A 72,089-nucleotide genomic window follows, 5' to 3' on the forward strand; every position below is an offset into this window, starting at 1 on the left:
CCATCCCCAGCGCAGCAGCCCGGGGGTCTCTCACAGGCCCATCCCCAGCGCAGCAGCCCGGGGGTCTCTCACAGGCCCATCCCCAGCGCAGCAGCCCGGGGGTCTCTCACAGGCCCATCCCCAGCGCAGCAGCCCGGGGGTCTCTCACAGGCCCATCCCCAGCACAGCAGCCCGGGTGTCTCTCGTAGTTCCCTCCCCACCAGAGCAGCCCGGGTGTCTCTCACAGGCCCATCCCCAGCACAGCAGCCCGGGTGTCTCTCACAGGCCCATCCCCAGCGGAGCAGCCCGGGTGTCTCTCACAGTTCCCTCCCCAGCACATCAGCCCGGGTGTCTCTCACAGGCCCAGCACACCCACAGCACGCACCAAGGCCACCACTGCACCCCCAAACCTGTCCCAGGACAAGCAGCAGCTCACCAGAGCGTGGCCCGGGCCCAGCTCACCCTCTGGCGTCGCCCAGGGTGACACCAGCAGCTGCTGGCAGAGCAGGATCACCCCCAGCTCAGGCAGATCAGTGCAGCTCCCCAAAAGGGATATCGACACTTGTTACTTTGCTTAAAAAAATGCCTCCACCACAGAGCAGGGAGGTGTGAGAGGTGAAGCAACAGAGATACCTCCAGATCAATGATCCAGCTCCTTCCCTTCTGCCTTCCCTGGTGGAACAGAGCATTCAGTGATGACCCATGTGGTTTGGAACAGAGGGAATGGCAGCACATCTGAGGGTGTGTGCTGGTCCCTCTGCCTCCCCCGTGTCCCCATTCCCTGAGCAGGCAGCTCCCCCGCTGCTGGCAGTCTGACAGGGATGGCCTGGGGAAGGCTGCCTTGGAGCAGCTGTAGCTGAACACATCAGACACAAAACTGTACAACAAAGACCAAAAACGAGCCACTAAAATGTGCCACAGACCTGCAGCCATGCAGTGAGCCAGATGATCAGCCAAATTATACCAGGCTTTATGAAAATAGCACATTCATGCTATTTTTTCATGTTAGAAGACAAATTTTATTGCAATTCAGCAAATGAGCTACACCTGTAAAACCTCTTTGTATATCCAATTCACATTTAATGTCCAATGGATTGAAATGTCACAGGAAAAATTAAAAAAAAAAAAGGAAAACAGTACCTGGTTTTGTCATAATGTAAACTTCAACACGGCCCTTAAAAATAACAAGCCAGTGATTTCCCCATGTAGTAAAATATATAGTTTATAAGGTATTGATGCTTTATCTTAGTTTAACACCAATCTCTAGGTATAAAATAAAGAGCTACAAAGATGTGAAGTATGTGTACAATTTCTTCAAGTATTTTCAAGTATCCTATAGTCTCTTCACTACAGACAAAATTCATTTGACAATATACAGAAAATGTTAAAATCTGAATAGTTTCACTGCAGAAATCTTAACATATTCATGAATTTAAAACACATAAAAAGTATGGGTCATCCAGCTAGTAAGTTCCATTTGAGCAGTTTGAAAAATACTCTTTGTAATGGAAAAAGTTGTGGAATAGTCTCCAGTTCATGAATATGTTTTCAGCTACAGAATATCAGGTGGTTAAAGTTTATGGCAGGTAAAGGTGGGTTTTTTTTCCCTTTTGTATAAACTTACCATCATAGTATTTAATTACATTTAAACCAAACTTTATTAATTTGCATTTTCTTTTTGTATAAAGTATCATTGTAGCATTAACCAAAGAAGCCTAAATAATTGATAAGTGATAGCCTAATTTTTCCTCTCAATCAGGTATGAGCCTGTAAACATATTTGGCTAGTTTAGCACTATGTATTTACTCCATGATGAGCTGCTTACTTTTTTATCACTGCATTTCTCTCTTTAGAATGAATGTGCGTTGTTAAAAAGATTATCTTTTCTCACTAACAGTTACCAAAAAATGCCCACTGAACAGAACAGCACAGCCACGCTAACTGTACCTACCAAACCTGCCCCCTTATTTTGGAAAAGTAACATGAAAAAAAGTTCAAACTGCATTACTCTGAACAAAGGGAGAAGGATTTTACAAAGCTCTGGATAAAAGGTGCTGACTACACTGTTTGTTCCGGTGAAGTTCAGCAGTGGCATGGCAAGGGCAAATGCTGGATCCTCACCTTATCCTGTGGGGCTGCTGCTAGGAACAGCTATGAGAGAAGTGGGTGGGTTTGAGGTGAACCCTGCAGAGTGGTGGGATTGTGGCTGCTCCTACAGCCTGGGCTGCTCTTACACATGCCAGCTAAATCTCTTCCCAAAATCCTGGCACTGGCTGTATTTAGTATCTTGCTCTTCCTTGGTTGCCTTTGGAGCTAACAAAACCAGCTTTTTTTCTGCTGCATCTCAGAACCTTCTACCGCTCCATCAGTGCAGCAAATCCCTGCAGACTTGGAAGTGCACAGCACAAAGTGCTTTGAACCCCAACAGGATCAAGCATAGGCCCCCTGTGAGAGGAAGAGGAAGGTCTATCTCAAACTGGCTTTTCCTGTGAGAATAAAGTAACCTAGGAGCTGGAAGAGGATCTCTGTGTGCTCCTTTTGCACAGGACAGCCAGCACTCAGGGTGCTCTCACCGATGGGCAGCATCATCCCCATGGGACAGCCAAGGAGCCCACCCCTGGCAATCACCAAATCCCAGCCTCTGCCCATCCCAGGTACCTCAAACTGTCCTAATGAAGGCAAAACAATCCACACCAAAACAGCCTTCAGGCCAGTGGTATCATGTCTCACTAGGGAAACTTGTGTAAGGAAGGAAAAAAAGAAAAGACAAAAAAAGAATCTTAGTTCAGGGTAATTACCTCATGCAATATAAAATTAATCCACCCTTAATACTATGAGATATATGCTTTTAACAGGATCAACTCATCTCTCAAGGTCAAAATATGGAACCTTTCTTTCTTACTTAATATTCTCTGTGAAATACACATGCAGAGTAAAGTCATTTTCAATACAGCTGAAACAAAAACAACAACAGAAAACAAATGAACAAAAAAAAAACCAACCAGTTTTTGTTTTGCTATTATTAATGCATAAACAATTTAGGGCAGGTGTAAAAAGACCATCCTAACATAAAGTTGAATATATGAAATTCTTAGAATGCAGTAAAACGGTTTTCTTCATTTTTTCCTTTCCAAAGTGGGAATAAAAAAATAAAAAAAAAATTAAAAAAAACCCAAAAAAAACCAACAAAACCAACCCTACACACAGAGAGAATACTCCTGTAAGCTGTGAAAGAATTTGCACCCCCCCCATGTGAGGAGTGGCTCAGACATTGCTCTCACATCTTCCTAATGCTACTGTGAAATCAAAGAAGAATCTTGCTCTGATAAGTAGTGACAAAGGAACTTCTCAGTTTAATAATGAAATAAATAGGACAAAAGTAAAAATAGTCAAAAATTTAATACATGTGCTATACTCATAAATTATGGAAATAAAACTATCACAAGATGTGACTAAGCTGTAGGTAAAGTAAAAGTGCTACAACATTGTATGAACCAAAAAACTTGGACTCTGCTTCCCCAAAGAGAGACAATACTGAGATAAGTTTATACAGTGGAGACCTCTTAAATACACAGCCCTGAACTTCTGTACAGTAATTTGTGATGCTGATAAATCAGCCTGTTCTTAAGTCACATATTCATTTCAAAGAGATTTTTATCAGAGGACTCAAATGAACAGAGATGCCTTTAGGCGTTTGCCAAGTTCCAGATCTCCAATAAATTAAGCTTTCAAAATGTTTGTGTTTCATAGCAGAAATGGACTAAACTTTCTTTGCTAAAAACAAAAGCATCCCAAATGAAGCAGACTGTGACAACAGGATCCAAGACATATGCACTCAAAAGGAAAAGAAAAAACCTTAATACCACTGTCTTTTCAGAAAAGAAATCCTTATACTTGTTAGTAAGGTATACTGTTATTACTTCAGATGGGGCATAGAGGTTTTTATTTAGTCATCTGGCATCTGGGGAACTCATGTCCCTCTTTATTAGCAGTTAAGAGAATTACCAGCAGCAATCATATACCAAGCTTCAAAAGGCTGGTTTAAGTGGAAACGTTCTTGTGTTATGAACATTTACTCCAGGTTTTTCATTTAAGTGGGCTACACTGTAAATTCTGAATTGCAACATAATATAGCCAGTTGTATCATAGAAGATTTTTTTTTTAAAGACAAACTTACAAAACACAATGATAGGTTAAATAAATAGAAAAACATCAGTTAAAAAACAGACTTAATTTCTTCTTCTGTGCAATTGCGTACCAATATGAAAAATATTACTTTGATCTCTGGACATTTCACGGTTCAGTCTCCTGGATTTCACTAAAAATAATACTGACAACAAAAATAAAGGAAAAAAATATTGTTGACAAATCAGTGCTTTGGAGCTATTAAAAGCACAGATCAGATCTGTAGTTCCCTTGCAGCAGAACATGACCCAACACCTTAAAAATCAAACATTGGTAATAATGTTAATATATAAAATATTAGTTTAAAAACTATAGAATGACCTTCTCAGCAGAAATGGAGTGTATACACTGGGATCTATGACATACAGCATATCTGAAGGCAAGTTCACAGAATGCTGAAAGGCTCACTGCACTTTTTCTATGGCAAGGAAATACTGCAGCTTTAAAATAAGCTGCACAATACTCATCTCTATCTCTTTCACATGAAAGTGTGTAAAAAGCAAATCAGCAAATAAACTCTAAAATAGATTTATACCAAAATCCTCTTTTTTACATTGAGTTTACAGCTTCTATCCATTTGCCTGTACTATTTCTGGAGTTTCCTTCAAGAAAAGTCAAAGTTGCATTTCTGGGCCATGAACATGTTCACGATACAATGTACTGGCAAGACAGAACTTCTGCATACTAACGAGATCCACTCCTTGTTGCTTTTCTCTGTGTTTTTAACAACAGTTTTTCCTGTGGGACAGGAGGTCAGATGTCGATTCCTTTGACAAGAGATGCCTCCAGGGTGATGTTGAACTCCTGCAAGGTCTGCAGCACCCGAATCAAAGAATTCACCAGCGTGTGATCCTTAATCAGGGCTATGTCCTCATACATCTGGGCTGTAATGGGGCAGTCTGCAAGCAGGGCGATCCAGTGGTGCAAAAGGTGGTCTCGGGCCAGTGGGCAGTTTGGGAAGAAAAATAAAGCCAAGTTAATTTCACATCTGCACAGACATCATTTTTAATCTTTGCTTTTAAGCAGACCTACCATGCTCTCCACTTATCTTTATGAGACAGGGAATGGGGAGTAACTGCCCCCTGTGCAACATCTTTACCATTTCATTAAAATATCAATAACAACAATTATAAAGAATATAGTATAAATTTATACCTGGCTCCAAGACACACCAGCATCTGAAACTTGCCATCCTTCCCAATGTTCCTAGGGGTGTTGTTGATAGCAGTGATAAAGCGACAGAAATTCCTGGCCCTTGTCTGCCAGTTCTCCTCTGGGACCATCTCGTTCTGCTCAAGGGTCTCATAGTATGTTTGTGCTTTTTCTTAAAAGAATGGTGGGAGATAATGAAGTTTCATCAGTGCAATTAGGAGAGAATTAAAACTGAAAGGCCTAGGATCAAAGCTCATCCATGAATTTCCTGAATCATTACATTTAGGCACTGTTTTTTTCTGTTTGATTCAGGCCTGTGTTCCCCCTGCAAAAAACTGGGATTCCCCTTCCTTCCCTCTGAACAATGCTAAAGAGGTTCACCCATGTAATGAATTTGAGTGCAGTAAAATGATCATATAAGGGGAACAGCAATGTTAAAGCAGCTACTCAAAGTATTGAAACATTAAAAATAATTAATTTTTTAAAATGTGTTTGTGAAGTCAGTTGATTTATTTTGCTTTGTCAAGGGATCTAGACCATTGTGTGAAAAATGCATGCTTATAACCCCTTTATTACAATGTCCAGTACATACAACAGCACTAGATCCATCTGCTGTGCTCTGAAAGACAACTCATTCTCTTACAAATGTGATTTCTTGCTTTCTCTGCTGTCAATTAAGAGCAAGGTTACCCCATTCCAATTCACCACCCTGTTTATGTGCCTCTTCCTCAGCAGGAAAGTTTGTTTCACACTGTAACTGCTAGAAGGACAAAGCCCAGTTGCTGCATTAAGTACAGCCAGCTTTGGCAGAAGACAGAGGCTCTCTCTCATGACAGTAGGAGCAGGTAGGAGCTCTCATGGCCATGCAGCTGCTGAGATGCCTCCAAGAAGTCTGCTCTTCACACCAGCTGAGACACAACAGCAGTGATAAGGAACACAGCTGGATGTAGTGCAAAGATACAAACAGGCTCTGGGATGTCATCCTCCCACTCACCTAAAAAATCCCAAATGAAGACGTTCTTGAAGAGTCTCGGTGATTTAAACCCGTGCTGGAACACTTGCTCCAGAGCTGAAACAAGTCCACTTTCTCCACACAGCAGCAGGGTCAGGCTGCCTCTCTGCCAGCACACACAGAAAGCATACACAATCATCAGTTCACCTTGGGACTCTGGGACACAGGTGTCCCATTAAGTTTTTAAATAAACAGATGCCTAAAGTTTAAATCTGCTGTCAAACAGTGACCCTGAACGGGATGGCCCAGTTCTCACAAGTCCTGAGCATTCAAAAATGGATTGACTTCTCTAAGAAGGAGGCTGAGGAAAGCATTGTCAGGGCCTCATCATCATCATCAAACAAAGCCTCAAACAGGCCAAGATAATGAGCAGGCTTTACCTATAATAATCATCACTCTGAAAATTAGGAAAATATTTTCCTCTTTTTTTTAAATAACAGATCACAGACCCAGTGTATCATGTGCCTCTGATTGCTTATCAACAAAAGCATTTAATGCTCAGTAAAAAATAAAGTCCTGCTTCAGCACATGATGGTAAATTCTGTTCTGCAAAACCAGTGCATGGCCACTTGAGATTATTATCAATGTGATCACTGACTAGAATTACACTGGATAGGAACCTGTCATGCCATAATGAATTCAGGTGAAGAATGAATGAAGAAGTCAGGTGTTACAGCAATGTAAAAAAATCCTGACTGCCAAGAGCCATCCATCCAGATCCAGCACTGCTCTGCACCTCTCTGGCTCACAAGGGCAGGACAGGGGCATGCTGCTTAGGTTTGTTTCAGAAAATCACTGCTGTGCCAGCTGATCACATGTGTAATGCAAAAGAGTCTTGAAGAGCACTTCTTTCACTTTCTTGGGGAATGTGGGTGTTTTCAGGGTGGCTTTTGCTTCTTTCCCATTTTCTAAAGTGGCCCATGGGTTTTCATGTTTTAAGTAGCAAGGATAATGCAAAACAGACATTAAAAACCCACTTAGAACTCAATGCAGATGTAAAATGTCAGTTAATTCAGAACAACCTAAACAGTAGGCTGTGCTCTTGACAGTGTATGGGTAGAATCCTTGGTAGAATTTGACTAATACCACAATTTCCAATACCAGAATGTTAACATTCAATTTAGCAGAATGCTCCAGTTAGAAGAAAAACACAGGTATTTGAGGCTGTACTATCTTGGTGTCTCATTTTTGCTGCACTTCAGGAATTCTCAAGCACATGGCTGTTCATTCAGTTTAGTTACTTCTGCTACATATTCTCTCATGTTTACTAATCAGAGTTTTAGGACAGGAGTGCCATTACATAGAGAACAACCCCTCACCTCCTTCTCTGGCTTGTGGAAATGCTTGACAATACCATTAACAGCTTCACCAATAGCTTCTTGTATCTGACCAGTATTTAACTCTGCAAAACACAAAAATATATCCAGTACAGCTTCAGAAATTGTACCTTGTGTGTGAGGGTTATGGCACGGCACAAAGCACAGCAGAGGAGCACAAACCAATATAACTCATTCTGTTAAGGAAACAGTGCTGGGCTGTGGGAAATGGAAACCCAACCCTACTTTTATTTATTGTTGAGGAGGTAGGAATGGAGATCGTTTGGTTTTATATTGAAGTTAACACTGTGGTGTTTCAAAACACCAGCAGTGGAAAAGGTTTTTACATGTTATGTGAATTGTCAGACCAGGACCCAAAGCAAAGAAAAGGAGCTTTGTTTAGGATTAACAAACCTGGGCATCCTGGAAATACTTCCTGTGGTAGCTTTGCTGCAAACCCAAGTATGGTTGGGAACAAAGTAACCACCTGATTTATGAGGAATGAGACTACCACAGAACACTGACCTCAAGAGCAAACAAAGAAGTCCATGAATAGAAACCACTAGCAAGATTCTTCATACACAAAGGACAGAGAAAAGGCAACAAATTTCTACCTTCCTCCATAGCATTCATTCCACAGGTGAAGGACAACACAAAAAACACCCGGACCAGGAGCACAGTCAAGACACATCTGCCACCCTTTCAGACTTCAAAAGTTAAGTAGACTGAACAGGATGCTCAGGATTGTAATTTGGAAGTTAGCTGGAATACAAGCAGGACACTGGGCTGAGTTTCACAGGTCCTCTCCAAACTCCAGCTGTGTTTGCAAGCCCTCAGATGATGACGCAGAACAGGACAAGACAGGACAAGCCCCAGCACTCACTTGGCTTATTGTTTGGTGAGATAGTGACAAATCTCCTGATCATGCTTGGAGACTGCTGCAGGGGAGGCGTTCGGCACTGCCGCTCATCAGCCTCCGTGTGGGAAGTCAGCAGCTCTCCTACCAGGATCCTCTCTAAGCTGCCATCATCCATTCCCTTCCCAAGCCACCTTCCACAGGGAAACCTAACAACACCAAGGAGATAAATGGATCAATCCACATTCAATTCCATGCCAAACACTTTCAACTGCAGTTGCCTAAAGCCCAAATCCTGCTAGCATAGTTATTAGAAAGACTTCATTCATCCAGCACCAAGTAATAAAGTCTTGGCTTTGGCTTTTGCCAGCACAGGCAGCAAAAGTAAAACATCTTTTCAGTTCCAAGTTTGTGCTGAGTGTTGCAGTAGATGATCCATCCACAAAGGAGATTTTGCCTGAGTCCCAGCATGATTTGAGGAAAAATGGGTAAAAGGGGAACTCCTACCACACCCCACAGATGGGTGAGGAAATACACTGAATATGCTACGTAGCGAGGCAGCTGTAAAACAACCCCACAGCCCAAACATATGCTAAAATGCCAAAACACCAGTACTTCTACTGAATTGGGGTATTAAATCAGACACTAGAAAGCACACATGCTCATTTGCTCATTATCACTGTTTCTGAACCAATGTTGATGGCAGTTTAATCAGCTTAATTGGAAAATTGAACAGCATCCAGAAATAGAATCTTCCCTCTTCATTTAATTACAAATGAACTGGCATGGAGAGTTGCATGGACTTACCCACCAATTTGACATCAACATGAGCCTGACAGTTTCCCTAAACAAAGGACGGGGCAGCAAACTATGCTGTATCTAACACAAATAAATTTAATTTTCACTGTAAGTTTTGTTCCCTTACTCTCCCCAAGTAAACACAGGTTTCTAACACTCATAAGGCCTTGTATTCCAGCCTATGTCCAAAGGTGTCTCTATAACACCTGGAGTACCCAGACCTAATATAAAATACCACCTATATTTGGTAAGCAGCAAGCTCTGACTTGCTGTTTCTTGCTTGGTCAAGGCAGATTATTTCTAAGCTGCACAACAGTCAACTCATCCTCTCCACCAACAGTGTGACACGAGACATGAACATCTGCAAACTGCAAACCCTGCTTGAATTAATGAGAACCAGGATTTGCTTAATGCCAGAAGCCAAACAATCTTTCTGTGCCTTCAGGTCGAGGCAACTGTAGACACAGAGTCCCAGGAGATCAGACCTTTCTAATCAAACAAGCCCTACTGTGCCAGCTCCCTGCAGGAATTCTACTTACCCCACATGAAATGTCAGGATGATACTTACTTGTAAGTATGCCCTGTTATTTCATTTCTGACCATAACATATTCCACAAGCCACTTGGCATACAGCCCTGAATTATCATGTCCTATTTGCACTGTGGTCAGTTTTCCCAGGTTCTGGCACTGCAAATTAAACAAAGAGTTTGTCAGAGGAAACTGAAAGAAAGCAGCATGTTGTGGGAGTAAACTGTTAGGGAACATGCTCAGACAGAAACTCAGAAATGTGGTTCCTGTTTCTGCTGCATGGTTGGTTCTGGGCTTTTTAGTGGTAGGCTGCTTTACTTGTTTTTGGTTTTGCTTGTTTTATTAAATACTATTTGGTCTGCACAGAGCACATCAGCTGAACTAGATTTTTCAATTCAATTGTACCCAATGAACACAACACACAGGCAGAAATCAGAGCAGAATCACTTCTTTGTTTTCCCACAGAAGAGGATATGACACCTCCCACAGTTGTAACATAAAGACAGTCTTGTCTATCCCTTGCACTAAGGAACTGTCAGTCATTTTGCTCTGCATGTTATTAAATATAGGTTAAATGTGCTATGCACAGGCATAAACTATCTGTGACTAACTACAAAGATATTCCACATTCATTCCACAGGTGAAGGACAATACAAAAAACACCACTGGACCAGGAGCACAGACACATCTGCCACACTTTCGGATTTCAAGGTGCTATAGCAAGGGCAGAATTTAAAACTGAACAAACAGAACACTCAAATCAGGTTTTGTATCAAGCAACACAAACCTCAAAAGTCATTTCTAATAAGTTCCTGGGAATCTGCAGGACTCCTGTTTCACCTAGTTCCCCCGAAATACAGATCCAAGGATTGGCTGTGAACATTGAGCCGCCGAGTTTCTTGCTGGGAACAATCAATATATGGTATGGTATCACTACAAACACAAAAGAAAGAATACTTCAAAAATGAAGAAGAATAATTATGTAACCTCTTTAGTCAAAAGAGGGGCAAAAAATAAGCCATCAGACAGCAGTGCAGTACCATGAAATGTTAAAAGAACATCAGAGATCCCATTTAATCATGCTGACACTTGCACACTAAGCACTGACTGAGAATGGGGAAGTCTACACATACACAGCAGCCACTAAGAAGGAGAGCTGACAGCAGAACAGTGTCAAGTGAAGAAAGAAATTTGGATGGAATAATGCCTTCTTATGAGTGTAATCCTTTTTATTTACCAACCTCACAACACGGCACAAAGATGGTTACTTATCCTCAGCTGAGTGACAAAGAAGTAAAGACAATTTATTCCTGTATCCAGGAGTGCACTGTAGCTCAGCACTGTACAACTCCCTCACGCCCTACTCAGGTACTAACTGCAGCCTTTCTTCACAGCCATGGATGGCAGCAGCATTCACTGCCACGGCTGAACAAATCCAGTGAATACAGCATAATGCTGCAAATTTCTCTCTGCCATGTCACTCTTAGTTATGCTAACTTTAGGGCTTATCAATCTCTCAAAAGAACAGCAATTTTTTTTCCTTCTAAATAGTACCACACATATGCTCAAATGCTTTCTGGTCCCCTGGTTTACCTGTGACTAATTCCATGCAGTATCACCTGAGCTGCAGTCCCTCCTCTGACTCTCGAGGCATATGCTCTCCACCACCCAGCACCTCCTGCCCAGCCCTCTGTTAACCAACCTTTTATAACAAAATCCAATTCTCTGAATGGTCACTGTGTTTCTTGGCTTTCTGCCCTTCTTTCATAGTGCATAAGCAGATTACAGTCAGGGCTTTTCAGCTGAGGCATTTAATGCATTTCTCCCTCAGCATCTCCTCAGCTGCCACTGCCCTCGAGAAAGCATTTGGTGGTTGGGTTTTCTTAAAAGCTCAATGCTCATAGCATTTCAGAATGAATTAAAATGTTTCCCTTTTTATTTTCTGTGCTGATAGTCCTAAAGTAAGTGACAATTGAACTGCATCCAGCAGACCAGATTTTCACATTATCCAGAACTTGCCTGCGAGACCAAAAGCTATTTTGCTTGGATGTCTGTTTGCTTTGTCTTTCATACACACAAGTGTGAATCACAACACACCACCAAGGGTAGCCTTTCACATATCCCACCCCCAATTTCATAAGCCTTGCTAAAGTCTTTCCTTATTTTGCCTTCCCAGTGATGTTGTGTGGCAGCAGGCACACAGATCTTTGAGAACTCTGTGACACAGTTAAATGTTATAGCTATCAACAATAGCTTGAAAGTTTCTCTAGGGTATCTTTTTAACAACTAGAAGGAAAAAAAAATGATGAGGAGTTCTGATGCAGCCCTCAACAGGCATTTCATTGTTGCCCCAAACCCAGAGACAGGTATGCAGCAAAGTAACCTGAGCACAAAAAAGGAAAGGTTTGTTTTCTTTTAATTCCCAGCATGCATTAATATTCTTACCTTGATAGTGAACAACCCATCCTGTGATTATTTAGTATCATGCAAACAAGTCCACCACAAAAATTTCAGCTGAGAACTCACCCCCAACTAAAACTATTAGAGCTATGTATTTTACTAAGTTCGAAACAAAAGTGACAGAGACAGAAACTCTTGCCCACCACAGAAGATCATGGAAACAGCAATACAGCACACACAGATGGATCCCAGGGCAAAAAAGCAGAACAACTACATTAGGGCATGCTGCTCAGAGCTAGCATTGTGAAGAATTTGAGTTTTGAATTTTGTTAGAATTTTGGACAAGGACTCAACCAAATCTAGAAATCAGAGTTGCAGGGAAAGCAAATACTTACAGATTGTTGTGAAAACATTGGTAAAGCAAAAGTAATCCACAGCATTGAATGACAGGAGATGATACAAGAATTGCTCTTTCTCATCATCGCAGCGGAGGAACGCGTAACGCTTGTAGAGTTTTCTGACAAAGCAAAACACATAATCTGTCACAGTAACAAGATGCTTCCAGTGAAATGTTTTCTACTGTGCAAATTTATTAGGTACACTGTGAATAATGGGCAAGCAATTACAAATGAGAAGCGATACTGGGAGAGTCAGGAGTTTTCAGTGTGCCAAGATACACTGAGTCTCTGCAAGGCTGACATCTCCAAAGTGAATCAGCCCAGTTCTCATTATCTTCCACCCCTCAGATGTAACATTTGGTTTAAGGGTCTTCTCCCATCCAAAAAAACCCCAAGATGGACAAAGGAATTTTGCACTTTCTTGAAAAATATTCTGACTTCTTTTGACCATGTAAAATGACAGAACTGAAGTGAAGAGAGTTCTCCTAAGTTACTTCTGAGCAGAGGGTGCCATGGGAGAGCTCTCCAGCACATGATGTGTGACAGAAGACTGTTCTCAAAGGACATAAGGCAAAAACTGGGGCTATCTGCTTGTATTTGGCTATAGCTGATCACCCAGGGCCTACAGCAACCTGCACATTAATCCAGGGAATAGTTCAGTGTTGATAGTACACAGCTCCTGACATAACCAAAATGACAGGCATGCAAAGGTGGCAACCAATAAATAATACAAGTGTTGGGCATAATCATAAATGAAGAGCATGCCAAAATATATCAAAATCCAACTGATGCTGCAGGAATTTCTAAACCCTCCAGAATGCAGGAATTAGGTATTAGAAATGCTGACCCAGCCATGGACACGTTGTTCCTGCCAGGAGGGCAAGCTGACAACTCCCCTCAATTTCAGGTATCAATTTACAAAAAAGTCAGCAAGTCACAAGGCAGAAACTTGCAAAACAAATCTATGATAGTCAACATACAGGCATGTTCTCATATAACAAACCTGACACTAGAGACTGACAGGAAATGTTCAATGAAAATAAAGAGACTGAGCCTTAAATTAACCTAACCTGCCTGTAGCCACAAGAGTGGCAAAGCCACAGAAGTCTCACAGGTGCCCATGTCTGTGTTGCATTTGCACAATCTGAATCACATGTTTGACAGCCTGTCAGGGTATGTGCTGTTCTGTCTCTTCCAAGGGTAAGGTTTCTCTGTTTCCCTGGACACACAAACATCTCTGGACATGTGATTTCTCCCTGTTCCCTTTGCACACTAGAAAAAACCAAACATGTAACATTTTCCTTATATTTGTTGACAAATGTCAAGTAAAGAGAATGGGATATTTAAAATATCTAACAGCTGCTTCAAAAGGAACAGCACACAGTCTTGTTAACTGTAAACTGGCAGAAGTTGCTCCATTACTTTTAGTACCTCAATGAAATCAGCACTGCTTCCTCTAGAAACAAGTGGAGCACACTTTCAAACCACACTGCCTAGAACAGCTCTCTAAGTAGGATATCTAAATATGCAGCACAAAGCACACAAGATTGCAGAGAACTGATGTCATCCTGTACAAGTTGTCCTTTGTCACTGTCATTTTAAACATACTTTTGCTGCAGTCTCCCTCTGTTCCAGAGAACCAGAATCTGCCTGATAGAAGAAGAGTACACTGGCCAGTGTTAAAAGAGGTTTTTTCCTTCTCTTTTGTGGGGGTACATGGAGAGTGGTGGTGTGTGGAAAGTCCTCTCACAGCACGAGCTCTGCATGGAGCAAGCACTGCTAAATTTAACCTGATCCAAACTGTTGACTTCACTGGAGAGGCTTAGCCTTAATTTGGACATAGAGGTAGATTTATTAGCTGTCCTCTCTCCATCCTTCAGCTTTTCCATATCCACTGAAGGTCACAGCTTCATCAGAAAGTCCAACATAATACAAGACAGGGCAAATATCAAATAATTAGCTGCTGGGGTTCAGGGGGATTGGGGATTCCTTGGAAGATCGTGAGTGGAAGGAGAGGGAAGGAAGAGCAGACAGCACAGGTTAAGCTGTGTCCAGAAAGAAGTCTTCAGTTAAAGTTAATGACAATTACTATGGCTTTAATTTCCAGACAGTAAGCACTGTACGTGATTGTTATGAAAGCAAATCACTTAGGCTGCTGAGCAGGCTATAAATGTAAAACCCATTTCAAGAACCCCAGCTTTGAATCCTAATTCCCAAACAGCTCACACACGTGGAAGGCCAATTTGTTCCATGCCTTCTGCTAAGCAGATGCAAAAATAGGCACACCTGGATTTTTGAAACCAAACAATCACATAGATTTTAATTTTTTCAAAAGCTTTGCCCAAGATAACCCATCTTACTTTGTGAGTTCATGATCTGAAAGCAACTGTTTCAGATGCCTAGAGAGCAACTTCTTTTCCATTGAGAGGCGAACCCAGGCTCTGGCCTTGCCAACATCTGTTTTGATCTCACTTATGTTCTGGATATGCCTGGAATAAAAGAAAAAGACATGCTTGGTGTTGTCAAAGCATGACAGCTCTTTTGAACCAAGCTCAGCTGAAGTTTTCCAAAGAACACAAAATATCAGGTAAATTATAGGAAAAAGAAACATAATCACCTTAATATTCAGCACAAGAAAAAAATCCCTGCAATCTAGCTCAAAGAGTATAAGAGCCTGAAAAGGAAATATCTGCAATGCAGTGCCCTATTTACAAAATTCTAAACCAGGCCCATTGTCTCACATGATTTAGGACTCATTCTGGACCTTATCTCTGCAATATTTATGGCTGAATGCTTTGGAAAATTAAACAGTCTTTGCATGCTCAGTAGAAGCTTTTCTTGCACACAAGGCACAAATGGTATATTTTAATAAGGCAGGCAAATCCTCAATTCACTCTTCTCTACTGAAAAAAAATGGATGCTCTAAGGGAAAAGAAGGAAAAGGCAATTCCTGCCAAGGTTGCTTCAGAAGTTCTGCATATTGCTTTTTCAGTGTACTGAAAAGAAGGCATTGGGTAGAAGTTGTAGTTTTATTCACACTACAGTACTGAATGTTAGATAAACCCATTCTTTAGATCAAACCAGTTCTTTAAACTGCATTCTTCCCTGAGAAGCAAAAGTGGACTCAGAACTATACCACCAACCCAGCAATGACTGGGAGCACACAAACACTACACCCACACCTCTGTGGGAATTAAACCAATACACAAAACGTTAAAAATATGAAAACTCTGTCATGGTATTGCCATAACTTAATAGCTCTGACAATATAAAAGCTCCTCAGTATGAAACCTGTTTCTGTAAAGGTCAATGAAAATGCTGAACTATCTACTTTAAAACAGTTCAACAGGTTCCTTCCCCAGAGCCCCCTCCTGCTCCATGAAACTATAAAGGTTCTTGGATCCATCATAAAATATTTCACATAATAAACCAAAAGCTTGCAAACATGCAGAAAGGCAGCAGTAAGCAAACAGAGGCTCTCCAGCACAACAACTGGAATTACTTACAGATAATTAGTATTACTTATCTTCCTAAAGGACTGCATTAACCTGAAATCCCAGTAAAGATCTAGAAATTCTGCATTTCACAAAAGCTGTCATATTATAAGGCCATATTTTTATTTACAGCTTTGTGCAGAAAGAAGCCGTGACTGTAAAGCAATGGTTGTCAATTCCAACTATCAATTTCATCTAAAATTATCTAAGTGCCTTCCCTGAAGTGCACAGGATGGTGCACAGCAGACACAGAAACAAGTGTGCAAATCTCAGGGGGTTTCTGGGCTGTTTAACAGTTCAAACTCACCTCATATCCTGAATGAGAGAGATTCTGAGAGGTGACATGGCTGGACTTGTATCAGACTTTCGTCTTTCTGAATCAAGAAGTATTCCTAGATTGAGAAGAAAACAATTTCTTGTTAAGAGAAATCCATCTAAAGATTCTACAATCAATATAAAAAGAAGGTGAATTAATGCCAGTTTGCACTCTTGTACTACTGGTGAAGGTACTGTGGTGTATTTCCACCCCAAATGACATGAAAATCTAACATGCTACACAGATGTTTCCACAGATCAGCATAGACTGAGCACCAACACATCACTGAGCTTAGATTCAGCTGAAATTGCTATGACACCAAATGGCTTAAGACACACAGTAATCAAGTATTGATTTCTAATGACTGCCCTGTTTTCCTGCTGGGCAGTAACCCTGAGTGGCACTGCTGACACCAGAGAACAATGTCAATATGCTGTACTCAGTACACCAGACACCCTGTGCTTCCTGAGCTATTGCTCTGCACACTCCTGTAGCACCACTACTTTTTGAATATTACACTTTGGGGTTTTCAAGCAATATTATTGCTTTTATCTTTGAAATTACGCTCCAGAATGAAGTTCTATGTTGAATACAGTCCCTGCCCTCAATCCCAAGGCGGAAAGCATAGAACTACTTTTATCTTTCAAATTACACTCCAGAATGAAGTTGAATACAGTCCCTGCCCTCAATCCCAAGGTGGAAAGCATAGAACTGACTGTGACTTATTCTGATACACAAAACCACTATGAATTAAGGGACATTCAGGAGACCTTAACATTTCCAAATCTATGGTTTTGGTTGCTTACAGGATCTTGTGCACATTACTAATACTCAAATATTTGCTTACAGCAGCTTTAAATAAAAAATAAAAGGCACCCACTGCCTTCCCCAAACCTACTGCTCTCTCCAAATTTATATGCTATGCCCCCATCTGACACAAGAAGAAATGCTTAAAAATTACATTAATAATCCTAAAAACATATTATCAGTAGATCTTATGCACAATATTGCTTCTACTACAACAGTTGACCCAACAAATACTAAAATATGTTTCTCCAGTTGAAGTTTTTAATAGTAAGCCCCCTGTTCAGTTGTTTTTCAAGCCATAATGTAAAACTTCAGAGTGTACAGCAAAATTTTCTGTGCTTAGTTTTCCACCCTGACCCATAAAATTATTTTCTCTGCCAGTCATGCAGGGCCTGTGTGTCTCATGGAGGGTGAGGTACCAGAGCAATCCATTTCAAAGCCTGTCTCTGAAGCATCAGCTATTTCTGGGTTTCTGACTACCATGGTAGTCAGATCCCAGACTCAAACAAGTGGGCACAATACAAACCAGTTTATTTTTCATAAAACACACTGAGACAACATATCAGGCCCATATTAAACCTCTAGCAACCATAACACTTGACTCAGTTATATTGAGTGAAGGGTATTTCCAAAGGGGAAAAAAAAAAAACTCTGCTTGGTGTAAATCTGCAGGCAGCTCTTACTTACAGCTTTTAATCATCTTCTTCCAGCAGATGCCAATCTTACCTGAGGTACTGAAGCTGCCTGATGTGGTTCTTCTTTGTCTGTTTTCTAAGTAATGCAACAGATGAGACCACAAAGCAGACTTTCCCTAAAATTAAAAAATATTAGTTAATCACTACCAGCTGAATTAAAAAAAAAAAAAAAAGAAAGAAGTCTGAAACATCATTGAAAGTATCAGCCATGACAAAAACTTGCTTTAAAGATGTTTCTCCCTATAAACCCAATGGTAAAAACCAAAAATAAGACAAAAGTGGGAGGAGCTTGGGAGCTGTAAAGAGGCTGAGAAGGAAAAGCAAGAGTCAGACTACTGGGATCTAATGATTCTGGTAACAGGAAAAAGTCAATGGAACTGCTTCCCTCTTAGTTAATAACCATGACAAGAAAACATTCAAAGGCTTGTAAAACACTGTGGAGTTTTAAACCTGAGGCTGTGACCTGTCCTGTGGGTCTCTCCCTGCCTCTCCAGCAGTAAATGACAAGGGACACAGAGCCAGCCTGAGCAAGACTCACACAGGCCAAGCCCTGCTCCTCTCAGGGTAATTCAGGGCTATGGATAAATGCTGCCCATTTTTAGAACCTCTAAAGATTCCCCTCAATTTCATCACCAAAGCACCTGCATAATCACAAACACACTAAGGTATCCCAAAATATAAGCAGGACAGTGAAAGCTTATCAGCAAAAAATACCCCAGTTATACACACTGTAAAACCAACTTAAAAGTCAGAATTTGGGATGTAATATTTGGGCCAAGATAAATCCATCATATGATGTTAAAAGGTGCTCCTTGCCCATTATTACTTTCTTAAACCCCTGGTGGCTTAAAGCAGAAAGTGAGAAAATCTTTCACTGGGAAAGATTCTTGGATCCATCATAAAATATTTCACATAATAAACCAAAAGCTTGCAAACATGCAGAAAGGCAGCAGTAAGCAAACAGAGGCTCTCCAGCACAACAACTGGAATTACTTACAGATAATTAGTATTACTTATCTTCCTAAAGGACTGCATTAACCTGAAATCCCAGTAAAGATTTAGCAATTCTGCATTTCAGAAAAGCTGTCATATTATGAGGCCATATTTTTATTTACAGCTTTGTACAGAAAGAAGCCATGACTGTAAGGCAATAGTTGTCAATTCCACACTATCAATTTCTTCTAAAATTATCTAAGTGCCTTCCCAGAAGTGCAGTAATGATAGTTCATCTTGACTTTTTTCTTTTTTAAACTATATTTTAAATTCTCTAACCATTTCCATCCTATAGCTCCCTGCAGCTGACATAATGAACTATTGACCATGAGGGATTATTCCAGAAGTGGCACGCCTCCAGAAGTATAAATCCTAGTGTCTGTAACATCTGTGATGACAGAAATCTATTAAAAATATGCATTCAGTGGTAAAGATATAAAAAAATCCATTGTGTCTTGTGTGTACCTGACAGATACAACATGGAAAGCCAAAACTGCAAGTCTTATTACAAACAGATAAAAAAGAAGATGGAAATACCACCCAGCAAAGATTTACATCCAAAACTGTGTTTTCTCCCAATAAACACACACATGCACACACAGTCTAGTGTTCAGCAACCAGCTGCCATGGCAAGGAGAACTGCAACAGATCACAGAAAGCAGCAACAAAGGGTCCTGCAGCAAACTGATGCCAACAACCATGATGAATGTGAGGACTCATGCAGTGTCTGCCCGCTCCTTCAGCACCGTGGACCTCTCCTTTAACTTCACCAAATAGCAATGATGAGGCAAGCTGGATCTATAAGGGGAAGGAAGACAGCCTAAGGAAAGTAGTGGGATAGAGAATGGGCAAGGGAATAACCAAAGCCTTCTGAAAGTCCAGACTACTTCAGTCATTAGATCCTACATCACAAACCCCTGCATCGCTCGGGACAACGGAAGGCATGGATTCCCTTTGCATGTGGAGAAATCAGTAGGTAGCTAATGTAGGACTACTGGGGGTCATCAGCAGGGAAGAGGTAGAAGCAGGGATTGGTGGAAGGAAAGCCATCCTCATTACTATGGTCAGTTGAGAAAGAAGAGTCTTCCTTGGCTCATTATTGAAAAATAAAACAAAATCGATGTATGAAACAGCAGGCTTTTGCATATTTCATAAAGGCCAGAGCACACAGAACTGGTGGTGCTTTATTACTTTTTTTTTTTTTTATTTTAAACTCTGGATCATACTGTGAGATACACTGCACTTCCTCCATCAGGCCTCTATTCTATTCCACCACTGTATTTATTCCACCATTCAGCGCTGCTTGCCAACATCTGCAATCAATCCAAAGCATTAACCTTATGGAGGGTTGGCCGTCTGGTGCTCTGAAATGCCCAAATCTGGGTTGAAGCAGAGTATACTGATGCTCTGTCTTCTAAGACGAAAGCAGTACAGCTTCTATCCTAAGTGATATACAAGAGGGAAGGGAGAGAATCACATGATAAATCTTCACATAGAAAACTGTTGTATAGTTTGAAGGAGAGCAGAGTTAAACACTGGTGTTTGGCTGCTGGGAACAGAGATACTGGATTACAGTTGTCTGGATTATGAACATATATTCTTTAAAAAAAAAAAAAAGTTATAATCTTCTCCACCCTTGCTACTCCTTTGTACAAAGGAGGAGTAAAGTTGGTAAAGGCCCTCCAAACTCCAACTTGTCCCAAAAGTGACTCCAAACAGAACAGCAAAACAATTATTAATTTCACACAAAACCCCAACACCTCTAGCTAGTGATCTTGTAACCATAATTTAAGCACCCCTACATTACCCAGGAAGAACCAAAACAGCAAGACTGTTACTTTGAAGTACTAAATTATCCTTCAGGAAAAAAATTCCCCCATCCCACCGACAGCACCTTTAGGATAGGCTGTCTTGTAGCCAATGTAACTTCATTAACAAAAATATTAAGAACACAGCAATAGTTGGGGTTTTTTTATCATCCTAATAAAGAAAACTACCAAAACACACCAAACCAAATGAAAACCCTGGGTTAAATGGAGAATCTTCCAAGAAGTCATCAGTGGAACACATCTACAGGTACATTTGCACACATCCCACAGCATGGAGACACACAGGGGGTAGGACCTGACATAAACAAGACTGCAGGACACACGAGTATTTTAACACATCTACATACACACTAAAGGTGTCCTCTGAAAGCAGAGAGGAACAGCATAACACAACTTCAGGAAAGTGTACTCTGCAATGTACAGGAATATTTATTCCTCACCTGTTTGACTTGCAGGCCGTGGCTCCATATTCTTTCCAAGAGGTCACACAGACTGGCTATCAGGGTGTTCTCTTCCACTCCTGTGATATTCACTTCACCATGACCAAGCTCCACGGCTTCTCGACCCATTTTCTCAACCAACATCCTCTTAGTCTCAAAAAGACAAGGCAAAGGAGAGGTAAATCTCTCCCAGGAATTTCCAAGATCACTTTAAAATTCACTTTTTAAATGACCAATAAGGAAGCACATGCTAACAAAGTTTTGCAGAATAACTGGCTGTATATAGGTGTTTCTGGCATTAGTGCATACCTGCCCCTCTTTTATCCCTGGTTTTCAAGCCAGGACAGCAGCAGTGCTCATCTGTTTTTCTAAAAAAAAGGGTTTGCAAACGGGCACATCATCCTCCACAGAGTAACCCCAACAAAGGGAACAGCAGGTCACACATTAACAAGCTGGATGCTCAGCAGCAAACCCCAAAACACAGATCTTGGGTACTTTGGTGACTACTGGATGCACTCCCCAAGAGCAGGACACTTTGTGCCTGTCCTCCCAGGAGAGGTGAATGCAGCCAAGTGTTTCCAAGCAGCACAAGTATGTCATTCCTGGGAGATGCTGCTCTGCCAGAAGGGCATTTGGATTAAACCAAACCCATTCTGGAGTGCACCTCTTGAGCTTCCCCACGAGCCACATTCTCCTAAACTGTGCACAATTTCATACTGGCCAACAAAGCCTTCAACAGTTCCTGAAGTACAGTCTTCCAGTCACAATATATTCATCACACAGCCAACTGGAGGAAAAAATGGTGAGGCCATCACTTCCACTCGTCTCTTACAAATTTGTTCATCTTTGTTTCTATTCTAGACTTGCTTTCAAATGAGGAATACTGCTTCCACTCGTCTCCTACAAATTTTTTTCATCTTTGTTTCTATTCTAGACTTGCTTTCAAATGAGGAATACTCCCTTAAGCACCTCTGCATAGTCTTGGTGAAAATTAAGTCCAAGTTAGTCCCTAGCTGCTTGTTCCCCTCAGTCCCTCTGGCAATTTGTCATTGTCACAGAGACAAGTCCACCTTCAAAAGCTTTCACCATCTATTGTGCCTCTATTAAGGGATGGGGATTATTTGGACAGTTCCATAAAGTGAAATCAGAAGTAGATGCACATATTAAATAGAGTTTTATGAAAAGTTGTACATAAGTACTGTATTACCTCCACTGACTTTAGGCAAGCAAGTGTCTAATTCATAATTATTCTCTTTGCTGTATTTTTATAAACATTAACATTTACTTCAATTAGTATGTTGTCAAATATATACTGGTGAGCATGTCTACAAATTAATGTCAAATTTCTTTGTTAAGTGCTTAAAAATGTACTCCTCAGAAATGGAGTTATGAGAACACTTGAGATTAATATGTTGTCAAATATATACTGGTGAAGCATGTCTACAAATTAATGTCAAATTTCTTTGTTAAGTGCTTAAAAATGTACTCCTCAGAAATGGAGTTATGAGAAAAGCTGCTGTATTTTCCCCACGAGCTTCTCTTTTGGACTATTCACTCCTGTTGAAATAGCACTGTCTCATTAGTTATAACTGAAATGTGCTATAATAGACTTGGGCAGCAGGATGGTAAAGACCCTTCAGAATATCCAATCTCTATCATAAATCTGCTTGATAAAGTCTCTGCTCCTTGCAGACTTTCTGAATACATTATCTCTTTATTAATTTCTCACCACCATGAAAAATCCTTATAGAGATAAAGAAGAAATAGATGGCAGAAAAGTGGGGGGGGTTCAAACATACTGGATACAAAATGGTCCAGAAAGGATGGATATGAGATACAGGATATAAGGTGCAGGAGAGCAGAAATATTCTCTTTTTTACCTTATTTCGACATTCCTTCAACAAGCCTTCTACAAACTTCCAGTTTGTTTGTGCAATTACTGATGGAGAGAGGTTGGAGAGCTTGGGCTGCCGGATGGTGCTGCCCAGGTTCCTGGCTTCTTGGATGTATTTCTGGATTGGAGGAGAAAATGGACACAGACAAAGTGCAAGTGAGACTACTTGGCTGAGAGAAAAAGGTAAATTTATCTTTATAACCCACACCTCTGGAGTAAGGAGGAAAGGATCTCCTCTTTCAGAAAAGGCCCCTTTTCATCCAGCATTATTTAGGGCTGAGACACTTAAAACTGCTATTTCACCAGAGGTCAAATCCCCATTTATACTGTCTACACAGTATTAAAACACATGTTGCTGAATTACAAAAACGCAATACAAACTGCCAAGGATATTCAGATGCATAGAGATTCAGCTACTCCCTGCACCACTGCCAATTGTCTTTTTTATTTTTTTTTCATTTAAATAAAAATATTTAAAAACTACCCAGACCAAGAGTATTCAAGTGGCAGACTGGTCTACATGGGGACTGCAAGAAAACTGCTCTTTCAGGAAGCAGCTGCAAAATGCAAATGATAGCAACATCTCTCAGCTGTGAACCAGCTGCATTTTTGAGGAAAATTATTTCCTGAACCCACTCTACTTGAAAGAGCTCTTCTGCTCCTATTACTGCCACTGTTTTCAACCCAGAGACAAGAGTGATATGACAAATTTTGGAAGCCAGGTTGGTTAGGGCACAGCTAACTGAGAATTAGTGACACAAAGTCCTGTACAGGCACTGATGGAACACTCAGGATTAGTACCTATACAAAATTAACAGGAAACCTCTCTAGCTTACACTGAAATAATGACCAATTGAAATGTCAGTGAATAGATCTGTCAAACACCAAGAGGGAAAACTCCACCTTCTCCACTGGCCTTGCACTAAAGAGCTATGATATATACATTTAATTATGCATCTTTATCCAGAACTATGATTACAATCATATTGTGCATTGGACATACCAGATAATGCTCTGACACAGATTTTATAGAGGGCATGAAGGGCCAATCATGCTGGTCCCAGTATAAACATAACTGCAACTGAAGCTCTGACATGGAAAAGTCCAGGTGCTGGCAGGATAAGTTGGTAGCAAAAAGCCAGGCAGATGTAAAGTGAAAGTGGTAAGACATATGAAGTAATAAAAGCAAGCATGCAAAACAGAAAAGGAAAAGAGTGAAGACATAATACAATGCAGAACTCCCAAGCATTCAACATAAACATAAATTCAAAAGTAATGAATCTGAAAGGAAAAAAGAAAAGATGGTGTTAAATCAGTGGATTGGTGTAAACTCTGCCCTCCACTGGGCACAAATGTTTGCAAGTAAAAAGTCTCCATTGCACTGATTTTTGTTGGCAGCTGCAAAGCTTCAATTTTTTGACCCCTCCTGCTCAGCCTGACCCCCAGTGTTCATCTCAGAAGAGCTCCCTCCCCTCTCTCAAGTTTACTGTGGAAGTCTGAGGTGCACCCCGAGAAGAGGTCCCTGTTCAATCACCATTATGTCCTCAAAGAGGTACAGCATACACCCCTAAAACAACAGCACTGTTACCACTGGTACTTGGTACCCCCAGCTCAGCATGTATTTCAAAGTATTTATTCCTCGGATATTTTTTGCCTTTTGCAAGAGAATAACTCCTGTAGGAAATGAACTTGTGAGGAATCAGCTAAAAAACAAAACAAACAAAACACCCCAGAGCCCAGAGGTAGATTTTTGCCTTTGTAATTAGCTCAGAAGATGCCATGCTTTAACAATTGTGTTGTTTAGCACAGTAATGAGGTTAGAAATCAACTACTATTCATTTCTGTTACATCTAAATAAAAAGCACTTTAGAGTTAGCTGAGCATATGGAACATGTCAAAGCCAGAAACTACTCGTAGAGGTTTTTTATTATGCAGACATTTTTCTGTTACATGGTCATGGATGACAGAGATGACACTATAATTCAACAAAATTTTAACAAACCAGTAAGTAAATTCCGGAACTGAGTACACTAGGAAGACAATTAAATCCATCACTACCATAAAAGGATGAACTGAACAAACACACTTGAATTTCAAAACACTATCCTAACAGACACAAGACTACTAAAATTCCAAACTAAGCTTTTCTAAGAATATTTAACAAGGCAAGAGAAAATTGTTTTTAATGAACAACACACAAACAAAAGCAAAACTCTGGGGTTATATACAAACAAAAAACCTCTAATATTTTGAGCCAGTCTATTCTTGGAATTACCCATAAATCAACACCTGGTGTAACAGTCTGCTGTCTGTACCGTATGAATCAGAAACTGTACTGTAATTAGTTCACTTCACCCAGATCTTTCAAAGCCACTTCACCACAAAGAAAAACTGTGTCAGCTGTAGGAGCAGCGGTGAGAGATGTTTATCAGCTCAGAAGGTGGGTAAATCAGCATCAGACTGCACTGTGCAAAAACAGGCAGCCACAAACGTGACAGTCTGGGTGGGCTTCACACTCTCACCTTAGCAATGAGGCTGTCTCTCACTCTGTCACCTTAAGATTTTTATTATGGTCTACAGAAGACAATTAGGTCAAAAGGCAATGCTCCTGATTTTAGGATGAAATTAATCCCTCTCTAGAGGGGGTTATCTTTCCTCCACGAAATACACAAAAGAAACACAGGGTGACTAAGTTATTCAGAGATGGGAAACAGTTGGCTGAAAACTATTAATTCTCCTCTTCCCACTCAATCCCTTTAAAATAAAAAAAAAGCAGAACAACTTGCAATCGTTATGATTATATTTTCAGAGAACTCTCCTATATGTGGGATGAAATAATTTTGTCCTGAGTGGGGGCAAAAATGACATAACTTTTATAATAAGAAAATTAAGTATTTTTGGTCTGGTACTTCATTTGTATTAAATACACTTAAGGGAGAGCAGACATGAACTGCAAGTAACTGTCTAGACATTTCATAAAGGTTGCAGAGCATTTCTCAGGCCATTAGGAAAGAAAAAAATCAGATCTCTAGAGCTGAGCAATTTTCACCTCTCTCTGGTCGTTGTCCAGACGCAGGTGCTCCGTGTGCTGCTTCTGCCTGTCCTTGCGCCTCCACTGAGCAGGAGCATTCCTCTTTGTCCACCTACACGTAGGGAATAACACCAGCCAAGTGTCAGGAGGCAGGGGAAGAGGCAGAGGTTTCCAGTTTATTCTATACATTCTACACATTCTCAACATGCTGACATCAGTTACATCAGCCAAAGGGCAGCTGCAAACACACACAAAGAATCTCTGGAACATTGGGAAACCAAAATGTTTTAGAATATCAGATCACATACATTTGCTCTGTATTTTTCTTTTTTTTGTCACAATTCCAAGGACAATTTAAGCCTTGCCCCTCCTCCTTCAAGGTTTTATAAGAAAATATCCTAATATATTTGCTGGTTCCTACATAAGATCAAATAAAGGGATCTGCTTTTATATTGACAATAATTGCAAGTAACTCTAAGTATACAAACTATCATCTCAAACACAAGAGAGCTTTCTTGAGTAAATTTGCTTCAAGAAGTCTGTATTTTAGACAGAAAAAAAAAACCAAAAACAAACCAGACATAGCAAAAATCCCACCCCACATAATCTGATCTGCTCCAACTTGAAAAAAACAACCCCAAAAGTGACTTTGCTTTCTAAGATCTCTGCTTTAGTGCTGTTCTATAGACCTTGCCAAGATTCAGCACCTGTTGCCTTAGCTTACTCACTTGTTGCTTGCTGGGCCAGTGGATAAAACATCAGACTGAAGCTTAGGGAAAAATCCAAGCTCGTATTTCCCTTGTCCAATTTTCATGTCCAGCAAGTGTGGGTGAACTGCAGTGTGATCTATTTTTGCCAGCCTTAATTCAATAGATTTCTCTGAAATAGTAGAAGGTTAATTTATTTAAGGTGCTTTAATCAGACATGTATCTATAATCACATATCTTCAATTAAAAGCAGATGTCAAATTAAAGAAAGAGATGGAAGTTGCTTATTGATTTCAACAGGGACATTAGTACAAGAGTGTTTCTGACATCAAAGAATGCCACCAAAAGGAGAAAAATGTTTCTCTTCTTAAGCTCAGACATCTTTCACACACAAAGCATGCAGGAAAACATCTGAGTTCTACTTCACATTAATTTCATCTCACATCTCAACATCACAGAAAACGTTTAGTCCCCTGCTTAAGCTCTACATCTCTGCTATTTTGGTCTCTTTTTTTTTTTTGAGGTTTCAAAGCACAAATCATTACTTAATCTATTGTCTATAACAAACAGCACTGACCAGTTGCACTAATTGTCAAGCAAGTGCCTTGTGGCCCTTACCAGCCTCATCAATGGTTGTGCACTTCTGATACATAGATGTGCGCAGGGTCGGCGTCCTGACGTTCAGCAGCCTGATTTTATCCACCCTAGAATCAAAAACTCTCAAAACAGGGTCTTTGTCATCTTCATCATGGCACATAATCTTATTGTCAATGAAGGATGCAAACATTTGGGTCTCCAGGAATCTCGAGAGGAAAGGCAAGTAAGGTTCAGGTTGGTCAGACAAGAAAGAAGCCTAAGAGACAAGAAGAGATAAGAGTGTTTGGGAGTCTGCAAAGAGAGAGACACATCCACCAGAAGCACCAATTTTTCTGATCAAGGATGTATGAGAGTGCTTTGGTGCCACTTAAAGCCTGGTTTTATTATATACATCAATTCTATCCCCAAAACAGGCACTCTGTATGAAATGTCCAGCATCAGGACAATCACCTACTGTAGAGCACAATAATTGGTACACTGTGATTTTAGCATTTCCTTCATCTCCTAAACTTACAACAGGACCCCAGCAAACCCCACCACCAGTACTGCAGGTGTGCATATTTGGTACTTCTGGCTGGGCTCACAGCTTGTGAAATCAATGGGAATCTTTTCATGCAACTTGGTGGGAATCACATGAGTGTTTTAGCAGACAGTGCTGCAACAACCTTCACCCATGTGAGCTCTCCTGCTGACAAATATCTCCATCAAAGGAAGCAGAGCAAAAATTTGAATAACTGGGTCTTATGTTTCTCTGCAAGAGTTATATTTGGTACACATGTACACAAGCATTATTTGGGGTCATTACTTAATTCATTAACATATTTGGCAATTCCTCTGGTTAAAAATCAGTTTCCACTTGTAATATTTAACCTTAATGTGGAGATTAGCTAAAGTCAGTCTTTCTAAGCTATTTTTCTAGGGCAAGCTGCATTTTTCTACAGTATCCTTAAAAGAATATCTTTAGCTCTTTAAGTCTGTATTTGTACATACTCTTCTACATATCTAAGATGTGACTTTTTTGGGAACACTGAAATTTAAAGAAGAAATTACCATTTTGACAGTACAGTTTTCTGTTTGATGGCCCAATACAAAAAGCCTTAAGTTTGAATACTGTCTTCCTCTTACATTGATGTACCTTTTTATTACAACTTACTTTATCAAAGTTTTGCATCTGTTCTCTGTTTGTAAACCAGGATTCCTTGTCCTGACTGGGCTGAATGACAAACACTTCATAATCTGCAAACATTTGTGTGAAGCGGTTGGCAAAAACTTCCCGAATCTGAATGTTCAGCTGGTAAATCTTGAATTCTTCTTCATCACATTGAATTTTAAGATCCTTTTTGCTACTGGTCTCTTCTCGTACCTCCAGCTGAACAAGTAAAGGAAAACACAAATAACTTGTATTGATGCTTTGTCAGGTATTCCAGGCACAGAAAATTTTCATCTGCCATTCAGCTGCTACTCTTCAAGTCAACATTTCAATGAAGAAAAATACTTACTGTAAAGAGCAAAATCAAAAAAATCCAGACAAAAACCTTTGCCTAGAAAATTTCTCATAATAAACCAAAACTTACTTCAGTATTGTTTGCACTGGATATGTTATAAATTTTAAAAGTGTAAACAACCATATACATGTCCATGTATGCCACTGACTTAAATTTTCTCTTACCCTTCAATCACCTGCATAGGCTTTTCAGAGGTTCTTATTACCCCTAAAAAATTGTATATTAGGCAAATCTATATCTGGTGTCAAACAACTCCAGGTTTAGAACTGTTAAACACATACCAGCTTTCAAATGAAGTCAGAAATGCACAGTAACAAGAAGCTGTGCATGGCTAGCAGCCCTGTAGCCTAAGCCCTTAGCAGTGTAAATCACAATTCCCCACTACACAGGTTAGAGTAATCTTTAAGAAAAGAAAATGCATTTTCAGTTAAGATGTGGGCTAAAATTTATGAAAAAAAGCAATAAAATTAAAATATTCAATTCACAGGGGGAAAAAATCAACAACAGTGACAGATTTCACTCTATTCCACAAAAGCTCAAAAAACTCCCAAGGTCTTTCAGGTAGTATATTTTATACACAAAGGGCTGCAATTTATTTTTTGTTTCACAATTTTAATCACTCAAAAAATCCAATCAGGATCACCATGAGCTGTGCATGTCCACTTGCTGGGAATCAGACACTCATGACTTCAAGAACATTAACCAGAAAAAAGCATCACAGTAACCCCATGGCAAATATATTACATATAAGCAAAATTACATATATTCTAGAAAAAATGAAAAAGGTATCAATAGAAACCAAGACTGGATACAAACTTCAGCATTATCTAGATATCAATTTTAGCCACTTAATTCATTAAAAAGTGATGCCAATTTAGAAAAAACCTTAAAACCAAAAATAAACAAGGCAAAGTGCTATTTTTAAACACATTATCTCAGTAAAGAATCACTCAGTGGATAACAAAAGGTTTTCCCAGATGCTGCAGGGTTAAATCCCATTCCCTCTCTCCCCTAAGCTTGTCCTTGTCTCTACAGGTGCTCACAAGGTTTGAGAACATGTTGATAAAGTTCCTTCTAGTAAAGACAGACATACAGCATCTTTGGGCCATGACTTCAGACCATCTGCCACTGCAGGACCAGAGAGAGTGCAGCTCATTTCACACCTTACCTTTTCCAGACTCACACCTGTTCTTTTAACAAGTGCTTGGAGTCTTGCAATAGTCTCATTTTCCTTTAGCAGCTCATAGGAATTCAGAGGTGATCCTGCTATGTTCCCATTTCGTTTATCAGAAACCAGGTCACATGCTCTGAGGCTCTTCATCTTGGAGGCACTTTCACTGCAGTGCAGGTTTCCCTCAGGTGGAATTCCAAAAGCCATCAGTATCTCTGAAATTTCCTGAATGAACTCAAGTTTATTTGGAAACTGGGGTAGATCTTCTGGCAGCTCGATGAAATGGTTGTCTACATCCACAAAGCACAGGTTAGCCTGGGATTTAATTTAGAACAGGACAGCATTACAGCATCACTAAGCACATTATTCATCTTTGGGATTTCTGCTTATTTAGAGATTCAAACACATTTGCATTTGTTTGGTTATTTTGTAAAACAGAGTTGCCCCAACCAACTGAACTGGTTGGTTGTCTTTGAAGAATGTAACACAAGACTTACATTTCCAGGTCTTTTCAGGAGGTAACTGAGAATGAAGTCTAATTTTACAGACATTTACTAAGTACAAAATAGATTATAACATAAATTAGGTACAAATGTGTGATTTTTTTCATACATGTACAGGTAAATTTTAGCTACACGATATGTACAATTCTACTTTATACATGTTTGTATGTAAACAGGTGACTGCCTGTTGTTCAGATTATAAGTGCATTTCCCTAAAAGATTTAGCAAATTTCAATCTCAAAGGTGTGCTGATACTGCAGAAGTGCAATGAAGTTATCCTCTTTCTTCTGTAAGCAACAAAAGGCAATTGCCTAACAACTAAGACAATTCTTTCAATGAGCAAGTTTTTTTCCAAGGGAAAAATGAATTGAACTAGTTTTTGTTCTGTTTTTCTGTTCTTCATCATTTACCACCAAAAACGACCAAGGTGAGGGGAAAAAAAAAAAAAAAAGAAAAAGCAAAACCACCTATGTGGCTTCCACAGCAAGATCAAAAGAAGCTCTGCATCCTTCAAGGTTTACCTCACTCTATTTGGCAAGAAGGAAGGTTCCCCTTTTGGCTTCTGCACTGCAAAATCAAATGGGTTCAAGACATTACATAACTACACACATCACAGCAAGAACCCCAGCCATGTGTGAAACCTGCCTGGAAAGGTAAGAACAGAGAAGTAACTTTGGTCCTCTGTGGAAGCATTTCAGTCTCTCTTCCCAGTAGAATCAACATGGACTGTCACTGTTCTGTTTAACCTTCACTATACCAAATATTTCACTCAGATTATGGGCTACTTCCAACCTAACTGCATTGCATCATTCTAGGAGCCATACCTGAATTCAGGCATCACTACAGCTTGGCAGCAAAACCATCTTTCAGGTCTGTGAGAACTGACATATCTCCAGTTACTTCCTGTGATTCAGTAAGTGCAGGAAGATGGAAGCACCACCACAATTTAATTGGAAAGAAACAATCAGAAGATATCATCCTCACATGGAATGAATGGTGAATGATCCCAGCAATCAGAGGTACAAGGAGTACTGGTAGGAATTTGCTGTGGGACTGGCCATAGGTAGACTAGAATAAGTTGTGCCTGACACTTATTAAGTAAACTTATGAAAATATACATTTAGTACTTGTGACAAGTTTCTATAGAACAGAGGATGTCAACTCTCCTTAAAACACAAACATCTTATTAAGCTTCAACATTTAAACTGAAAAAAAATTCTTCTTAAAGCAGAACTCCACTGGACATATTGCACTAGCCTGCACACAGTCCAGTTCATGCCCTGCTACAATATTACCCATAGTTACAAATGAAAGCATAAGTCCAGTTCTCCATTTCCTGATGTTCTACTTTTCAATATGGAGATTGATTTCTTATGCTCAAAGGAAAGCATATAAAACAGTTTAATATCTCTTGTATAGATCCTTTACTGGACATTAAATCACAAACTGAATTAGGTGCTGCAAAAGGAGAATTAACAGCTTAATTCTCAAACAGTTTCTAGTGCACCTTAGAAAAAGTTTTTCTTTTTATGCAGGGCAGGTGTGATTGCTGAATTCCCCTGACATCAGCACTGCTCCAAGGCAGCATCTGAAGCAAGCACCTGAATCGAGGAGCTTCAAGGCTCCCTCTGTAGCCATGGTTCTGTGACAATCAGAAGTCAAGTCAGCTGGTGTTTGTCAGAAACACTGCAAGCACTTCAGGACAGAAGAGAAAGGAAGCTTTGAAACCAGGCACAATGCCTACCAATCAGTGCTGAGGGAGAAACAAAAAGCATTGAATTTGCCTCAAGCAGTCTGCAAAATGGCAAGACAGACTCAATAAGAAACTCTTCAAACAGTTTAATTGTATTACTTCCTTTTACAACTTTCTTTAATTGATGCCATTCAACTTTCCTTCCTTTTTGGATCAGATTCTGCAGAAAAGATCACTCTTGCTTAATAAGCTTGGTTGTACCCACAAAGCACTTGGCCTAAAAGAAATCAAACATTAACCTTACCAATGTAGAAATTCTAATCTTCATACTGAAATTAAACTCCTTGCCAAATAAAGAAAAAGCCAAATTCAATGTTTGCTAAAATTGCTTATAAATATCTGGGCTAACACCTGCTTAATCCTTCCAATGTGATTTTCCCTTCTGCAGGGCTCCTCTCTAACAGCAATACACACAGTTTAAACACTCTGAACTCCTAACAACGACTGTTTATCATGCAAGTTGTAATTACATTTTCCAGAAATTGGCATATATGGAAGCATTTTTAAAAAAAGTCAGTGTGCAGCAATACTCTAAACAGAGTGTAAAGAATATTTTCAGGGACACTCTGTAGTTATCTAGTGCCTGATTAATAGCACATAAGAGAGAGGGCTACCCAGAGCACCATAAGCAAACATTCCCTGGGTGACTTTAGCCTCTCTGAACTCAGGGAAGCCCACACTAACTTCTGAAATTGCACACTAACTTCTGAAAAAGTCATGCTCCTTAGGGAACAGAAATGGCAAAAACATCTCCATGCACAAGCCCTTTGAGAGGTACCAAACCAGTATTTTTCTGTGAAAATGAAATGTGAAGTAAATCAGTGACAGACACCAGAGCAGTCAATCTCACTATGCTGCTACACTGTAGACCAAACAGAATGGAATACAGTAAGGATAGAGAGCTCCCCTCCTTAAAAACTAAGGAAAATTACAAGGCACTTATTATTTATGAAATCATGGTCATCCAAAGCATTTTGCATGCTAGGAGCTGGGCAAGTACACAAAGCAGAAAAAGAAAGGAGTTCTTTGGCCACAAGGGTTTAGTTATTTTGTCTGGAGGCAGCACAGCTGAGTGGGCTGTGAATAGCTGACAGCTCTATGTGGATACACTGCTTATTATTTTACTCGCACAAAACTAAAATGATATAGAGACAAGATACTTGGCAACAGGTGTAAGTAGAGATATAATTGAAAGAGCATTCTTATATTAGTTATTTGGTATTTCATGTCTCTAGAGCAGTCATATTCTTTTATTTGTTGCTTACATATCAGTTTTCTGATCAAAAGAAACCCCAAAACAGTTACATACCACTTCAATAGCAGCCTGTCACAGGAGAGGACACATTGCATCATCTACAATAAAAGGTCCTCCTGAGATATTACACAAAGGAACAAGGATGTCACATCCTAACTTAAAAATCTGTCCTTCCCATAAGCTTTCATCATTCCAAGTAAGAGGGTGTCCAGGTGAAAGCCTTACAAACCTTAGAAACATGAATCTAAGCAAATCAGTGATTGTGTACCTGGTTCCCTGAAGCCAACAGCACCACTTTCCCTGGCCTGAATGGGGTCTGGAGCACACCCATCCATTCCAAAACCAAAGACAATTTAGTTTGACCTCAGGCACTAAGTGCCAAAGCCCCAGACAGATCTAGCAGGGCCTATCAAGCTCACATCCTTCCTTTCAGCTCTGCTCAAAAGCACAGAAGGAAATTATTTATCTTCTGCTTGAATAGAGCACTGAAAGACTGAATCCCACTCATCTCCAGGCTGCATCACCTGTGAGCATTTGGCCCCAACCTTGCAAACAGCCACCCAGGGCACACAGCACCCAGAGAACAGGGATGTGCAGCTGTGCACACACATGGCTGGCTTGTGCCAAGTGTCTGCAGAGGGCCTGACTTCTGAAGGATGCTCCTGTGCCACTCCTGTAAGCAAATGGGGACCTTCTGCACTTACTGTCAGCACTGCTGTCCTTCACACCAACCCAACATGTGGCAGTGAGAACAGCTCAGAGCCGAAAGCCACTGCAGCCTGCAGAAACTCCTCAGGTGGCTGTTCACGCTGGAGTGCAAGGAAATATAAAACTGAGTTTTGCCAGTAAGTTTGCAGTATTATCAAGGATCAAACCAGCAGCAGATAGCCTGAGAATGCATACAAAGCAGTGATTATCTTTCAATAATTATCTTGGTCTAATGTGTTAGCATCAGAAGGAAAAAAGGCTTTTCAACAGACCTTTCTTATCTTCTGAAACAACATACAAAAATAGAAACCCACAGAATTTCTTCAGGTTTAGCACCGAATCATCCTTTTAATGGCACAAATAAAAACACTGAGAATATATATAATCTGTCTAATACTAGCAGAGAAAATGCATTTTAGGTTTTAAGTCTTTCAACTTTTCTAACAGGAAAAGCTATTGCCCAAGACCCTTGGGATCATTTCATTAAAAACAGGCTTTTTAATGAGGTACTACTTTGATTTCACCAGTGCTGGAAACTCAGCATTGCTTATTTCCACGGAAAATAATTTCAATTTCTACCATTCTCCTAAATTAGAGTGGTGAGATATACATGCAAGTCCTGCTACATGAAATGGTTTAACTTGCTTGTTAAAAATGTATTTCTGTAGCACTGCAGAAGTTTCTTTAGAAGGAAATGCAAACACACATCAAAAAACCCAATCTTACTTCAGTACTTGCTAGGTTTGTGATCTGTGAGGAAGCTGCTAAAACCACTTTTATTGATCAGTTTCACTGATAAACAAAGCACACTTTTGCCAGCAACACCTGAGACAGCTACAGGTTCTTCCCTTCCCCTGTGACATCTGCAGCACCTCACTCTAGCACAGCTTTTCCCATGCCCTCCCCTTCCCTTCTGGGCTCCTCACAAGCCCCTGATGCAGCTGCCAGGGAAACCACAAGGATGCTCATGCACACACAGAGCCCTCAGAAAAGCAGCAGCACCTGTGAGAAGGAGCACTCTGCACAAGAAACTCAACTCCACACCAAACCTCAGCACTGCCTGGTTGCACTGGGCTGCAGAGTCAGGTCTGCAGGTCATTGGTGGTCTTCAATGAATTCTCCATCAGGGACTGCTCTGATGTACCCAAGGGATAACCAAAATTGAATTTTGTACTAACATAACTTTTTTGTTGGAGATTTTAATCATCATCTGCTGCAAGCATTAACTTCTAGGATACAGCTGGATTTCCATGCTGTAAAGCATCCCCTGGAAACACCAGATATGACCCAAATATGGGAGGCTGCCACCAAAACAAGCCTTAGGACATATGTGTGCAAGACTTACACCACACCAAATGTGAGTTGGGACAGACATTCTCACATTATTAGCCTAAAAATATTCACCTAAAACACTCTGAGCAAGAGAAATTAGTCTTTTTTAAACTTCATTATAAAACCACAATGAAGAAGTTTACAGTGACACTGAGGGATCCATGCTGAGCTAGACAGCAATATTATTTTCTTCCACAATGCCCTTCAACTGAGAAGCACTAACTAGATTTTCTCTCAAAGCTGTGCACACCTCTTTGGCCCCTGCTTAAATCTGATATTGCTTTCTTTTACAGCAGCTGTCCCACACATCCACATAAATAGATTAGGAACAGAGATGCAGCTCAGGCAGTTTCAAGACAAAGAAAAAATTTTTTTGCAGAACTCAGAATAAATTACAACACAGACCAGCTCTTTGTATACCCTTTGTGACAAGTGAGGAAAATCTGGCATCAGGATCCTAGAGGAGCTCCTCATATAACCCTGATGACTTCATAAAGGTTGATATACATTCCAAACTTGAGAGATAAACAGTGTTAAATATATTAATAGCCCCTCTGATAGCGATGATAAATTTGTCTTTATTGAAGCACAAATAATGGAATCCACATGCCCTCTCCTGCTGTTCTACAACAACACATTCACTCTCCTTGGCAGGTTTTGTTTGCTGTTCTATGGGGGCTTGTTTGGGTTTCTTTCTTGGTTAGCTGGGCTTTTTTAAACAAACTCCCTACAATGAAAACCTCAATAATAGTGAGCTTCTGCTCTTCCCAGTCTACTTAACCCCTTGAATAAACAAATCTATTGGTACAGGACAACTTTTTGGTATTTCCTAAGAGAATGGAGTCTCCAGTCCATTTCTCTGCCACAGCTACATCTCCAGCCTGCAATGCAAAAGATTCAACAGCTCACAAGAAACCTTACCCAGCAATGACTACCAAGGGGATTTCTCAGACTAGCTCAAACTCACTGTGCACAAAGTTTTAAGAGCTCACTCTTCAAATAAGAAAGAAAAAAGCTGAAACTTCAGAAGGACAAGGAAGTCTGGCAGCAAATTCCACCACATGGGCATGTTGCTGCTGCTTTCTGTCTTGTATGTCCTACACTCCCAGACAATTCTCATCTCTGTAAGAAACCATCAAAAATCTACTCCTCCACCTTCACATAAAAGGCTATCTGTAAAAAAAAATGTAAATTGAGGTGTCAGATCACTTTTTAATAGTACTTGGATTTTATTTCAAACATCTAAAAATAGATCAACTGCCTTACTTTAAACCTTCAAAATAACCTGATAAATCTCTTCCAAAATCTATTTACTTTGCAAATAACTGAAATGTCTATTTGAAATTAAAATATGTTTATTTAGTTGAAAGTGTTACCGTGATTTTAAAATGAGGAAGCTCTTTACAAAAGGAGGACAGTCTTTTAGAAGCTTGTGTAACAGTGTAACAGTGAAAACATCCATGGTGCATGCATATCCACACATATGTTTTATTTAATCAGCTATTCTCCCTAAGAAGTGTACTAACCATATTAATTAGGCCTGTCAGTACAGCCAAAATTCTGTAAAAAATAGTAAACCAAAGCCATAGACTGTTGTTTTCATGGCAAGAACACACAATACTCTGTTATTAATTATTCCAGTGGAAAATAAGAAAAAAAAAGAGAGCAAGACAATGAAGAAATCAAGAGATTAAACACTTGAGTTTTCACAGAAAAAAAACCACAATTTGAAAAAAAAAAAAAGTTTTACTTTGAACTTGCCAGGAAAAACAAATGAAAACTACCAGCATATGGATTTGAGAAAAAGAGCAATGTTGGCATGGAGACCAGACTGGAGGTTCACAAAAATATCTTGTCTTTAATTTCACGCAGCTTTTTTATAAAGGAAGGGTTTTTTGTGTCAAGCTATGCTGCAGCACTGCCTGATAATGAAAACAAAAACCACCACCACCACAAAACCCTGTGCCTGCCACGCTTCTGCTTTCCCAGAAATGCAAATGGTAATGGAAGAAAACCCAGAGTCAGAGAAAAAGGCAGAGAATCCTACCAGGGCCTGTAAGAAGGGTGTTTGCCATGATTTACATCCCCTGTAAAGTTCCCCTGTCAGTTCCTCACCTGAAAAGTTACACCTATAAGTAAGCAGGGGTCAGACATTTCCTCTGCTGCCTGGGGTAGTGCCTTGATGCTCCCAAGCAGCCCTTAAACTCTCGTGGCACATCCCTACAAGGAGTGCTTGTGAACTGAACAGGGGATCAAACGAATAAGGAGAACCTCAAAGCAGGCTGAAGGCAGTCCCAGCCCCAAGGAGGAGTTGCAGGGCCTTGTCAGAGCATTTCCTTCCCCCTGACACAGGGCTGCTGCTCCCAGGGCTCCTCAGCACCACCCAACAGGCAGGAGCTGCTCAGGTACACGCCGACACTTTGCTGCACACTGAAGCTGGCATTCTAGGGGAAACTCTGAAATGGTTTTGTGCACACACCTGGCAGGCTGGGTCCATGCAAGACAACCCCAGGAGAGAAGTCCAGGGCAGGGAAACCCAGCCTGAGCCCAGCCAGCCAGGAACCAGCCAATGCTGATGCCAGTCGAGCTCTTCTCATTCACCATCACTCCCTTTTGGCCACAGCTGGGGAGTTCACACTGCACTTCCTAGCACTACAAGACTCATTTTTCCAGCACAAAAAATGTTCTTTCTGTAACCCAAATACCTGTAAAAGTACAGTTGAATTCCATCAGAGCATTCAATTTCAAAAGCAGGGCTTTATCTATTTCACCAGATTTTTGTCAGCATCTCCAAGAAAAAAAAGACCTATCCCAAATGAGAGCCAGCAAGAACTTGACAATGGCTGGTACAGTTAGCACTTGTGTTTTAGATAATTTCTCACTTCCCTCATAGTCATGGACAGTATTTAATCAATCAAGACAAGCTCCTCTCACCTCTTGAGGAAGTTCCAGCTTAGACCTATCATCCAGTCCATTAGAGTGCAAGCCCATGAGGTAAGGGACAGGAGCATCTAGAAAATGAAGGAGGGATGCTGGAAGGATAGGAACATACACATGCTGCCACTGAAATGGAAACATTAGTGCTGTGATGGTCTCTGCCACTGTCATCAGCCTCTGATAATCTGAAAAAGATCAAGAAAATTAAATTTTTTTCACAAATACTTTTAAGTAAATGAATTTAAATTAAAGAAATGAGAAGTTGCTTGAAAACAGAAACCACAAAACCCAGTGCTAGCTGAGTGGCATCATAATGAAAACCCAGACCTGCACACCCAGCACATTTTGCAGAAACAACAAAGAGCTCAACCCAAAGTAGGTCATTCTACAAGTCATATGGAAATGAGCAAACTAACCCTTAATGCATGCTAAGTCACTTTCTGCTACCTATACCAGGGTCACCAAGAGCACCAGTTTGAATACAGAAGCCATATTGTAATCAGCTAAGAAACACATCAGAAATAATTTCTCTGTGCTCAGGGCTTTCTATGGAAGCCTTGGATGAAACCCAAGGCATCTGGTATCTCTCAGATAAACATTTTTTCAAAGAGTGTTTAAATGTCTATAAAGCATGCTGTATAGCAGCCAACCCAACAGTGTGACTGAAATAACTATGCAGAAAATGAAAAGGATCAGCTTTGTTTAGCCTTTGCAATGCATGACTAAAGCCTCAGTTCAATATAAAAACAACTCATGTCCTCCTAAAACTTAGGAGCAGTGTTAAATCTACCTGTGCAACACACCAAGAGATCTTTTTATGTAGCACTGGTGGCTAGAGCAGTTCACACTGCTGGGCAAACATTGCACCCTCCTCATCTCTAACTACAGAGTCATCTCCAACAGTTTTTGAAATCTCATAAAGGGGGAGGCAGCACCAGATGTGTGTTCCAATACAGCTGCTGAAGCATCCCAACTGCCTTCCAGCTGCCAGGCTGGAAAGGGTATAAAACACTCACACAACTAGGGCAATTCCTACCTTCTGTCAGGCTATAAATACAGCACATACTGGAGATACAGGATGGCTTTTCATGATACTGCAACAACATCCAATTCCAGCCAGGAAAGGGGAGGGAATACAAGGAAGAGGAAAAAGTAACCTTCAGATGTGTGGGGGAAAAAGTCAGTAACCTTCAGAGGTGTGGGGGATGCATGTCTTCTTTCACAGAGCTAAAGACACTGTGAAACTGAAAAAGACACTTGAATGGGCAGGCTCAGGTGCTGAAGTTTCTGAAGCTCTTGCACACTAAGGGCAGATGAACACTGCAAGAATAACATTTGTTCTAAACACTATGGAGAAAAATTAAGCTTAACTGTGCACTTCCCAAGTTGATGGTTTTCATTCCATCTTTTAGCCAGTCTCCACTCAAGACTTCAGACACCAGAAAAAAAAAAAAAAAAAAAATTCAGTTCCTGGCTTTCATGATTAATTTTGTCTGGGGAAAAAGTCGTGGAGTTTGGGATCTGCAAAGAGCCCCACAACCTAAGGGGAACTCAGCACAGGTTTTGCTAACATCACCCATAATTCTGCAACTTGGGCTTTTGATTCTTTATCTTCATATCAAGCTGTGCTGGTGGAAGAGGTCATTGATGGAATTACCTGTCACTGCCTCACAGCAGACCTGCCATGAAGGACCCTTCAACCAGAACAAGTGAGAACAGCTTAAACAGGTTAAAGTTTTTTGCCAAAATCTTATTTGGACTGACACACCAATGAACATCACAGCAACACTCCCCTACTCTGCCTGGACACCAGCTTCTGCCTGCACACCTACGTATGGGTTTGCAGCTTTAATCACAGCCTGACTGCAAAGAAGTGATGAATTAATGATAAGCTTTGGGAAGAAGATTCTATTCCATACCCCATCTTCTTCAGTTCTTAGAAGAACTTTAAATGTAGCCATAGATACATAAACATTGCAGCTGGTTTGCATTCGGCTCGTTTATCTGGAAGTACAAGTCTTAAAATAGAAACAGTGTTTTCCTACTACACAAAGCCCCCTGTCTGATCCTGCAGGATAATTTAAATACAACTTCTCCCTCTGTCATTAAGCTAACTTTAGTATCAGCCTTCCAAATTAATTACAAAGTAACATCAATAGGTCAGAATTTCTATCCACTGGGCAGCCACGTCCTGCCAGAGAGCTATCTGCAAAAGCAGCACTCTGATCCTGGACATCCACATGGCTTAAGCCATTCCCAAAGATTTGTCCTGCCCAGCTGCAGCCTGCAAGTAACAGTGACTGCATTCTGCTACTGGCAAAAGGCAAGGACAAAGGCAAGAAGCATGAAAATATAAACCAAAATAACTCCTATGTTTTCATAAGCTGTACCTACCCAGAGAGGCTCCGGAGGCAGTTTTGGGTTTAAAGAAGCAAGCAGCACAGTTCTCTTACCAAAGAATTACAGAAGATTTAAAAATAACAACAACAAAAAGATTAAAAGAGTAAGAAATGTTTCAGCAGTGCTGTTGCTCTTGTCCTTGAAATCAGAATGTGCTTTTTCTGGTGTCAATGACATGATCTTTTGGCCTTGTATTGTACACAGGCACTGGTAGGGAAATAATGACATATGACTAGGGCATTGTTAGATAGCAAAGTGCTTAACTGATCACTGTGCAAGGAAAAGAAAATCCACTACTTTTTTAATCTGGCCACTTAAGAACACAGAAAAAGCATGATTTATTTTTCTAATCAACTGCTGTAAATAAAATAGATTCTCTCTTAAAGTGTGTATGAGAAGTTACATAACAATATTTATCTGTAGAAGATAAAAAAAGATAAATTGAGAGGTCCTGTTCCTGGAAAAAGGGGAACAGGAAGGGAAGAAGCTGGCAGCTCTAAGAACCATAATTCCACCTCCCCATTTTCACATTCTACCAGAGAGAAGTCTGTCAAGTGCCCACAGAAATCCTCTGACTCAGCCAAATTTAAAACAATTATATCATCACATTTTGGAACATTTTTTCCTTTTAATCTTCCTGTTTCATGGATCACAATGAAATACTGTTATATTTGTCAAGTAACCCACAAGTCACTTCAAAAAGCCCTGTGGCTGCAGTAAGAACCAGCTGTGGTTAGCAGAAGCAGTGGGGTGCACTATCTCCTGCTGTGTGCCTGACAGAGGGATTCAATCAGCAAGGTTCCTAAATCCCTGGAGGCACAACCAGAGTGTCCTGTGCAAGAGATCAGAGCTAGGCAGCACAGAGTAATACTGCAAAGACATGAAAATAATATTTCACATCTCCAGAATGAGTATTATTTTAACAAGTGAAACAAAGATGGGGAGGAGTGATTCAAAGGCAGAGCAGAAAAAAATCCCTTCATTTGTACTGTAAAATGGCACCAGACAGCTGCCACCCAGAAAACAAAACTGTCCTAGAGAACAGTCTGTGGCAGCAGTGCATTACATTTCTCCTTTATTTGTTTCTAGCTGTTTAGAAAAATTACCTCCAAGCAGATTTCACAGCTGTCTTAACTCAGTACACACTTTTCAGAAGAGCTCTAGGTGCTCTCTGAGATAAGGAATAAGTCTATTTCACAGTTACAAGAGCAACATAAATTGCAGGAATGCAAAGCAGCTCCCCCAGAATATCTGGCAAGGGCACTCCCCACAGGCCTCCAGCAGCAGTGACTCTTTCCAGAGCTCCTCAGCACTGGCTCAGCACTAGCAGCATCCTCAAATTCCTCCCTCTCTTACAGGCCCCTGACACTTTTCCAAATGGTAGACATGTCTCTCAAAGGGACAATCCAGCTGAGGCATTCATTCCCTCCACTTGGTTTACAGCAATCCAAAATACACAAGGCTGTGCCAGCATAGTGGGACAAAAGAAGAATTTCCAGAAGCATCGAGTCAGAAACATGTCAAAGGAATCTTAAACCAAAACACTTATACTGCCAAGTGAAGTTACTCCTACTCCAAGGACTGACTGAAGCTTAAAACACTAAAATAATTTGTTTCCTAAAGGATTGCACTTGGCAACAAATTCACAGACACATACAATCATTAAAAGGTTTGGGTTGGAAGGGACCTCAAGATCATCCAGTTTCACCAGACCTCCAAGAGGTTTGGTGTTTGGTTTTTATTTTGGTGGTCCTTCCTTATTTTGTGTGTGTTTGTTGCTGGGGTATTTTTCCAAGTAAATCTTACAAATCTGCTGATCCTGACATGTACTGTTCTAAATCTAAATCCATCCAATGATACCATAATCTCACCTGACCTAGGAGAAGAAATTATCTTAGCTGTCATGGGTCTGAGCACCAAGAGACTGAACAAACTCAGATGACATTTAAAAACTCAGTATTTATATTCTGAAGGACAACCTACACCTCACACTGGTGTGCATGCAAGAACATGAAAAAACCTTTACAAAAGTAAAGCAATTCCTGATTCCACTTAGAACTGAGTGCACAATCACCTGTATCTCCATTCAATATTTGCTGTTTTACAAACAGCAAAAAAACAGATGTTACTCAACCATACTGAAGAAAGAGCAGAATATATTAGGAACATAATACAGTTGAAAAGAATAACAGAGGCAAACAAACAAAAACAAAACAAGGCAACAAACAAAAAAAGGCAGAGGGACTAAATCTCTCAGAAAGTCCTTAAGAGAAGCTATGTTTCAAAAAATAAAAATTGGCTACTATTACTGAGAAGGCACTGCTGCAGCCAGTTCACCACACCTGAGGTTTGCTCAAAAGAGAGCAAACAAATAACTAAAATTATTTTTCTACTGAAAGAAGACTTTTCAACCAAAAATTAAGGTGAGAACATGACAGAGAGACAAGACACCTCCATAATGTACAACACAGCCCAAGTCAGCCCAAGCTTGGGGTGAGGCAGGGAAACAGTGGACAGAAGCCGTCCCAACTGATTCCTCATCCCTCTGAACTCCAAATGTCTGAGCCTGCAAACAAGAAACTCAAGTGTTCCAGGGCTATTTTAAGCTTCTCTAATTAGCCACTGATCAGACACCTGGAAAGGGCCCAAGACAGAAAGCTGAACCTATTAAAAGGGCTTGGAAAGAGAAGGCAGAATACAGCAGGCTAGCCCAGAAGTGAGCTGAGCTCCAGCCTGGATGGAGCTCACAAGGGGATGGCCTGGCAGGAGCTCCAGGAGCACTGAGTGAGCTGAGCTCCAGCCTGGAGCAAGAGAGCACACACAAGGGGATGGCCTGGCAGGAGCTCCAGGAGCACTGCTCCCACATGCTGATGCACATGTGGCTTTTCTGTGGAGCTTCCAGGCCACCACAGGAACCTCAGACACCTCCACAGGCCAACACCACCATCCTCTTCTCCATGAAGGGTGCTGATGTTTGAATCCTCCACGGGTGGGACACAGGTACCCACAGAAACTCCCCCTAAATCTCAAACATACCAATGCCTAATCCATTTCAGGGGAAACCACAAAAGAATCTTGTCTGCTAGACAAGTATTTCTAGATTTGCTATGAACAATAAGCAATTTGTTTTTTAAATCAAAGAGAGTAACCATGACAGAGCTCAGTAAGTTTTTTTGACTGCATGTGAATTACTGTGCAGTTTTTCTCCTGCAGTTCACAGTGCCTATACAATGAGAACACCCTGTAATGTAATGTAACACCCTGCTGCCATTACAGACTTTTAATCACCCTGATTGTACACACAAATCCATCCTTGGCTTTAGTCTATGCACAGATCTTAACACACAACACAAAATCTGTATTTCATGCTTGGAGAAGTTTGCTGATAAATGTAGGTAATATTTTGTAAATAGTTACCCTTTGTGTTCTACCTATTTCAGTTACAGCTCAAGGGAAGCAAACACTGAAAACAAATTTCAGTAACACCATGGACTAGCTCTGAATTTGTCTTGGGGTCTTTTAAGCTTCCTAACCATTACTATAAAGTAGTGTTCAAAATGTAGGCTGTCTGCTTAAACTACACCATTCTGAATGAGTGAGTCTGGATTAATATTAGTCAGCTTGGGCCAAAAAAAAAAAAGTACAGAAATTATCTTTAGGCATAATTCCACATACTCCGTATTAGAGCAACAGGATGTGGAGTAAGAAGGCCAGTATCCACAAATTTCAGCACAGAAAATAGATACCACTCCCACACTACTCACTAATTGATAAACATGCTATTTCAGCTCATTTGCTGCCCATCCTCTTCAAAGCAAGCTTTAGCTATGTGCCTTCAGAGCTATAACTCTTTCAAGGCCTTAATGGAGATTTGGGATTTGAGTTTAGTCAAAACTTTTTTCAGGTACTTATCTTTCAAAGTAACAACTGAAATGTGACTTTGGGTACTCAAAGAGAAAACTGTATTTGCATGATTAACTCTTCTTCAGAATCATATGTATATATAATTAACTGTACTGTTTCAAAATGCATGGCTAGTTCTGCAGAGATAGCAGGGAATTCAGCTGAGCAGCTAGACAGGAGCATGGAAAAGGCAAACTGCTCCATCCAGTAGCACAGTTCCAGAGCCAACAACAAAGGGGTTAGCCAAACCACGAATAGAGGAGACTATGTGAAAAGCCAGTTTTAAGTTTAAGTGTCTAACAGCAGGAGCCAATGCAACACTCTCCTTAGAGTGCTTTTATTTACCTCAAGACCTGCATACAGATCAGCCAGACTGCAATAGCATGCCCATACCACTTTAATGCAGCTATTCTGTTGTTTCTGGTGTTTTTAGCATTCAAGACATAATAAGACCTTGTGCCAGTACAACTTCAAGATAAGAAAACAAAACCCAAGTACTCACGCTGTGAATAAAGCAGTATCTGAAACTCCAAAAGGGCACAGGTAAAGAGTTGAACCACATTTTCTACTCCAAGCAATTCAAAAACTTCTTTAACAGGAAAATCAAACAATGGTAGCTCATTGGTGCTTGGCCTCTGGCAGATAATTGGTCCATAAACACCTGAAAACTTCAATGACCTTCCTGCTGGAGGAAGAGGAACCTCATAGAGAATATTGTAGATGTAGCTTTCTAAAGGTAGCGGCGGTGGCTGAGGTGAAGTCACTGCTTGGTGAAGTTGTTCTAGAACTTTCTTACAAGCTTTCATGAAAGACATTGGAGTAATCAGACAAATGCACTTTGAGACATAGAGCGTGTCTCTGCTGATGTCATAGGAGTTAAAGCGCTGTAGCTTTGAGACGGAGGTGCCATTGCAGTCCCCAGCGCTGCTGCAGCTCTCCTTGTCGTTGGTGGGGGGAGTATGAAGAATGTCATATTCAGCATTGTGCATATGATACAACGTCTGCATTGCACTGCAGATCTGTTTGCTAGTGACTTCCTCAAAAAACGTGAGAGAAAATCCAAATGTCCGCGAGCCATCTTCACGAGTGATAATGAAAGAGTGGAACTGAGGTTCTCTGCAATCTGCTTGTGTCTTGAAAGCAAGCCCTTTAGGCATACACAGCTACAGAAAAGGGGAAGGGGAGACAATGTCCATTAAAAAACGCTGTTCTCTCCCCCTGCCTGCAGAAGCATTGGTGAAAATGGGATTTAAAATCCACAGACTGCCATTGCATTCCACTTTAAATTCTATTGTTACATTTCTGTATAATACAGTGATATAAGTCTATATCAGAAAAACAAAAGGAACATATCTAAAGGGTCGCATGCAATTTCTATTGAAGCTTATTACTATTTTGTTACCAGCCTCATATATTTTATGAATAAAATAATAAAATTCAAACCCACATAAAGGAAAGTATTTTTCTGGTCACCAAGACCAGAAACCTGAGAGAGAAAACTACTGTATTTTACCTAAATTAATACACACCATATTCTATTAAATGGAAAAATCACACACAAAAAAAGATTCATTAATTGCAGGCTAATTTATTTCTCTACTCATTCTCTAGAATGTAACAAAAAAAAACCCCAAAAGCCATGAAGTGACACTGACCATTCCCACTGCATCCTGGTCAAAGGGGTTCCATTCAACATTCTCAGGATAGCGAGCAAGAACTTTGGATTTAAATGTGCGTCTTAACGGAGTCTGTTCAAAGTTTTCCCCTGCAGACGAAAGAAAAACACACAAGTAAATATTTCATTCCCTTTTTAAGCACAGACAAGGCCAAAAAGCAGGACATCAGCAGGTAGACTCGAGGGTAAGTGAATTAAGGACACATTCCTTTTAAGAGAAACAGAAAATGCAAGACAGCTCGTTAGCATAAAGTCAGACTGCAGGTATTAGCAAGGATTAGCTTTGTAACATTTCTGTGTTGCTAAGTATCTGTGCTTTTCCTTAAGTGTGGCAATCTTGAGATTGTGGTCATGACAGCAATTCTCTAAGCCACTCCTCAGATATTTCAGATTCTTGTTAAAACACAGCTAAAGCTTCAGTTTCAATGCAATGCTGTTACTGAAGAAAAGCACAAATAGACAAAATGCAAAGATGATGCAACTTTTAGATAGACATACAAGTGACATCATGAGATCTCTTAATTTTGTTTTCGAGACTCAGGAAAAAAGATAACCACCATCTATTGCAAGAAGTTAGCTGTGAAGGAAGAGTCTACAAGGTTAGAAGGTCAAGAACCACATAAACATCCATGAAGATAGAGTATCAGATGAACAAAGTGCTTTTTTTATTTTTCCCCACACTTTTCCCTTTACCTTCTGTTGCACTTGAAATGAAACGGCTGCCACCATCTCGGGTTTTAGAGGCCTGTATATACTGGCATAAAGCTATATAACAAATAAAAACAACACTGCATTATACATTTCATACTGTTGACCGTGATCACGTTGCTAACACATACCACTAAAAAACATACAAATATCCAGAATTAGCATGCATGACACCCTACTCCCCTAATATGCTTTTTCTACATATACAACTTATATAATTTTCTCATTTCACGTAGGTATTTCTAGAAGGAGATGATCAGTATGTAAGAGAAGCTCACTGTTCCTGTACACACAACCAGAACGCTGATGCAGTAGGAATAAGCTGCTTGTGAAATTAAAGTTTCACATGATAACTACAAAATATTCCCAAAGAGCAAATGATGAAACTGACCCCAAGGACAAGACCATTTCAATGCCTTTAGAACTGTATGAATTTAAGTGGCATGGTCCAACTTTGCCCAGGTGCTATCCATACACTAGATTGGCTGAAAGTCTTGTGCAGAAGCTCTTAAATTTCCTCTAGAGCAATGACAGCCCATTGTGATAGCACAGAACTTTCTGCAGTAAATATTCTGAGTGTGAGCAGTAGCTTCAAGAAAAAAAACAAAGACGTACAACTGCGTATCTTAAAATAAGCTTAGCTATATTACTAGAATGCAATTAGCTAAATGAGCATGCAGCTGTTGACAGCTGCACTAACAATCAGGCACAATTGCATGAAATCATATGCTTTAAATAAATGGAACTATTTCAGCAACACCTGCAAAAGAGAAAACACACTCCAACTCCTCTCTTGTTTTCTTACATGCAGCAATTACATGGCAATAGAAATTGATTTCAGAATTGGCTGGGTTTGTTTTGTACGTCTAGAGTAATGTTTAAAGTTCCATTTCAAAGCCAAGTTAGAATCTTTATTTGGCACAGCACTTACTTGCACTAAGTAGCCATAGACAGAGATGGTTTCAGCACAATACAGAACGTAACAAACACATTACACCAAACCAAACAGAACCTCCAGTGAATGCTTAACAAGTCGCTTAACAGCTGAGAAGCCTGGTAACTGTGGATTTTGTTTAACTAAGTCTTAAATATTATCTCAGACAGGGAACTTACCCTGAATCAGGACCTAGGACAGGTCATGCAATACCCAAAATATTTACTTCTATTTTGCTAATTCTCTGGGTTTTAGCACTGAAAGTGAAGGAGGCATTGCTTTTATTATTTGCCTGAAAAATCAACAGCTCAGCTAGTTTTCAATACAAAACCACATGGCCACATTATTTATTAATCTGTTCAACCATATCATTCAATAATATCATTGTTCAGAAAAAAATGCATATTTGGGAAAATCTGAAGCATACAGAGAGAGGAACAGTTAGGAATAACCAGGACACAACTTCACTGAAATATATCCATCTTATGAAAGAGTAGAGCTAAAGACAGAAAAGATAACAGCATTTCCACAGCTAAAACAACCATAAAAGATGAAAACAAGTTTAAAGAAACTTTCAGTTTTCCAGAAAGAAAAATGGACATAATGCCACATTTCTACTGACACAAACATCCACTCAAGTGAAGTCAGTCCTCTGTAAAAAGCTTTTAGAAGTATGTCAGGAGATTTAACACACCTACTGTTTTCTATATTTACATCTGTGCAGATGATGTCATGTCAACTTTTAGATAATTGAGGAAAAACCTCAGACATGTACTAAGCTGTTTTGTTCCTTGGCTGGTTTTTTTTTTATCTTCCACATACGTAGAGGAGAGAAAATACATCAAGGCCAAATTTTCTCCTGAACTTGGAAACCACACAGCCCAATCTGAGTTCACCTTTGTGCAAGGCTATACATTTTGAAATTAAAAAGAAAGATCTGTGATTTGAAGACCTTTTCATTAAGAGTATTAACACTGCAGAACACATGATGCTGCTGGTTCCTTATGATTAAAAAAACCCCAAACCCTAAACGGATGTTTACCTATTTAAAGAAGCCTTGCACCATCTCCTCCCAAGAGACATTCTCACCAACACACTCTTAAATTTTTTAGAGCTGGAGTCTGTCTGTAATTTAATGAAAGGACTAAAATTGATTTCTGGAAACCACTGAGTCCTGATTCAGACAGAAACACAAGGCTACCCTGACAGGCTCTGCTGCCATCCATCCATCAAGCACTCAGCTGTTGCACAGACCCTGCTGCTGCCAGAGCATCCCAGCAGCACTCTTCTCTCGTCCTCTCTGCACTCTGCCCTGCTGGAATGCTGCTGCCAGCTCTGCAGGATGCTCCTTTGCCCTTCCCTTCCACAGCAGCACAGTCTCCCATCCCCAGCCAGCTCTTTTGGGAGGGCCTTCATGCTTGGAATACCACAAACTACTGGACCATGCTGGCTCCCAAAGATACTGATTCAAACAAGGCAGGGAACACCAAGGGACAGCTCAGCAATGTTGGAAAGTTCAGCCCAGGTGATCTGTGCAACTCCAGGACACTGGACACTCTGTTTTCTTGCCATTACAAGTAAAGGGAACCTGAGCACCGTTATTTCCCTTGCCTGGGCTCCCCCTTCTCTCCTCTCTAGTGACTGTCACTAGACAGCCATCAGCAGTGGGGAGGGGGAATATCCACAAACAATATTTACTTACATCCAGAAGCAAAAAGTAATTAACCCTAAATTTCTACATTTACGATCAGCCTCAAACAGAGACACCCTGCTACAGCAAAGCACCAACTGCAGCACATCTCCAGCAGCAAAAATAACTCAAGGCTTCGAGATCTGTCTCTGTGTGAATTACAGAGTCACAGAATTAAAAGGATATTCTGAGCTGGAAGGGACCCACGAGGATCATTGAGTCCAACTCTTAAGTAACAGGAATCAAGCCACAACCTTCATGTTGTTAGCACCATGCTCTAACCAGCTGAGCTAATCTTGGTTTCCTTCAGTTAGGTGATTTATTCAGGAATAATTGAAATTGTTTGATAAAAACAGTGAAGAGCAATTTTAGCAAATGCAAGAGACCAATCCACCAGCAGAAATGGACAGTTGTATTCTACAACTAAGAAAATGAAGGCGTAAGAGGAAATAAACTGATAAAAATATGATGTATTCCATAAGTTGAGATAGAGAGCAAGTCCCCACACTTCACGACTATCAAAGGACTTCTTTCCTCATATCATGCTTTTTACATGGTTTCTCTCCCTTACAGAAGTAATGGCTAGAAAGTACTTTCTTTATCCAGGTTACAGTAAAGAGGTCTTTAGAAATTATTTATCTATAAATAATTTCTTTCTGTTATACAAATTCCATGCAAAAGGAAAATGTTGGGGTTTTTTTAATGGAACATTATTGCCTGCTGAAGACTAAAGAGGTCTTTCAAACACCACTGATGTTCTTCACGTACATATTTACCACTCAAGTCTTTGTTATATCAGAGGAAAAGCTCTACAAAAATCAAGATGCAAACCATCCTACGGACTGCAAAGTTGCAAATATTTAGGATTTAAATCAGAATCAATGATCAAACAACTACAACTGTAAGATTACTTGTCTAGAAACATCAAACAACACATGAAATCCATAAAAACCCAGAAATAATTCAGGAAGTTTCAGGCCAACATCAAACCATCAAAACAGTAAGAATCCCACTGCATTTTGCAATGTAAACAACATCATGAAAGCATAGAGAAATATAATTTAACCAGGCACAGTACAAATCCACAAGCACCAGTTTAGTGCAGCCCTGGCACTGTACCCAGCAGGGGGATGACAGTGAAACAGAACATCTCAGAATTTCTTTGTCATTGTTAAAAAACCACCCCGTGTGGCATCCCAGTCAAAACAGGATCAGTGAAACAACATGGATTAAAAATAAACAAATAGAGACTAAAGAAAGGGTTAACAAAGATTAACATTTCATTAATCCAGTTCAGTCACACGAACAGCTTAATTAGCTCATGGTGGTCCCCCAAAACAGGAGGGAAGCAAAAAGTAAACCACAGACACAGAGGCTGTGAAATGGTGAGCTGAAGGAAACATGGCCTAGAGCTCTAATACCTCCCTCCTCCTGAGGTCCAGCTCGCTACCTGCTGGCTCCTGCCATGCCAGGTAATGGATTCTTCAACACCAGCAACCATCACCCCGCTCTGGTAATGCCCTTTGCTTCCTCTCCCATTTTCCACACTTTACCAACTCTCCCCATTAACCATGAGAGATCCCTGCTGTCCTGGAGATGGCTGAGCACCTGCCTGCCCAGGGGTGCTGGTGAATAATTCCTCTTTTGCTTTGTTTTACCTATTAAGCTGTTTTTACCCTGACCTGAAAGTTTTCCCACTTTTACACTTCTGATTCCCTCATCCATTCCACAGGAGGGGAGTGAGAGGCTGTGTGGGGCTGCCTTAAACCACACCACCATGTAATTTAAGAAGACATGCATAAAAGACATAAGTTATTAGAGTCAGCTTGCATATTAAAAGGGAAAAAAGCTAGACACAGCCTCTGAGGAAGTCCCCTTGGCTGAGGGATGTCCAGGACTGCAGGCTTGGCCTGGCTCCTCCTGGGCAGGCAGAGCTCAGCCTCAGACCGCAGTGGGGACACTCAGCTCCAATCGGATTAAATCTCACATCACAGGCAGGTAATTCTCCTACGCCTCCCTCTCACATCTTTTCAGTAAACTGAACCTGATAGACTGAGTTGTGTGCACAAAGCAAACTACAAAGCTGCTCAGGATGACCAGAGAGTTGAAACACGTTACATTTATTTGGAAGATCCAGCTCAAACCAGCCCCTTTTCACAGCTGTGCGGCGGCTCACACTGCTGCTCTAACAGCCACCATATTTGCAAAGCATGGAACCATGATGGGCTTTCAGTTCTAACTTCATTTACACCATCTGAAATGATGCTGGCCTACATATCTGTAATTTGGACTTCATAATTACCAGCACATTAGAGCAGCTAATGCATGCACTGCAAGTATCCTACGCTGAACTAACAAGTACACCTAATTTTATCAGTGCCTTCCTGAGTCACCTAACACTGAACATGAGCCACCTCACCACAGAGATTTGTAGGGTATGCTGGAAACCTCCCTGGCTCCCATCTTTATGCTGCTCTCCCTTCTTACCTGTGTTACTTCTCCTGCTGCTCCACCTGTGAGCAGTGGACAGCAGTGTCTGTGTCTTGGTCTGGTGAGAATTAGGACTTAAAACTCATGGAGTTGCCAGCCTAGGCAGGACAGCATTGCTTTGGAAGTCTCATGCATCAATCTGCATGAAGCTATCCATATCAACAGATATTATTTTTTTGCAAGACTATAAGGAAAAAAACAGTTCCAGAAACTAAAACATTAAATTCAAAACCTGCAAATGCCATCTACCAAGATTTCCTCAGCTTTGAGCGGGAATAAAAAGAATGAACTCTGAAGGTCTAATTTTAGCTCTTTCCTGATTTACCCAGAGAAAAATATGATTCATTGCCTTCTGTATCCCTCTTGAGGAAAAGAAAGGGGGGGAAAAGTGTCTTCCCAATACAGTAATTAGAAAAATGGTTAGGTTATACAACTTGCAGATTCACCTACTTATGACCTTGCAGAGATGGAACACGTTTCCACAAATTTCTAATGCAAATTTCCAAAAACACTTGTACATGATTCCAACAATTTAAATTTCCCTGCTGACTAGCTTGCCTCTTTGTAAGAATGTTTTTAACCCTGGATTTTTTTGTCTTCAATATCTCAATCGTTCCTCTCTGTAAATCCCACACTACCATGAAAAGTTTCCATTTGCATAATAGAATAGTGGCTTAAGTTGTCCTTAATGAGAAAGGGAAAACTTGTTTAAAAAAAAGTCAAGGATACTTTGCAAACAAAGCCTTTAAACTGAGTCATGACCTTTTGAACATGCTGTCTGTTTACTATTTGGCTTTAATATTTAGAAAGTGACTGCAGTGCTGCAACTCTAAAACTCATGCAAGAATAAGAACTGTACAGGAGCTTCTCCCTGCATCTCATCTAGGAAAAATATCTTTGAGCAGCTATCTCAGATGTAGACCAGCTCAATTTTCCCTCTATGACAATAGAGGGCAAGTCAGAAGAGGTTACCCTAGTTACCAGAAAAAGTGCCCCAAAAGCAAACTAAATGGTGGTGGCAAGACTGATTTTAAGGCATCATTATTACTGCCACCTTTGTTCGTTCACTGAGTCCACTCATCGGCTCAAAATAATTACGGAACGAAGATCCAGAAAGCTTGACTGGTTCTGATTAAGTGGTTTGCTGCTTCCACCCAGCCAGGCAGTTTCTTTCTTTAAATTCCTGTGATACAGCCTGCTATTAATTCAATTCATTCTGTCTTGGTGTACATTTATTGTATACATGACATCTTCAAATAAAAAATCCTTAGATAGCATGCAATTAAAACATTAACTTTATATTTTCCACATAAAGGCACTTACTGGAATCTTTTAGCATACAGAGACTATCAATTTCTGCTGTCACTAAAATTAATGTCTTGAACTAAATATAAAACAGCTTCAACATGAAACAGTCATATTGCTGTAATTAACAAATGAGTAAGAACAATGAGAATTTGTACCAGCAACAGAAACTATGAGCCATACACTTAGGGCAGCTTTCCTGTACTACTCAGCACAGAGAATCCAGATAAAATGGATTCAGCTTTGAGAAGACCCTACAGACCCTACAACCACACCCTCTACCTCTCTCTTTAAAGAATCTGGTAATGGTGGGAGCCCTCCCAGCTCCTGCAGGGTGGGGGACTGGAGAGCAGACTGGAGACCATGTCTGTCTGACCATGACTGACAAAGAGGAGAGGTCTTCACAACTGAGGGCTGCAAGGCAAAAGTCAGACAAGGGGATTTGAACAGCACCTGAACTACAAACACCATTCACAGAACAGCTTAATTCTACTCTGCTTCAAATCAAAAAATGCTATAAAGCACAAAGCCATACTTCAGTGAAAAGGCCATCACAGATTATTTTCAAAATGTCCTTTCTCATTCCTGGGTTTCAGGTGAGAAGTTTTTAAGAGCAAAACCGTACTTGTGGAAGTGTCTAATACAAAGAAAAAAAAAGGTTTCAAAAGACACAATTTCCCTTAGTTCCAAAGATACAAGTAACACTTAGAATGAGGTGAATCCAAAACCAGCAGCATAAAAAGCAGTAGGATTCCTAGTTCAGCCAGCAAACATCCTCAGTACACAAAATAAGGCTACAGATACTACACTAAATAATTATGTTTATCAAACATAAAATTACTTCAGCTCTAAAACTCATGGCCCAAGTCTAAATAAAAATAGTTGACTGGCAAAACAGAGAGTGTGCACACACTTCTGGAAGCCACACTCTAGAAAAGATGAAAGTATGGAGTCAATAAAGGCAATTTGGGAAGAAGGAGGTACTGGGGGGAAGAGATGGTACATACACCAAGAGATCTGAGGACTTCTTGATCGCTCAGACTGACACATGACCAGCAGCTGGCCTGGTTACACTGTGAAAGCAAATACAGGTGCTTAAGATGCATGAAGGGATGCAAAGACAGTCAAGCCAAGAATCAGTCTCTTAAAATTAAAGGCAAAAGAGTTTGGTTAAAAATAAGACTTGCCCTATTTTAACTTGCCAACAAAAATGGTGAAATATTCTATTTTCAAGTCTTAAGAGAAAACTGGGATAATCAAACAAGTAATTAAATTATATGGCCTGAACTATAAGAGATGTGAAATGAGATGGAAATCTGTTGATTTAATCTAGCCTTTCAGAAACATAAAAGAAAAAAACCCTAGGCCAAGCCTTCTGGAGAACACCACCATTCTCATTTTTCAGGACACCCTATTATAATACTAAAGAAAAATCCTTTCAATACATACACAGAGAGCTATTAATACAATAAGAATTAGCCAAGGTTTACTTTTAAAACAGAAAAATTCTCTAATTCCTTCTTCAACAAATATTAAACTGCATGTAACTAGAGGAAAAAAAAAGCACCTTTCTAAAATGCAGGAAATAAACATTCAAAGTCTGGCAGACCAAGGTAAGAAATTCATTATACAAGAATTCTTGGAATAAAAACCATGATTCAAGAAAAGCTGCAGCTGCCAAATCTGTAAGCAAAGAGCCACTCCATCAATAGACAAATGCTTTCAGATTATGACTTGCTTCCTTCCTTCCAGTTCCTCCTCCCTAAACAGAGCTGCACGTATTTCTCATTAGAGAGGACTCTCTTCTCCAGCAAACCTCTTGCTCGGATATGCACAAAGAAGAATTCTTCCCTTTTACCCTGAAACACATAAACCCTCTGTCCCACACTCCCTATCCCCCTGCCCCTGTTGGCAAGACCACCTGGCAAAGCACAAGCTGAATTAGACCACTTCATTTGGTACTGGATTGGGACTTGAAGACTTTTTAAAGCAGGTTGAATTATCCGTGAGAAAAACCTTCAGGGTCACTTTCACCTCACTGCAGCACTGCTGTTGAAGCACCTGCAATCAGCTGTTTCAGCCACTGTCTGTAGGAACCTCCATCCCACTGCATTTGTAACACATCCACCACATCTGATTTTCACAGCTGGGACTTCCTCTACAACCTTCATTATAAAAGTTACTGCTTCACTTTCCCTGACAGAAAACGTTGAAAGCAAAGAAACTTCACTGCCTGCCTTTTTAAAACAAAGGTGAGAATATGAGCTACAAACACACAGGTATGGATCCAGGGGCAAGTGCCCCGGAGTCCATCTGGGAAAGCTGAAGGACTTCCTTTAGGGGGAGTAGGGAAAAGACAAAGAAAACAACCAGTCATAAAAGCTTCTGCTTTTTTTTTTTCTTTTACATGTACTAAAAATACGTAACAGAAGTGGAGACAAGCATATTTCAAACATATTTATTATAGGAACCAGCTGTTCCCCTTGTGCCCCCCTCAGACTGGCAGATCAGTGAGACTCTCCAGGAAAGCCAGAGCACAGATCATTCCAAACAACTCTTCCCAAAAACCATGGTCTCCTTTCACAGTGACACATCCCATCCAGTTAAATGCCCCTAATTTCTGTGCTCCCACAGCCCCCTGGCTCTGAGGACTGATAGAAACACACCTGTGTAAAAACATAAGGATCAAATCTTACTGAAGCACTTTTCCAGTACTTTAACCAAGTATTTCCAGGATATCACTGAGGTTTTGCATTAAAAAGAAAAACATATTTTAAAGAACACATGCAGTCTTTCAGCAGGTTTCAAAAACATACAGAGATCAGAAAAGCACAGAAAGATCAGCTATGCAGTCATTTCAGTATACCAGTCCTGGCCAGTATGCTTCACTTTACTATCTAACCTTTGAAATAAACCTGCCTTAATATGGACTGCTCCCCTTCTGAATAAAACAAAATGTGTCCTGTAAGAAAGTCAAGCTGCTTGACAGGAGTGATTTCTAATCACAGAAAATTAATCAGGTGTGCTGACACTTTGGTCAATGGATATGACAAACCCCAAAGCTTATCTCTGCTCTGGCTGGATCCTTCCTCATCATCTCCCCACCCATGCCTCCTAAGCTTTTTCCCTGTTACACATAAGCCTATCAAGCTCACCTTTCTTGTCCCCAAGGCAAAATTGGCTAAAAAAAAAAAAAAAAAAAAAACCTCATGTTTTCAACATGAAAATCTGTTTAGAACAAGAAGAACAAAGGCCTGAAAACAGAAGTCTCAGGTCCAAGTTAATCAAAACTGTGCATCACCACTGTGGTCCAGGTCATAAACAAAGACTCAGTAAGGACAGGAAAGAGAGGCCACAACACCTTACACTTGGATTGGTCTGCACTGCCATAAAATCCCTGCCAAAAGAATTCTGAGACAGGACCAAGATACTAGTAAACAGAAATTTTACCAATCTTCAGCAAAACTTTTGAAGGAGTTACATCACATTTCAATTTTAAAAGGAGCTTACTTAACATTTCCCAGAACCCACACACAAAAGAGACAGAAAGGACATGACAGCCTTATGCTGGCACCAACCTTGTTGACTTAAGGGACTTATCTTTTACCCAATGCAACTCTAATGGCAGCTCAGTAGGACATTGCTGGGCTTGAGGGCCAAAATTAGGAAACAACAATTTGCAAGGGAGCTTGCTGAAAGCCACAAGTTACAGAGGAACAAGCAAGAAAAGCTCCTAAAAGTTTATGCTTGTACTGCAAAAAAAAAACTTTTCCAAACTCACCTAAAGATATGGGAAAGAGTATCTGTTTCTATAAAACCAACCTTTTTTCCTCACTCAGATACTGAAATGTTACTTTCTCTGAACAGGTTCCTTTTGCCTGCCATGTTATTTGTCTCTAGATCACTTACCCATGAAATGAGATAAAGTTTCATTCTCAAAATGCTTCAGTATCCATATGTAAATGACTCAGTACAGGTGTACACATTGTACCTGACTGTGGCTGATAAAACAGCCAGTAAAAAAACCCAAAAAAACTAAATAAAAAAGTCAATATTCTACACTTCTACAGGAAAGTTTGAAACCAATGGGCTTCTGCTCATCAAACCACAAGTGGACTAGCATTTTCCTGGAAAGACTGAGAAACATGCCTTGAGCAGAAACACTCCAAGCAAATTCTACATCATTCATCAGTTTGTGCTGGAATGCTTGATAATTTCTCTGTGCAATAATGTTTTAAGCCTCACAGGGATAGCATTCCAGTTCGCTGCAAACTTGACTGCAAACCACAAATGTGAAATGGTTGTCAAGAAATTGAGAGAGTAATTACTGCACAGTGAGCATCAGTAAGTAATTGCTTCTGACACTGTCACTTCATGGGCATCAGTTCTGCCACGAGCCCTGCAGGTTAGAGGGAATTCAAAAAATAACTATGAGAAGTCATTACCAAGAACGCTCAATTATGACTTCCCTAAGTCGAAAGGTGGATAAAAAACAGTTGTGATGTTTTGTAACCTCAGAATTTATTAATTTGAAGAATTGGGAAAAAAGTTATTATTTGCAAAATGGCAGTGTTTCCCATACATTCCACTCAAAAGCTCTTCGTGTAGCCTCTCTTGCAAAATAAACTGCAAAAATTCCCAAATACAACAGGAAAAACCAAACTAACAACAACAACAAAAAAACCCCTAATGGACACAAAGCCAAATGAACCCATCTTTGTATGCCGTGCCTTAGTAAGCTGAAATTCCTATGGCTTTTTTAAAAAGTCATAGGAATTAAGCCTTTTAAAAGGCTTAAAAAACAGAGTTGTAAACCTTGGTTCTTTAGACACTGTTTTAACACCTTAAATTTATTCTCAAATCAAGAACTTGTAACCTTCCTCCTCCCCCACACATTGCCAAAGAGCCTTCCAAGTAAACCAAACTTCTAACTGAATACAGAAGGGTGAAAGACTGAAGAGTTTTGTGGGGTTTGAAGGGATTATTCCATAAAGGACCCAGCTCAACTGACCTAAAATACAAATATGACAATGACAATATTGGCATTACAGAAACATCACCAATAAACTGTGGCTTCAAATATAGTTCAGCAGAGTACAGCTGCTTCCCCCTTACATCAGCTCTGCCATTCTTTATTCCACATATCAGCTACCCTAGCACGTCTGCCTCAGTTCCCAAAGAGACAAAAGACCTTTTTGGCACTCAAACATGGCAAACAGCTCCAGCTTCTTGGGAAAAGATAGAGGGGGTAGGGAAGAGTGGAATGAGCTATTATCTGGATTAAAACATTTCACATGTGCCCTTGTAAGCCCAGCCAAAAGCTGCTGCTACCTGCTGCCTGCCCACCGTGAGCGGAGTGGCAGCAGGTGTGCTGTGAGCCTTGGGGCACTGCAGGGGCACCCTAAAGGGTGAACACCTTGTCAGCAATCCCTGAGAAGCAGAGGAACTGCAAACCTCCCTTCAGCCTCAGAATGAATCCCCAAGGGAAGAGGCACTGGTGGGAACTGTGGGAAGCCTGCATGGATACCATCCACATGGACAATGAGAGGAAGAGGGGGGGAAAAAATCTGCCAAAAAACAAAACCCCACAATCACAGAACAATTGAGCCTTTGGTAAAATGAAGCAATAGTTCCCACCAATGGAATTCACTTCTGCAGCAAGTGTGGGGGCTACCACCACAGCAAAGCTAGAGGAATTTACTCACATGCTATTTACCCAAGGAAAAAACAGTATTGCAGAAGGGCTCCACTGCAAAAACCACAGCTGGTTCCAACCCCAAAGACCCCATGTCTTAATTCTGAGATTAAAATGCCTAACAGAAGAAACTACAAAACATCAAATGTCAATCAGAAAATCATATTGGCTGATTTAAATTAAGTTTGCATTTCTTCTTCCTCCTCTTTCCCTTTAGCTGCCCCTTACAAATACCTTTACAGCAAAATAAAAGCCTGCAAGTATTTAAGTGTGTTTAACTTGGAAATGAAACAGATGCTGATAACAGCCTTACTTCATGGACTACCAGAACAGAACTACTACACTAATTCCACTAAGCAATTTATTGGCTTACATACGTGGCCAATGCCTTCAATCATGTCATCACACACTTTTTTTTTAAAGTTTGTATCAATACAGAATTCCATTAAAACAACCCCTAACAATGCATGAAGATAACCTGTCATTTTAAATTTGAGGCCAACAAAATAGAAAAATAATGACATTTCAATTACAGGCAGAGAAATTAGGCGAGACAACGTTTCTGTTTTCCTGGTGAGGAGAAACACTTTCTCTGAGATTGTCAGAACAATTTTGAGTGGAGCTAGGTGAATACTACACACCAGGTATCATCTTCTTTTCACAAACCAGCAGCAATCAAGTGGCTCCTGTGGCAACACAGAGATGTCCCACTCATAACCAGCCATGTTATGCTACTTAATCTACGTGCAGAGATCTTGCCCCAACACCATTAAAAAGAAAATTTAAAAAAAAAAAAAAAGGTATGACAGAGGAAGAACGATTAAAATTGTATCAGATCATCATCTAAGAGAGTGAAAGCAGACCTAGTATGAACTCTGACAAGGCTCACGAAGGGTCTCTACAGGAAAGATACTTCCTGGACAAATGGGCTTCACCTAACTCTATTTTCATTCTCCTGTAAGGATGAAGCTCATGATCAGGTGGACGACTCAAAGCACCATGATAAGGACTTGAGAAAAGGAACACAAGTCCACCTACTGAATAAAGTAATTTTTGGACCAAATCTTAAAAACAGTTCAAACTAGGAAGAAAGGCAGGAAAAAAAGTACAGGTGGCAGAGTAGTCATTGGTTTTACTCTTTTTTTTTTTCTTAATCCTGTTATTAAATCCTCAATCTTTTCTTCACAGATCATAGGCCTTTTTTTCTTTACATGATTTCTCCTTTATAACATTGCTATTTCTGAAATAATTGTTATCATCTTTATACAACATTCAAGACTACCAAGGTACATTCAACAGAAGATTTTAATTAGAACATGGGTTCCAGACATTTAGATCTGAGTTCCATATTTTGTAAAAGCAATCCCAAGACCACAATTTCACATAAATGTAAGGCAATGGCAAGTTAATGCTTTGCCACTCCACAATAAACAAACTCTGTTGAGAAGTGATTGTTAAAAACAACACATCATAGAAGAGGAAAAGAAAACAAAACCCTTTTGTTCCATGTTCTTTTCCACTAAAATCCCAACAGGACCATATAGTGCAAGGTTTCCCACCATCATTCAGATCACATCTGATTAACTCAACAGACAAAAGACTTCAGCTGAAAGATGAGCCTCAGCTCCATCCTCATTACCTTTCCAGGGCACAGTCAGACAATCTAAATGAAGAAATCCTATTGTAATGTTGCAGCATTACAACACGTTGTATTACATACAGTAGATTTTTGGTGATGCATTTCATCATTTCCAGATGACCAAGGCCAGCAATGTGCCTTGGCTCCAAAGAAGGCCAATGGTACCCTGGGGTGCATTAGTCAAAAGCACTGCCAGCAGGCTGAGGGAGGTGATCCTGCCCTGGAGGGGCCACAGCTGGAGGGCTGGGCCCAGGTGTGTGCTCCTCGGCACAGGGCAGACATGGACACGGTGCAGAGAGCGCAGCAAGGGACAACAAACATGAATAAGGGACAGCAGCCAAGGCTGAGAGAGCTGGGACTGTTTAGCCTGCAGAACAGAAAAGCTCAGGGCACATCTTAGCAATGTATATAAATATCTAACAGAAAGTGCAAAGGTGATGGAGACAGGCTGTATCCTGTGCCAGGGCCAGAGGTAAGGAGCACAAACCAAAATGGAAGAGGTTCCATCCAAACATTAGGACACAGCTTTTCACTGTGAGGGTAACCGAGCTCTGGCACAGGCTGCACAGGGAGGTTGTGGAGTCTCCATTTCTGGTGATACCCAAAATCACCTGGACATTGTCCTGGCCAACCGGCCCCAGACCTGACAACTGCCAAAGGTCCCTTCCAACCCCAACCCTTCTGTGCTTTGCTCTGTGAAGGAAATTCACCTGTGACACACCTCAGCAGTGTAATGAAAAATTTCTGTCATCACACCTGGCATATCAACACCATCTGGAAACACGGAAAGGCAGCGCAGTTCCTCTCTCACCCAGCTCAGCAGCTGACACTGGAGCTTAAGCTTCATCCAGTGCTGGGGGTTTTGGTTTGTTTTACTATCACCTAGCAAATAAGAGGTCACCCGGTGGGAACACAATTAACAAAACTAGAAAGGACACCCAGAATTGAATTTAGGGATAAAAAAGACCTAGCAATAGACTCTCTAACCTGTGCTAACTACAAGTCCTAAATACAGGATTCCTCATTGCATTACGACAAAACAAGCATATAAACATAATCTGTGCCTCTTCCACCACCCAGCCAACTTTTTCAGGAAAAAGCATTACAGCTGTGCCAGTCACTAAGCTCCCACATACAAAGGGAAAACGCCATCAGGGGTGTCTCTTCAAACAAAGTAACTCAACCAAGCAGCAACCGCTGAGCTCACGCCTCACTCCCAAGCCTGCAACCATCGCTGTAGCGCGGATGTTGGGGAGGCAGCCCCGGAGGGCGAGTCCGCCGGGCCCCGGGTGCGCGGGCAGCGCCGGGCCGGGCAGCGCCGAGCCCCGGGTGGACGTCATGCTCGGCAGCCCCGCCGCAGCACGGCCCTCACGGAGCCGCCGGCCCGGCCCGGCCCCACAATGGCACTCAGCGAGACAATTGTCCCAACGGGACGAGGATTCAGAAGGTATTTTGCAGCGCAGAAATCGGAGGGAGGGGGGATAAAAAAACCAGCGCACAATGAGCCTTTCATTCAAACAAGGAAGGCTTGCAGGAAGTACAAAGTGTTTCCAAGCCTTATCCAAAAGGCACTGAAATAACAGAGGCCGCTCCATTTTTACCAGTGGACACTGGAGGAGGCTATAGCCCAAGACACAGTTTGAAAGCATTAGCAGTCACACTATCGTGCATTATTAATAACACAACAAACTCAAGAAAACACACTCGAATTCCACCTAGCCCTTATGCTGTGACAGTATCGGAAATTTCCTCCCACCTTCTTTTAAAATCTTTTCTCAAATCACGTAAAAATCTGTCTCCGCCATAAACACAAACGCCTCTTCTGCCCCCAGCCCCACACCTTGCCCCAGGTAACACCATTCCAGAAGGATGGGGAACAGCAGAGACCGGGATACATCACACACTACAGCTCCACACACTACAGATGCAGCCTGTGACCAGGAAAGCACACACAGAAAGAACAGCACAGCACGCTCCAGCTTTCAGACCCGCACACTCTGACAGACTACTTTAAAAAAGGCACTTGAATCTTCCAGTTTACTATTAGATAGCTAGCCCAAAGTAATGCACTGTTGGTTTTAAATTGAATTATGTGTGGAGAATTATTCATGATCAAGAATTATTGCCGATCAAGAACAGGGAGCATTACTGAGTGTGCCTCGCACCACATTACACAAATAGATTCATAGTAAATTAATCGCAAAATTAACATCTTCCTAATTGTTTTTGATCTATAAACTTGTTCATTCTCAATTTAACTAAAAGAAACCCGCACGTATCTCTCAATGAAATTGCATTGCATTTTGTTCTCTCAGATTTCTTAAATCAAATTGATATAGTAATTTGCAGTGCCATTGCAGAGCAGGCTGCTATGCTGTACTCGCTCCTCAAGCCTCAAACTGTAGCCTACAGTCACTTTAACATTAGACAAACATGAATTCTCTGAGGGTAAGGTACTGCTCAGCATGAGGGACAGGCGAGAAATTTTGTTTGAAGTCACTAAACAAGAAAAAGAGTTTCTGTAATAGCCAAAGTTTAGACGAGCTCACTCAATGCAAGAAGTCAGCTCTAATAACACGAATTCCACTCTATGAGGAACAAGCATTTATTACTGAGGGACAGCTTAAATGCAACGATGCAAAAAAACCCATGACACCTTATAAAAGCAAACTAATAAAAAAAACCCGAGGCTGGGGGTGAGAGAATGTATTACTGGTCAAGTTCACAGCCCAGATGCACAAAATCAGTGCTGATGTTAGGTCAGGTTTTCACCACCACATTCCTTCACCTTTCTGAACAGTCAGAGATGCTAAACCACACTCTGATTTAACTGAGGGCAGTACAACGTGACTAAAGCTGAAGCGAGGTGCTGCTAAAACACAGAACTGACTTTTAACCTTAAAAACACTGCTTTGACACAGTGGTGCGGTCTAGATCGATACGGTTCAGTTGCGTGTTCGGCGTGAACATTCTCACCTAACAGCAGAGCAATCACGTCCCAGTCCGATTTCTTTTCGGATACTTCTGCAAGACAATTCTTATCCCGAGATACAAAAGGTAACACTGAACACGCAGGAGGTTTTCTCTTTCTCTCCCAATGCGACTCTCAAGAGCGCCCGTGTGCCTCAAACGCCCGGCTGGAGCTGATCCCGCACCGGCTCGGAGCGGAGCGCAGGACACGGCCGCGGAGGCTGACAGCCCCTCAGGCCACGGCACGGCACACGCCGCGCTCTGCGCAGCCCGCCTCACGGCGCTGCCTGCCCGGCTTTCGGGGAGAGAGCGAGCTGCTACCGACCCCGCTCCGTGCCCACCGGGCACTCCGCACGCCCGGGGAGCCGCAGCACCCGGGGCTCCCGGCGGGGCACGGGCTCCCACGGCAGCGCCCGGGGCGGCGGAGCGGGGAGGCAGCGCGGCCGGACAACGCCGCGCCTGCGCCCTTGCGCGCGGGGGTGACGTCATGCTGCTGCTGGCGCTGCCGCTCGCGCCGGGGCTGCCTGAGGGGGCGGCCATGGCGGGCGGTCACGGCCGTGCCCCGGGGGAGCCGCGGGAAGGGCTCTGCTCCTGCCGCGGGCAGCATCAGGGATGGGGCGGGCTGGAAGGAACCATTGCGGGTCGTCTCGTCCGGTCTGCCTGCTCAAGCAGGGTCACATGGCACAGGAGTCTCTCCTGACCGTTCTTGAGTGTCTCCGGGGAGGGAGACCCACAGGCTCGCTGGGCAGCCCGTTCAGTGCTCGGTCAGTGCGCACTAAAGGGGTTGTCCCTCACATTCAGGTGGAACTTCCTGTTGCTTCCCGTTGCCTCTTGTCACTTTGCTTGGCACCAGCGGGCAGAGCCTGATCCATCCTCTCTCACCTCCACTTCAGATATTTACACACCCTGATGAGGTCCCTTCCCAGTCCTTTCTTCTCGAGGCTGAACAGAATCACAGAATCAGGTTGGAAAACGCTCGGAGGTCGAGTCCAGCCCGCTGTGTCCAGGTCCGGTTCCCTCAGCTTCTCGCAGGAGAGATGCTCCAGGCCCTTGATCAGCTCTGCAGCCTCTGCTGGGCCCCGTGCCGGTGCTCCTGTCTCTGTGCCGAGGAGCCCAGAACTGGACACAGTCAGCCGGGAAGGCGCTGCCAGGGCTGCTGGCCCGGGACACAGATCCTGGTGGTGCTCTGGAAGCACCTCTGGGCTCCTGTCACCTCCATCCTCCCATCCCCGCGGCCCTGGTGGCTGTCGTGACTGCGCAGCTTTGAGAAGCAGCTGCCTGTGCAGGGAAATGCTTTAGGGGTTGTTTGGCTCCAAGGTTGTTTTCTTTTTCCTATTTGGATTAACATCACGTACGTCTCTGTTAACAGCTGGGCTTGCACAGAGTGAATTCCACTCTCCCCTCTGGCTCAGCGTGGAAAGGAGAACAAGCCCTGGGGAAGGATGCCCCAAACAGCTGCAGAGGGACAAGAGACACTGACCCATGCTCTGCCTTGAGAGTGCTTTTTTCCTCTGCCTGTAAAGGCACATGGGATGGCCTTGCCAGCCTAAAATTAGGCCTATAAGCAGTTCCCCTTCCTCTCCTCTCTCAGTTCTCTATTTGTGGCATTTACATCAGTATCCTTCCATATCTTGTAAGGCTTAGAAGAGGAGAAATTAAAACTTTGCAGTCTTTAACGATTGTTATCCAGGAAAAACCAAGTAATTAAGGTTGCATCCATAATGCTGAATTGACAGACACCAGCCTAACTTAAAACACTGCCAAGCACAGGAAACCTCAGCTATTTGAGTTTCCATTGCCAAGACAGACCAAGTTGTCTGTAGGGAGTAGAAGCAGCAGCACATGTAACAAAGCTTCACTGCTGATGGTTTACAGCCTTTTGCAGTACAATAACTAAACTCTTGGGCCACTGTGCCCAGCGAGTTGTGGACACCTGGACATCCCTCTGGGAACCAGGAAAAACTGTTAGGATAGCACTAGTGCTGTCAGTGTGCACTTGGTTAAGATCTTCTGGCCAGAGAATGAGTTATCAGTGAAGGAAAGAGTTGCTTAGGTTTGACTGAGAGGTCAGTTTTAAAGCACTATTTGACCTGGGAGAAAGATTTCCATAGAGATGACAGGGTAGGAGCAATATTGGAGTGAAGGGCTCGAGTTTTCTCTACAAAAATCTCAGTTAGATTGTGTTGAGCCTGCCTGGTGGTGTGTGGAAAGCACAACAGAGAACAGAAATAGCTAAATCTGGTTGCTCTTACTCTGCTGTGTTCTCTAGCCATTTTTTGCACATTTGTCTTCTCAATCTGCTTTCAGTGTGGCAAAGGACAAAGTATTCAGCACGTGCTGAACCTCTTTCAAGTAAGCCTGAACTGTAGTTTAACCCTTAAGACAAAAGCCAGAGCCTGAGGGTCTCTTCTGACACTTGCAGGAAAGTCTGGGGAAACAGCACAGATATTGGCAGGGGCTTTTTGTCAAATAAAAAGGGGGAAATGAAAAAAAAAAATTGTTCTTGCACCTCAACTGTTCCAGAAATAACCATGAATTTTGTAAATAATCAGTAAACAAAGATAGATGGGCCACTAAGTAAACAGAGGTTTACCAGAGATACTGTTGAGCAGCAATATTTAAATGCACACGTGCCTTGCTATGCAACAGGGTAAGGAACAGGAAATATTTTTTTAAGAGGAGAGTCTCAGACTAAGAAACTCAGACTTGCTTTGAATTGCTACAAGAAAGGGACAAGATGGGTAGAGCTGCATGAACCAGAACCAACAAAATGTTAACCCAAATTTTTGTTGTGGAAAGCTCTTTCCTATTTTGTCAGATAAATTCTCCGCATTCCAGGACAACTTACAGCATAGTCCCTCTCGAATCTGTGCCTCCAGCAGATGTACCTGAAAAGTCAGAGCTTTTTCCTCCCATTTTGTCAATGATTCTCTTTTCCATTGTATCTTTTTCCTCCCCAACTATTTCATTTCTGACATACTCTTGCCTAGTGACCACAAAGAACATCTGTGACATCTATTTCAAAGGCCAGTAGCTTTAATCTGTCAGTGATCCTGACCATTGTTCTCATCACAGGAAACACCCAAAATATGGCAATTTTGGCAGGAAATTTTGCAAATGGCTTAGATGTCCTTGAGTAAAACAATAACACTCTAGACAACATTGTGAATTCTTGAAGGTATTCTTTGTGATGTTGAGAAAATCTGTGGAATTGTGAATTCTGTGGAAACTAGGATTCTTTAGCCAGAGAATCATAAAGACATATTAGTAAATAGGAAGAGATTTAAAAGGTTCATTATCTTTGGCAAGACCATCAGTGTTGATTCAGCTGATGTTTTCTATGGCAAAGACTTGTATTTTCAAGCTCAAACCTTTAAAATAGTCCTGGAAATAGTGAAGAACAGAACTTGATACAGAGATATCTTGAGTATTCCTCATGCCACCTAATTCAGATTTACTTTGCCAGCAATCCCAGTCACAATTTTTGGAAGAGTTTATTTACTAAGCAATAAGAAAACACAACAGCAAATTACAGTTCCATTCAACACTGCTCAGAGAACTGAAGAAGTCTGAAATGGGGTATTTCTCATTTTTCTGGGCAGCTGTTTCCTAAGATGAGCTAAGCTTTGAAAAGTAACAGAGCTCAAAGCACAAACAAATTGCTCCAGTTGTCAGGGTGCTGATTGTATGTGGTGTCTTCTAATGACTCTGATTAAGATATTTGCCCTGGATTCTTCAAGAAAACAAAAATCCAATCAGTGACTCTTAAAATTAAAGCAATCCTCTCCAGTCTGCAAAAGCAGACACTTGAATCTGGCTGCAGCTTATTGACCGTGTATTGGGTGTGACATCTGCATGACAGACCTGTGGGACAGAGCCTGCACGGCGGAGCACCTAAAACACAGATCCTCACACAGCAGGGCACAGCTCAGAGCACAGCTGGCACTTCAGGGCGTGGAACATTTCCTAAACTCCCACGCAGCACTGTCCCTTCTTGTATCTGCGGGGTTCCCAGACGGAGTGAGGAATGATGAATCTGACTCCATGTTCTCAGAAGGCTAATTTATTAGTTTATGATCTATATTATATTAAAGAATACTAAACTAAACCATACTAAAGAATACAGAAAGGAAACAGACAGAAGGCTAAAAGATGCTAAAGAAAAACTTGTGACTCTCTCCAGAGTCCGACACAGCTTGGCCCTGACTGGCCAATAAGTCAAAACAATTCACATGAAACCAATGAAACAGCCACCTGTTGGTAAACAATGTCCAAACCACATTCCAAAGCAGCAAAACACAGGAGAAGCAAATGAGATAATATTGTTTTCCTTTTTCTCTGAAGCTTCTCAGCTTCCCAGGAGAGAAATCCTGGTGAAGGGATTTTTCCAGAAAATATGACGGTGACAGTCCCTCTTCTCCCCAGCTCCAGGAGCCCACACTATGGGCTGAAACTCAATTTACCAACAACTACAAGCCCCAGCTCCTGTTCCACGGTGCTGCTCTCCAGCATCTCATTCCCAATCTGTCCATACATCCAGGGCTGCTCCATACAGAGGGGCAGAATCCAGCACTTGTCTTTATTATGGTTGGTGACTGCCCAGCCCTTGCCATGGTCTCTGCAGGACATCTGCCCTCGAGGGGGTCTGGAGCTCCTCCCAAGGTAGTACAGTCAGCAGACTTACGTAGTGCTCCCTCCAGTCCTTACTTAGCATTCCTTCCAGTCCTGTATCCCAGTCATTAATGAAGATGTTGAAGAGAATGTAGGAGCAGTGAAGTCCCACAGCTGCTCAAGAGCAGAATGAAGGTGTGGAAGAGAATGGGGCTGAGCATGGAACCCTGCAGAACCCATCAGTGACAGGACCTGCAGGCGATGTCACCCCATTGACTAAACCCTTTGTGCCTGACCCGCGGGCCAGTCACTCACCTGTCACGTGGTGTGTTTGCCCAGCTCAGTGCTGGGCATTTTCTCCAGAGGGAAACTGTGAGGGATGGTATCAAAAGCTTTACTCAATCCTCTCCATGATTTTATGGGGCATTGAAGTGAGACTGATAGGCCTGGACTTTGCATGGTCATCCTTCTTGCCCTTCTTGAAAACTGGGACAATATTTGCCAGCTTCCAGTAGACTGGAATGTCTCCAGATTCCCAAGATTCCAAAACCATTGAGAGGTCTTGTGATGACACCATCCAGCTCTCTGAGTACTCTTGGATGAATCCCATCAGGCCCATAGACTTAGAGGGATCCAGCTGAAGAAGCAAATCCTGCACAAGTTCAGGATTGACTGGCAGTTTATCTTTCTCACAGGCATGAGAAATCAGTTTAACACAGAACAAAGAGTCAAACATAGAATGATTTAGTGATCTGCTCAGAATCCTTCTCCATGACATGGAATTCTTCCAAGTACAGTAAACACTGCAAATTCCAGGTTTTAGATACAACCCCTCAGGGCTGGGTTGTAAAAGAAAAATCAGGAGTTATGAGTGTAACATTAGATGTCAATTCTGAGGCAGAATTTTAAAAGCTATTTCCATTCCCAGCCCTCTTGAGTGCCTAGGAACCTCTAAAGGCTATGGGGTCCTATATCCTATATCCAGAGCCCTGAAGTCCCACAGCTGCACAGGAGCACAGTTCTGTGTTTGGAAGGCCTTCTACAGAAAGGAGCTTTTATGAGCTTCTCACATACACACCAGTCACCAACTGAGCTCTCGTAACCCAGACCCACGTTCTTCCTTGTGTACCATAAAACAAGGAAATGGGAATTCTCACACGAGGTGGAGCATTTTTAAGAACTGGGAGTTATGGTATGTTAGTAAATGTATTATGCTATTATTTATATTAATTGCCAGTACTAAAAAGGCTGTAACTTTTCTCACTTTGGGTGACCTGGAGCTATGAAGCCACAGCTGAGAGTTATAAATGTCTGCCATTGCATGACATCAATTGGTCATAAAAATAGTCAGAGTATTTACTTCTTTGATGGAAATTTGAAAAAGTGGCTCTGGATCCTGCTTTCCTGTCCAAACCCTTTTACATTTCCCTCTCAGCACTGCCATAACTAAACCATAGGGTTCCCAAACTCTACACTATGACATAAGGAAACTACACATGACAATAATTCTCAGAAACACACAAAAACCTTCAGCTGCCTAAAAACAAAAGGCATGTTTTGACTCTGCATAACAGCATCATTCACTAACAAAAGCTTCTTATTTTTGACTTTTACCTCTTCTGTCTTACTCTTTGAGCAAGTTTTCTATACAAAGAAGAAAAACCATAAACTGGCCTTGACAGAATATTAAGGGAAGGTGAATGAAGCTGCAATAACTTTGGCACAGGGGTTTTCCACAAGGGATTAAAGAAAAAAAAGGCACTTTGTACAAATACATGTGTTTGAACAGACAGAAGTTAGACACACTTGCCTTCCAGTGCAAACCAGAAAAACTTTTCAAAATTACTGCTGTATGTGAGAAATTATTTTAAGAAATAAAAGGAAGTCAAATTTACCTACTTATTTTGAAATAAAGGTAGAAACAGAATTATTCTCATCTACAGATGTCATCAGCTCAGTTTAATTTTTAATCAATCATTAAAAATACCATTTAAGAACTCAGCCCTTTTAAACAGATTAATAAAAAACTCAGCCTAGTGGGAAGTTCAGAATGCTTCATTATACTCAAAAAATACAGCATTTCAGATTTTATATAACAGCTTTATTATCAAATGGCAAGAGACACTTAGTAATGATGTCATGCAGGTATCACAAAAAAACTTCCAAAAGATAAACAGGTCACCCAACAGCTCAAAAATCCCTTGCAATTAAAAAACAAAGCTACATCTTTCTGATGTCCTGGTTTGTTTCATGGTAGCCACTGTTCTTCTGTCAAAATGTTATGGCTATCTCTTGGATCACTTGCTGGATTCCCTAAAGGAAAGAGTAGGCTAGTACAGTACCCCACAGCACAGTGCTTTTTTGCTTTCCACAAGGCCTGCCTTACTCTGCACAAGCCTCAGAAGTCCTCATGGGATAGGGAAGCACCTCAGACTGCTGGCAGCTGAAGATAAACACAGAAGGGATGGGCTTAAAAATCCTAAGGTTTTGAAAAAGTAAAGAACCCTATTTTGAACCTTTTTAAGGTCTTAAGGCTTTTAGTTATTGTGATGAGAGGCCAGTCTTGTGGCTGAAACACAACAGGTCTTCAGCAACAAAGCCTGATCCCATCTCCACAGTGAAACAGAGCCAGTGAAAATGTCAAGCGACAGCAAGAGTCACATTAGATTGAAAGAGTTCAGCTCCTTCTTTAGCAACAAGGTCCCACCAAAACATTGGCATGGGAGGGATGTTACAGCAGCTTCTGTAACTGACCAGGAATTGAGACAGATTTTGAGAAAAGCCACTGTAAAATAAGTGGTAGGTAATTTATTCTGAGAGTTCATCTGCATGAGAAGTTAACTCTGCAGAAAAGCAGGCTGTAAATCCACAGCAGCTCACACTCAGTAGTCTGGGGGACATTGCTCACATGGCTCAATTCACATCCAGGTTTACTATGGAATAAACACCCTGGGTAGAGGGAGCTCTGGAGATTAGAATGGCAGCAATAAAAGTAAGCAGGTTTACTGTGGAATAAACACCCTGGGTAGAGCAGCTCTGGAGATTAGAATGGCAGCAATAAAAGTAATCATTGTTCAGTTTTAAATGCCAAAGTACACTTTTAGAGTAAATTCTAAATAACAAAAGAATTTCTGGAGCTGAATGATCTTACAATAAACTTGCAAACAGAACTGATATAAATTCCTTTATATACTTATGTAAAAAATAGCATTTACTGTGCAGCCTGGATTTAAATAAAAGACAAATGGTGTACCAATAACATTTACTTAATATTTACAAGTAATACTGTGATGAAACGAAGCAGTCGATTAACATTATGTTACAAAAATGAATAAACCCTTTAAAGGTACCAGTCAGTACCTTTTACATTATCACATTCATGAACTGTTCTCTTACATCTTGAAGATCTGTGATATGATCACGAGTTAACAGAGGACACAGACAAACAAACCCTGCAACTGGAGCACATGCTGATGCG

General features: G+C 41.1%; 1 protein-coding gene across 1 annotated transcript; it reads right to left on the reverse strand.

The window, feature by feature from the left end:
- Positions 1 to 974: 974 nt before the first annotated feature.
- Positions 975 to 47,288, reverse strand: DENND5A (DENN domain containing 5A). Its single transcript, XM_041414994.1, has 22 exons — positions 47,263 to 47,288; positions 46,550 to 46,659; positions 45,397 to 46,057; positions 38,589 to 38,776; positions 30,101 to 30,418; positions 28,581 to 28,796; positions 27,449 to 27,683; positions 26,852 to 27,002; positions 26,142 to 26,235; positions 23,079 to 23,210; positions 21,199 to 21,351; positions 17,968 to 18,052; positions 16,426 to 16,510; positions 14,985 to 15,113; positions 12,622 to 12,743; positions 10,614 to 10,759; positions 9,867 to 9,985; positions 8,528 to 8,709; positions 7,648 to 7,730; positions 6,311 to 6,434; positions 5,321 to 5,488; positions 975 to 5,102 (listed from the first exon to the last, which is right to left on the reverse strand). Exons 2-22 carry the CDS (start codon positions 46,550 to 46,552, stop codon positions 4,918 to 4,920), a joined length of 3,579 nt encoding a protein of 1,192 aa, XP_041270928.1. The 5' UTR covers positions 46,553 to 46,659; positions 47,263 to 47,288; the 3' UTR covers positions 975 to 4,917.
- Between the last annotated feature and the right edge of the window lie 24,801 nt (positions 47,289 to 72,089).

Source organism: Onychostruthus taczanowskii, unplaced genomic scaffold (genome assembly GCF_017590055.1).
Source record: "Onychostruthus taczanowskii isolate IOZ18803 unplaced genomic scaffold, ASM1759005v1 scaffold49, whole genome shotgun sequence".
NCBI lineage: Eukaryota > Metazoa > Chordata > Aves > Passeriformes > Passeridae > Onychostruthus > Onychostruthus taczanowskii.

What these genes read in the sequence shown, in the direction of transcription:
- DENND5A (XM_041414994.1), bottom strand. An exon ending in ACGGCCTGCAAGTCAAACAG is followed by an intron (nt 18,053 to 21,198) that starts GTGAGGAATAAA and finishes TTTTAATTTTAG; the next exon opens with GGAAAGTCTGCTTTGTGGTC. An exon ending in ATAACAGGGCATACTTACAA is followed by an intron (nt 8,710 to 9,866) that starts GTAAGTATCATC and finishes TGGTGTTGTTAG; the next exon opens with GTTTCCCTGTGGAAGGTGGC.